The sequence below is a fragment of the Jatropha curcas genome, chromosome 4, assembly GCF_041381405.1.
Source record: "Jatropha curcas cultivar XTBG-Jc1 chromosome 4, XTBG_Jcur_1.0, whole genome shotgun sequence".
NCBI classification, from domain to species: Eukaryota; Viridiplantae; Streptophyta; class Magnoliopsida; order Malpighiales; family Euphorbiaceae; genus Jatropha; species Jatropha curcas.
The window spans coordinates 22,117,238-22,189,326 of record NC_143154.1 but is presented as its reverse complement, the minus strand read 5'-3'; the positions used below and the strand labels follow the sequence as shown (position 1 = coordinate 22,189,326).

At 33.2% G+C, this 72,089-nt stretch overlaps 4 protein-coding genes, 1 long non-coding RNA gene and 1 other non-coding gene across 9 annotated transcripts; 2 read left to right on the top strand and 4 right to left on the bottom strand.

Moving 5' to 3' along the window:
- Positions 1–1,121: 1,121 nt before the first annotated feature.
- LOC110009299 (uncharacterized) lies at positions 1,122–5,991 on the top strand. The gene is made up of 2 exons (XR_002284193.3): positions 1,122–1,260; positions 3,365–5,991. It is a non-coding gene; the product is annotated as an uncharacterized LOC110009299 (long non-coding RNA).
- Positions 1,255–3,021, top strand: LOC105632419 (transcription termination factor MTERF4, chloroplastic). The gene has a single exon (XR_016320493.1). It is a non-coding gene; the product is annotated as a transcription termination factor MTERF4, chloroplastic (transcript).
- A 2,394-nt stretch (positions 5,992–8,385) lies between the features above and the next one.
- On the bottom strand, positions 8,386–11,086 carry LOC105632420 (G-type lectin S-receptor-like serine/threonine-protein kinase SD2-5). Its single transcript, XM_089720360.1, has 2 exons — positions 10,913–11,086; positions 8,386–10,759 (listed from the first exon to the last, which is right to left on the bottom strand). Exons 1-2 carry the CDS (start codon positions 11,084–11,086, stop codon positions 8,567–8,569), a joined length of 2,367 nt encoding a protein of 788 aa, XP_089576486.1. The 3' UTR covers positions 8,386–8,566.
- A 10,336-nt stretch (positions 11,087–21,422) lies between these two features.
- On the bottom strand, positions 21,423–24,029 carry LOC105632421 (G-type lectin S-receptor-like serine/threonine-protein kinase SD2-5). The gene has a single exon (XM_089720053.1). The coding sequence runs from the start codon at positions 24,027–24,029 to the stop codon at positions 21,507–21,509; it is 2,523 nt and encodes an 840-aa protein (XP_089576179.1). The 3' UTR covers positions 21,423–21,506.
- Positions 24,030–48,356: 24,327 nt separating this feature from the next.
- LOC105632433 (epidermis-specific secreted glycoprotein EP1) lies at positions 48,357–49,838 on the bottom strand. The gene has a single exon (XM_012214815.4). The coding sequence runs from the start codon at positions 49,836–49,838 to the stop codon at positions 48,480–48,482; it is 1,359 nt and encodes a 452-aa protein (XP_012070205.1). The 3' UTR covers positions 48,357–48,479.
- A 1,674-nt stretch (positions 49,839–51,512) lies between these two features.
- LOC105632423 (Nucleotide/sugar transporter family protein) lies at positions 51,513–69,267 on the bottom strand. 4 transcript variants are annotated; one of them, XM_012214803.2, is made up of 13 exons: positions 69,110–69,266; positions 68,035–68,879; positions 67,772–67,941; positions 63,728–63,813; positions 63,569–63,618; positions 62,026–62,093; positions 56,441–56,541; positions 56,240–56,252; positions 55,586–55,770; positions 54,218–54,304; positions 53,644–53,738; positions 52,505–52,643; positions 51,513–51,954 (listed from the first exon to the last, which is right to left on the bottom strand). In XM_012214803.2, exons 2-12 carry the CDS (start codon positions 68,628–68,630, stop codon positions 52,505–52,507), a joined length of 1,590 nt encoding a protein of 529 aa, XP_012070193.1. In that variant the 5' UTR covers positions 68,631–68,879; positions 69,110–69,266; the 3' UTR covers positions 51,513–51,954. The 4 variants fall into 4 exon arrangements, with proteins under 4 accessions (XP_012070193.1, XP_020534312.1, XP_020534311.1 ...); XM_020678653.2 differs by having other exon boundaries at positions 51,513–51,939; XM_020678652.2 differs by lacking the exon at positions 69,110–69,266 and having other exon boundaries at positions 68,035–68,900.
- Positions 69,268–72,089: the final 2,822 nt, after the last annotated feature.

Genomic DNA, 72,089 nt, shown 5'->3' with positions numbered 1-72,089 from the left:
CATGTTTTTGTCTTTTGTCTTTTCTGTATTGGAAATATTTACAACTAGAAAAATATTCTATATTATTTTTGCTTTGCAGTTGCTATACTTAACACCAAACGACTTTGAAGTTAATAAGTACACATTTTATTATAGAAATTATATTACATTCAAATCATCTGCAAATTGGATGTGCCCACTTGAGTCACTAACATTCAACAATTAACCCACCACATTAACACATCCCACTACAAAAACTACAAAAACTAACCAAACTACCCTAAATACAAAAAAAAAAAAAAAAAAAAAAATCACAATCCTTAGTTACCCTTGTAGAGCAAAATTACAAGTAAGGTGAAAAGCATCATGATAGCCATCAAGCATATGAAAATCAACTTCTTCAAGCTGCCAATCTCCAACTCCAAGCACTTCCTTTTTCCTCCAATCGTCATAATCTCATTGTACATTTTCATCATCTCCCTCTTCAGATACAACATCTCTTCCTTCAATTCAAACAAGTCAATAGCTACACTTCTTTGCCTCATTTCCAAATCGCTTCCTTGAGATCGATCTGATGAATCTATAGCTTTACACCATCCAAGGAAAGACTCGCATGCATTTTCAATACAGTAATAATACATTCGATTTTTGTTTTTTTGTGTCTCTGAGATCCTAATGCCTGCTTTTTTCCCACACTTGCAATACATATTCACATACCTTCCTTCCCATGCTCCATCGGCTGCGCTTGAAGAAGACATGTAGGCTATCTTTCTCTAGTTACCTGCAAATCCTATTTTGGGTTTGGGTGTTTTCCCCTCTCTGTTCCCCTCTCTACATTTTGGAAGAATAAAATATGGTCAAATCTCCTTTATTTTCATGCACAGTTCAATAAGGGCATAATGTGTCCTTATAAAATGTCTCTCTTTGTTTTTAACTGATTTTAACGGTAAAACACCAAGTTTTTTTACGGAAGGACCTTTTAATTAGACGGAGTAAAATGTCAGAGATTAATTATATATTATATTAAACGTCGGGGATTATTTAGATAATTATGTAAAACCCGAGGAACTAAATAATAATTTCCCTTGTTTTATTTACCTTTTTTTTTTTTTTTTGAATTTTAGTTTGTGTTTGTCGTTTTTAATAGTCTGACATAGTTTAGGTTTTCATGAAATTCCAGACAAATACTTAACGATTAGATAGGGAGATTAATTTTAAAGGTTCCGGTTTTTGTTAGGGATTTGCTGTCCGTTGGCGACTTCAAGAGTTCTACAGAATGCGGTTAGTCCTCCCTCCTCCTTTTTTATTTGCATACAAGAAAGTCTACAAAAAGAATGAACACAACTAGATTCTTGCTCGTATTAACTTCAATTCAGTTTTCTTTTCTGTGCACCACTTTAGCCATCTTTCATTTTTGATTCGATTTTAGATAACATGGGTTTATCTTTGCATAGAAGAAGAAATTTATTAACTTTATTAATCAATCCCGTTGCTCCACAACTTTCCACAAAATCCGCTTCATTATCGTCTTTAATCAAAAACCCCGAAAACCCATGTCCCAGAAACCTTCAATTAGAAAATCCTTTTAGGGTTTTGAAAATCGGTGCTTCATTTTCAACACAGACTTCAAAGTTCCCTGAATATGAGATGCCTTCGGTCACTTGGGGTGTGGTCCAAGGCAAAAGGGAAAAGCTTGTTAATCGTGTTATTATATGTGATTACCTTAAGTCTTTGGGGATAATTCCTGATGAATTAGAAAGCTTAGAGCTTCCATCTACTGTGGAGGTGATGAAGGGGCGTGTTGAGTTCTTGCAGAAGTTAGGATTAACCATTGATGATATTAATGAGTACCCTTTGATGTTAGGATGTAGTGTGAGGAAAAATATGATACCTGTGTTAGGTTATCTGGAAAAGATTGGCGTTAGTAGGTCAAAACTTGGGGAGTTCATTAAGCATTATCCACAAGTGTTGCACGCTAGTGTTGTTGTTGAGCTTATGCCAGTTGTTAAGTTTCTTCGTGGGCTAGATGTGGAGAAACAGGATATTGGGTTTGTTTTGCAAAAGTATCCCGAGCTTCTCGGATTCAAGCTTGAAGGGACTATGAGTACTTCTGTGGCTTATCTTGTAAGCATTGGTGTTAATCCTAGAGATATTGGCCCAATGGTGACACAATATCCTTACTTTTTAGGGATGAGAGTAGGGACTATGATTAAGCCACTTGTTGATTATTTGGTGTCTTTGGGTTTGCCAAAGAAAATAGTGGCAAGGATGATGGAGAAGAGGGCTTATTTACTTGGATATGATCTTGAAGAGATTGTTAAGCCGAATGTGGACTGTTTAATTAGTTTTGGAATCAGTAAGGAATCACTTCCTTCAGTTATAGCACAATATCCACAAATTCTTGGATTGCCTTTGAAAGCTAAGTTATCTTCACAGCAGTACTTCTTCAGCTTGAAGCTCAAGATCAATCCTGAAGGGTTTTCACAAGTGATAGAGAAAATGCCGCAGATTGTTAGTCTTAATCAAAATGTGATCATAAAACCTGTTGAATTCCTTTTGGGCCGAGGAATCCCATTCGAGGATGTAGCAAAAATGATAGTAAAATGTCCACAGTTAGTTGCATTGAGAGTTCCACTTATGAAGAATAGCTATTACTTTTACAAGAGTGAAATGGGGAGGCCATTGAAAGAGCTCGTGGATTTCCCTGAATATTTTACCTATAGTCTAGAATCCAGAATAAAGCCAAGGTACCAGAGGCTGCAAAACAAGGGGATCAGATGCTCATTGAATTGGTTCCTCAATTGTAGTGACCAGAGATTTGAGGAAAGATTGCAAGGTGATTATATTGAAACAGAGAGTCTCGGTCCATCTTTCGCTATGGGTGGGAAGTTAGATTTACCAGGGTATGAGGTTGTATCAGATGAGGAAGAGGAAAGTGATGATGAAGTAGTTTACAGGCGAACTGTTTCTCTAAAATAATTTGTGAGTTAGATCAAAGAAACGTATTGATATTTATATTAAATCACTAATTTTGGCATCAAATATTGGGCTATCATTCTTTCTTCCTGTTATTTTTCAATTTTTTTGACAGATCATTTTTTTTTATTTGTTAATTATAACTGCTATACATCTCACAAAGATTGCCTCAATATTGTTGGTCAAGCCATGCTACAATTTTTCTCTTACAGTTTATGTGAATATTAATATCTATTAGAAATCTCACCAAACCAAAAAGAAAAAAAAAAAATCATATGAATGTAGAAAGGCTTGTTTATTTGAATTTTAATGAGATTTCTGGACAAAATTAATTTTCTTGGCTAAATGTATGCTTTGGAGCTCAAAGTCTTTTCAATCTCAAAATTCTGTTTTATTTTTGAAACCCAAGATCTGTTGGTGCAAATTTGAACTGTTAAAGACAATGGTGTACGGTTGGGATATGAGAGAACATTTCAAAAGGGATTATAGTTCTGTTTGAACTGTTTTTGCTCTTTCTTGATTGAAAGCGTCAATGGGTTGGACTTTAAGCTTCTGGATTTTTCTTTTTCTGAATCTGCAAGTTCTGTTGGTTATCCAATGATTGTTTTTGTGCACAATGTTATACTACATTTTCTGTAATTGGAATTTTGTTGTCTTTTCTTTCCTTTTCCTTTTTCTTATAATAAATCGGAATTACAGGCTTATAGTTCTTGCATTCTCGTTTATGAGGATATGATCAATATGAACCCCAAAGGAAAAGAACTTTGGTGGAGGAATGCATGTTTATTTCCTTTTGATTGATTCAGTTCCATTCTTGTTTATTTGCTTCATAGATTTTGAATCGAGGATCATATATTATCTTCTTAATATTTGATTTTTCCATTCCTTATGGAAAAAGAAAACTCTATTTTTTCATTTGAAAATGAAAAATTTTTTTCCTTGGGGTTTTTAGCCAATATTTCAAAACATTGTTATTTATATTTAATTTGTTTTAGAAAATTTCCAAAATTGAGTGGAGATTCTTGCCTTGTGCCAACATCATGCTACTCTATTACTCAAAAACTCAAACACAGTCAGTGAGATCCCACTCAGCACTGCATCCGGTCTACTAAATATTTGGAATTGAACTCACGGATGAAAACGACTGTCGTTTTTATTTTTGAAAATTTTGATTTCTGTCAAAGAGTCGCCACCTTAATTATTACGTGAAAGAAAAGTTAACAAGAACCCTAAAAATGATTCCAAAAGATACTTGTCGATGGAAAATGCACTAATAACTTGAATCAAAGTGGATTTGGAGAATAGATTTTCAGTTTCAAGTAAAAAGAGAGTTTGGCTTAGGTGTAAAATATAACTTACGAAAATAAATTTTATGAATCATAATATAAGATCCATTAGAATACTTTAATTAATAATCAAAATATAAATAAATTATAAACAAATAAAATAAAAGCGAATAAAGAAAATTTATTTTACATAAAAATCCCAAAATAATAGAGAGAGAGTAATTTTGAGTCAAATTCAAAGATACCTGAATGTGCTTTTGAATGGAAATCAGAACCATCCATTGTGACATGGAGGGTTGATTTTAATCATGTTTTGGATTTCTGTTTATCTAGTGGTTCAAAAGAGAAGAAGAGAATGCAATTTAGAGTTACTTTACCTTTGCCTTCTTCTTGATGAAGGTTTTTTAGCTAGATGAACTTGATGATGGTTCTTTGCTTTAATGAATTTGATAATGGCGCTTTGCTATGCCTTCTTTGATCTTGAAGGAGAAAGAGCTTGGCTAGATCTTAGTTCCATCTTGGATGCTTTGAGAAGTGGACTGTTGGGTCAAATCAAACCGAATTTAAAGAGAAAAAAAAGACTAGTAACAACTCAACTTACCTCTAGATAAAAGGAGAAAAGTTTAAGTAGTTTAGCCGAATTGCAAAAGATCTAGACTCAGGTAGAAAGAAATCAATAAGATTTCAAAAGAGGGAGGAAAAAAAAAAAAAAAAGAAAACTCTAATGATAACTCAACCTAAGTTTTCTTAGTGTGTTTTGAGATGAAGTTAGGCTTTCCTTTGTATAAGAGAAGGTTGGAAGGTGAAATTCATGGATTTACAATTTGGGATAAATGAAAAACTCGGACTTGGACTGTCATTTTTTATATAGCTCAATTTTAGAGTTTATCTCGCACAATTTTTGTTTGTTCTTTCTTGTTTTAAGTTTGATTTCTATATCTCGTTAGACAGCTTCGATGTTTAGCTTCGAATCCAACTCGAGTTGCTGAAAAATTCCATCTATAACCAAACTAATGGAGAGGTTATCTGTGAGTTCTTTGACTCTTAATGGTTTTATGTCTAGTTCGTATCCAATTTGAACGCTCTTGGACCGATTGATTTTTCATGACTTATACATATATCATAAGGGCGTAAAAATTACGTGTTCACAGTGTCTCCATTGCGATTGTCAAAAATAATTTAACAGGAGCGACAGCAGTGAACTATATACATATACATATACATATATATATATATATATATATATTTATTTATGATTTGTCTTAGCTTCTGTTTTCAGTTTTGAGTCTGTTTCTAAAATATAGGTCAATCCTACAGATTTTGGTCAATTTCTAAAAGTATCATTTTTTTACCTGATTCTGCCTGAACACCTTGGACTTGAGTGTCCTTTGGAGCTATTTTTGATTGACTTCTCGTCCTATTTGGTTTGACTCTTTATCTTTGCTTTGTTTGATTAGTAGCTTTTTTCTCTACCTGTATACTTGTAGTTTCTTTGCCCGTTGTGGATTGCTTGTGATTTGGGCTCAATATGAGATTTTTGGGCTCTCTATGGAGGCAATTTGAGTTTGAGTTTCTTTGACTCTCTTTGGAGGCCATTCTGATTTTCGTGCTCACTTTGTCCTAGTGTTACTTTTGGAGAGGATCGTACTATATACACTTTTATGCTTGTGGATAATTTAAAACTAAGGCTATAGAACATAAGTTGTACACGATATAATCTTCAATGCTGAATTGCTTGACTTTCATAGAAGATTCTAGATTTGGCTTGATGAGAATTCTGAGCCACTTGGCAAGTGTTGATCTTATTACCTGCATTGCTAGCTTTGGGGTAAAGTATGATGTCATGTATGCATGCACTATGTATGGCTCATAAATTTGAATGCAAATGCACTTTCCTTTTTTTATCATTGGATGCTGTGAGAACCTCTATATGTGTTTGTGGATAGAAGTCTTGAGATAATCGAGAGAATGAACTTTGAATAATATGGTATTTCCCCGTTCTGACTCTTATGTGAGTAAAAATTGATCGAGATTTCCTAAGATTTTGTCTGGGATTCAGGCTTTATGATTTTCAAGTTTTGCTTAAGGTTTGCCCCACATATTCGGGTTTCGGGCTAGCATGGAGGATATGTACGTTACACTTGAAAAGTATAGTGCCATTTTTAGGTAGCTTGGTTGAGGTATATGAATTCAGGTTTGGCCGCTTGATGCAAATAAGACTAGAAATATAGTAGCCAAGGATCAGGTTGCTTTGACTGTATTCATAGAGGAGGAGGTATATGATCCAAAAAGGGTTTTCAAAAGATTTAGGTTGTTTATCCGTAGGCTATTTGTTTATTGAGTCTACTGAGTGGAATGATGCTAGGTTTGTTGAGATGGTCTTCCAGTCGTAGGAAATCTCATAGCACTACGAAATTAATTTTTTTAGATCTTAATATGTTTTCCTTATTGTACCCATGCACGTTTAATCTAATACATATTATTGGGTTTTTTTTAAGCCATTTTTGTCGTTCAGTCTTGAATCACTTGCACTTATTAGGACCAATCTTCTATCAATATTTTAAATCAGTCATTATATCCTTAGACCGATGATAAATCATTGGCATGTATTGGTCGAACTTCCAGATATTCTAATCTGGAGGTCTCCCATGATATCGCCCCTAAATACATTTTAAGATCGGTGGCTTGTTATACCAAATTATTTTGTTAATACTTCGGCTGCATATTTAAAATGCTTTCTTTGGGATAAGCAAGAACTGTCCACAAGGTTGACTATCGTCAAGGTCCAAGTCCCACAAACCTTAGGTTCTGACCGTTATATTTTCAAGTAGTCGGTTCTATCTGGTGGTTCGTTTCTTAGTCTTAGATTGACCATGCCCCCAAGTGTAGACCAGATCCTCAGATCGATCGCTTGCAAAATGATCAGGGTAGTGATTTCTAGGTTAATATTGACCAAGTTGTCACAGTACGTCCATTATGCTATGACAGTCCCTAAGTGGCTGATACTGTCATATAGGTTTATCATAACATCTTGGATATATGCGCAAACAGCACTTGTTTCTTCCACAAATGGCCGAAAGGCTTAATCCCCATTTTTCAGTCTACTGACAGTGACTAATCGCCAATTGGCAACTCAACTTTCATTTTCATGTCATCAAAAAATTCAGTTTGGCGCAACACCTCCCATCCTATTTGTTTTTTCGGTTTAACATATAGGATGAAGACACTTGATTGAAAATATTTTTGAAATTTAAACACTTGATTGCAAATGTTTTCGGTTGAGACACCACAATAGAAAAAATTAGATAGTTACGACACTAAATTTATAATTAAGCCTATTTAATTAACTTGTCAAGCTAAGCTAAACCAAACACCACTTTGGTCATGAAAAACTTATGAACCTAAATAAGTCAACGGAGTTAAAAAGTTTTCTTCTTAAAATTAAATTATAAATATAAGCATTTAGCCATTTAAAACTTAAATATTTGAATTGAAAATTTCTGAAATAATCAACAATATGTTTTAATAATTTCTATGCTAGGAGGCATGAATTTTCTATATATATATATATATATAACATTTAACTAAACTTTCATAGTTTTGTATGATTTTATCCAATTTTTTGACTGAACACTTGCACAATGTTTGGATAAATAAACATGTAATTCATTTTATTTGCAAAATAATACAAAACAGATGAAAAATACCAATACTTTTCTTTATTTTTTCTTTTTTAATGAATTAAGAAATTTAATTTTATTGGTAACTGAATTTCATATTTGGATTAATAATAGAATTTCTATTAGATATATAATTCTACTAGCTTATATTTAAAATTGATTAGCTTATATTAATTCATAGCTTGTGCTCTTTTTAAGTTTTAATGGATTTGCAAATTCTATAAATTTTGATAAAATGTAGAATTCTAAATGAATTTCCATTTATATGATACAAAAAAATGGATCTGTAAATAGATTTTATAAAATTTTATTGAATTCATTTAAACCAAATTAACTACCTTAATGTACAAGGATGATAAAAGCAAGATATAAAACACGTGTACCACATAATATGAAATTGAATACCTCTATAAAACAGAAACAAAGAAACACAGAAATAATATGAAAAAACGACATTTAAAATATAATGCACATGAAAAATGATATTTTATATTGGAAAAACAATGCGGGAAACGTTTTCGGACTATAGAGGTTTTCATACATCATATGTCCACAGTAAACATAGCAGGAAATTGAAATTAAAAATTCGATTGAAATTGAACTATGAAATACATCTCTTTACAAAAAAAAGGCAGCAAATAGTAGTCATCTTGGTCCAGATAGAATAGAGGGCAACACTAGAGTAGCTTCTTTTGATACCATTGTCAATGGTGGTTGGGATAAATTATTATAGTCTAGATTATTTTCAACTTCTGCAACTCCTTCCAAGACTTTAACCACCATTGACATAGAAGGCCTCATTGTATAATCCTTTTGCAAACACCAAGCAGCAATTTTCATCATCTTCAATATTTCTGCTTTATGTAATTGCAAATCTTTAATACAATTATCAACCAGATCTAAAAGCTTATCCTCTGTTGCTTTCTTCTCAAAAAGCCCTAATAAATGCATTTCTTCTTCTGTTTGAGAATGATCAACATTTCTTCTTCCACATAATATTTCCAAAACAACAACTCCAAAGCTATATATATCAACTTTTTCTGTTATTACTGAACTCAACCATTCTGGAGCCAGATACCCAGGAGTGCCTCTCATGGTGGTTACTACTTTACTTTGGTCTCTATCGATCAGTTTAGATAATCCAAAATCGGATATTTTCGCATTAATCTTATCGTCTAATAGAATGTTTTGGGGTTTAATGTCTAAATGGATTATTTTTTGTGCACAATGATCGTGCAGATAGGTAAGTCCCTTAGCAATATCGAGAATAATCTTTTTTCTCTGCTTCCAATCAAGAAAAAGATCATGGGTTTTATGGAAAATCCATTTATCTAAAGACCCATTAGATATAAATTCATAAACAAGAAGCCTATGAGATTTATCAGCACAAAAGCCAAGCAGTCTTACCAAATTCACATGATGGATGCTTCCAATTGACTCAATCTCGGCCAAGAATGACTTCTTGATTTGGCCTAAATCATGAAGAGATTTCACTGCAATTTTCGTGCCATCAGTTAGAGTACCTTCAAAAACTGAGCCAAATCCTCCCTCGCCGAGCAGCTTGGAGAAGTTTTTTGTTATGGCCTTTAAATCATCGTAGGAAAATCGCGTAGGCATTCCTGGTACTTGATCCAAAAAATCCTCCTCATCTTCATCAGCATGTCTTTTCCTCCACATTAAAAACACTACAACTCCAATAGTTAGTAACAAACCAAAAAAAGCTCCAAGACTGGACCATAATATAGTTGCTACCCGGCTTTTCTTTTGTTGATGAGGAGCTATAGTTTCTGCAGTTGGGGGGTTTTGCGCTTTCAGAGGAAGGTTTTGCACTTTTAAGTATACAATAGAGTTATAATGGGTTTTTTCAATATCATTATTTATCAATGTAAATATCTGATTTGGCAAGTAACAATCTCCAATAGAAGAATTTAAAGAAACTTGAAAAATAGCAGCTTTGCAGGAGCAATTTTTTGAACAAGCCATCTTGCAACTCTCTGAATCAACATTTTTAAAGTCTATCCGAAAGCTAGAATAGGTTGTATCTTTAAGCTCTAAGAAACTTTGATTCTGAGAAGCTTCACAAGTCAAAGGAGTTATTGTAGAACAACCAAGATTAGGTTGTCTATTATTTATTTGCTGGAAATAGGTAGTTGAAGGACAACTGCATTGCCCATTCGAGCAAATGCCATAGTTCCCGCAAACTGTAGGGTAAAAGCATTCATAACCTGGAGCTGAAAGCAAGTCTGCAACTTCCTTCCAGCCATTTGTTCCCCATTCATATAGTCTGAAATGCCCATCAGGACAAAACCTCACATACTGAGCTGATGATGCCTCAGGAATTGGAATAAAGATGTCTGGTTCACTTGGCTCTGAAGAATTGGCAAACAAAGCAAAGCTTCCATTTCGGAGAGTGACATAAGTTGGTTCTTTATTCGTCTTGTTGCCATAAACCCTAGACTCTTCATAGACCTGAGGCGGATTGGACTCAACTGCAGCCAAAAATCCTTCATCAGTGACAGACAGTGAAAGCAAATTTAGTTGAGTCCAATTTGTTGTAGAAACGCTAGGAATAAGTTTCTGTCCTGAAACCAATTTTTGGCCTGGAACCAAACAATCAGTTGGGTGACCAAAAGATTGCCAAACTATTGCCTTATTATTATCAAAAAGCACAAGATTGCCTGTATCAGTTAAGTTTAAGCCTGCAACAGACTTGCCACGAGTATTCGTGGACCAAGCAATAGTTCCATCAACATCTTTTAAGACCAAATCTCCATCAGACGTGAGTTGTAGCGTCGAATTGATGCTAACAGGATTGTTTCTGTTGGCAGACCAAACTACCTGAGGAAAACCAATGGCAGGAGAAGTTATATATGAAACACTATTGGTTTGAACAATAAAAATGGCAAAGAGGTAAGAGTTGCAAGATCCATTGCAAAAGAAACCGCAAGCGAACTTTGGACCAAATGTTCCTCTAAGAAGGATGGATCTCACCATTGATCCATCGGTGAAGTTTACTGAATGGGGAAGAGAGTGGCTATTTGTCCATGTAGTAGATAAGTTTGCTGTTGGGTAATCAAAAGATTCAGCTTTTGATATGTAAAGAAGATCAAGAGAAACAATAGCTAAGCAATAAAGAAATAAAGAATTAGTGCAGAAAATGCTCATCGCATAAAAATTCAAGTGCTTCAGAAGAAAGGAGGAGACAATGTCAAAAAGATGCAAATAAACACTCATAATGTAGGTGGTTGAGTGAGAACCAATAAGATTCAAGTCAGCGATGGCTATTGCCCAACGAATAAATAAAGTGGCAATTGCCCAACTAAAACAAATAAATAAATTGGCAATTGCCCAACTAATTCAAAATTTGCGATGGCTATTGCTTAAAAGATGAAAATTTTATATGCAGCAATTGTTGACTGGTTGACTGGCTCGGGTTTATCACATGCCCCCAAACTAAATCCGCAAGCATGATTTAGTTCTAATAGAGATACTTGTAGTGTAATATTTTGAATTAATAGATGAGAATATATGGGTTGTTTTATGCAAAAAAAAAACTAAGGCTTGGTTTATTTTAATTTTTCAAATCAGTTTTCTCTTATTAGACTCATTTTAATGTCTTCGGAAAGATAACCTTATTTTTTAAAAAAAGTTTTTCTAAAAATGGTTCTTACTTTGGTAAGAACTTTATTTTTTGGAGTTGCCATTCTTTTTAAGAAAACATTCACAAACTAGTCATTTATTTGGAAATGACTAATTCAGTTTTAACCAGAGACCAGGTAAGAGTTATGTACGGTCACAGGAAAGTGTTAGGTACCCGGACCGCTCGGTTAGAAACCGGTCTCTTTCATTGTCCATTCATTCATAATCTCAATAATATGATTAACCTTAATTAAGATGTAAAATAGTTTTTATGCATTTTTTGAAATCATGACAAACAAGCATATTAATATCCAAACATAACATGCTAGGGAGGAAAAGAGTACAAACTAATGACCTAATTTACATTCTACCCTTAATCCCATATAATTTTCTAAACCCATTAATATTACAAATAAGCAATTAATCAAGTAAAGAAAAGGAGGGAGGAAAAGAGTACAAACCAATGACCTAATTTACATTCTACCCTTATCCCCATATAATTTTCCAAACCCATTAATATTACAAATAAGCAATTAATAGGATCAAATTTTCTAAAGTTTTAAATTAAATAATATATCCAAAAATTAAAATTATATATTTATTAATTAGTTCCTCAGTTCGGTTTCAGTTCGGTTCGAGTTCGATAAGATTCCAGTTTAGTTTCGGTTAGGTTCTTAGTAAGAACCAGAATCAAAACCGAGACATAAATTTTTTTTATCTCGATTCCGATTTTGATTCTTAAAAATGGTTTTTTTTTATTCCCATTTGAATCGGATTGGTTCTACAGTTCGGTTTGGACCCAGGAACTATGCACAACCCTAAAAAAATCTACTTAAAATAAATTATAAATCATAAGTAAGACAATCCTTATTTTTTATTTTCTATTTATTTTAAAGCTACCCTTTGATCAAGTAAAAAAGCCGCTGTCATTGTTTAGCAAGAGAAAATTACATGCATCTCTCTTGTCTTTAGCATCGTTTTTATAATTGTAAATGGGATGACAATTTTACCGGATCCGATGTATGTTGGATTTGTTTTTGAAGGGTTTAAAAAGTAAATAAATGAATTTGGGATCAATTTAGGTAGTATTACTATTCGTGTCGGGATCAGGTTTAAGGTTTTGGATATCTACTGCCCGTTATCCGTTTAATTAATATTCTAAAAATATGAAAAAATAATTTTTTTTTCTCAAGATAAAGTTATATATGCACTTTTTAAATTATAATTATTGCTATAATTATATTTAATATTTATATTATATTTTTGTTAAGTCAAAATGACAATTTTATAATTTTTACTTACTTTTGATTTTTGAAAAAAAAATATGTATTTTTAATTTCAAACGTGTTCGGATATTTAAACGGGTAATTATAATTTGATTCGGGACAAATTCATATACAGAAAGTAAATTTCTAAACGGATTTGTAACGGATTCGGATACCTAATTTATAATCGGATTCAAGTTCAAATAATACATTTTAAGCGGGTACTCGACCCGTTGTCATCCCTTGTCGTAAATGTTAGACCTTTTAATTTTTCTTTTTCTAAACTTTGTTATTATCTGTCTTTGTATTGTTTAGGGTTATGGTTTTATTATTTTTTGTTTGAAATTCACTTATGGCGAAAAAAAAAATCTCTCTATCTCTTTTTCTTTTTTTTTTTTCTACTTTATTCAAGTTTTTACTATTGTAATTTTTTCAGTAAAAAAAGTTTGAAGGTTAGAATTTATGAGAACCATCCTAAACAATTGTTTTTCCCCCAATTTATATGGTATTCGAGCAAATAAATAAAGCTGGTTGATACATGATAGGCTATAAATTTCAATTGTCCTTTCAAAAAAATCAGACCTAATTTTAGCTATTTGATTTTATATCTTGCTAAACAATATATTTTCTTTTCTCTTTCTTTCACCTGATGTTTAGTTATATCGTCTCACAACAATATAAAAACTCGATAGGCAATTTTATATATATAGAGATTGTAATAAGGTAGCCATTGTTTACCCTAAAAGAAAAAAAAAAAAAGTAGCTATTGCTAGCTAAAGAGGCTCTTTCTATACCAACAAAGTGTTGGTTGAAGTGGTAAGCGACCTCAATCCCTGTAAGAGTGAGAACACAAATTCGATATCCGAAGAGCTCAAAACCTTTACGTTCTACAGTCCGAGAGGGATTACACCTTCCGGTTATAAAAAAGAAAAAAAAAAAAAAAAGGCTCTTTCTATTAATATTGAAGAGCTCATATTTGTATAGAGCTCATTTCCTTATTTTTATGAAATCAATCATTTTGTTTAAAAAGAAAAAACCAATAAGTGCACGGGATTTTTTATATTAGTTTTTTCATTAACTTAATATTAATTATGTAATATTCTATTATTTTATTATTCTCTTATTCTCTTATCGCATTTTTTAATTAAATTTCATTTGTTTTTGATTACTTTCTATATGTATAAAATAACCCAATTTTAGTTTTTTAAAATGTTTGAAATTTAATTTTAAATAGGAAAATTTATAGAATAACAGAGGCCAAATCGGCCATTACATAAGGCAGAATACTATGAGGAACCTCCTTAATCCAAACTTGTGCTTGATGATCTAAATCAAAAGCAAGACTAGCTAAATGATGAGCAACCTGATTACCTTCTCTAAGAGTATGGACAATAGAAAAATTTTGGAACAAGACAGTACGGCCTTGTAAATTAAGTAATCTACTACCCCATTCATTAGCAGGAATTGAGTGCTTTAACAAATTGTCCACTACTAGTTTGTTGTCCAATTCTAACAGTACGTGTGTTAAACCCGAGTCCACCGCCAAACGAAGCCCAAAAATGGATGCTGCATTTTCCGCTTCTTCAGGTGACAAAGCTTGAGCCAGAAAACAAGAACCAAAAGCCAACACTTCTCCACGATCGTTGCGAGCCACCATTCCCAGACCACACCCATGCTCAACCCCTCCTGATCTTAATGAAGCATCAACATTCATTTTAATCAACCCAGGCTCGGGAACTTTCCAACGCACCTCTTCCTGTTGGTTGGCCTTGTCACAGGAGGCTGAGATACTTGGGCATTCTGGTATTCCGACTGTTGGTTTAGAAGCATAGAGAATTAAGAAAGAGAAGGAAACTTCGGCAGAGAATTATGTAAGTATAGAGAGAAAAGATCTAATCTCCATTGTAGCATAATGAAACTATTTATACAAGAGTTATTCTAAAGTTTGTTGACCAAACCTCCATAAATCAAAGAAGTTTGTCTTCTAAACTAAAGCTTAAACCAAGGTACATCACAGATTTTTCAACTGCTGCTACTCGACTTCAACTAATACAAGAGATGAAGATTACAAGATAACAAAGTACAACAAATCTAAATGACTTCAGCAAAATAATCTCCAATCAGCTACACTATCTTTATCAGCAAAATACATCCAAAATCTATCAACAATACTTGCATCAATTTTACTTCAATGGAGCTATAGCTATAACCTTTAACACTCCTCCTTGATGCAAGAGTTGAGACAAACACCAAATCTATTCCTAAAAAACTCAAATCTTAGCTTTTGCAATGCCTTGGTGAAAATATCTGCTGTTTGGTCTTCATAACAACAATGAATAATCTAAATTTCATTTTCCTTTTCAGCTTCACGAATTGCACGATACTTGATTTTTATATGCTTGGTTTTTCCATGGAAGATTGGATTCCTAACTATAGCAACAGCTGATTTGTTGTCACAAAGTATTTTAGTTGGATTTTCTTGATGAAAATTCAGATCAGCTAACACCTTTCTCAACCAAATTGCTTGGTTTACGGCAGCAGATGCTGCAACATACTCTGCCTTCTTTAGTTGATTGAGCAACTGAAGCTTGCTTTCTTGTTTCCCAGCAAATGACAGCAGAACTAAGTGAAAAACAAAAACCAGTAGTGCTCTTCATATCGTCCAATGAACCAGCCCAATCACTGTTTGAGAACTCCAACAACTTCACACTATTTAATTTTCTATAAAACAAACCAAATCCAGTAGTCCCTTGCACATATCTCAGAACCTGTTTGGATGCTGTAAGATGGTTTTCAATTGGTGAATTCATGAATCTCGACAGCAAATTTGTTGCAAACATGATATCTAGTCTTGTTATAGATAAATAAAGCAAAGAACCAACCATGCTCTTATAAATTGAAGCATCTGTAGAGTGAGAACCATCATCCTTTTCTTGGCTAACTGAGATTTCTGGACAAAATTAATTTTCTTGGCTAAATGTATGCTTTGGAGCTCAAATTCTTTTCAATCTCAAAATTCTGTTTTATTTTTGAAACCCAAGATGGTGCAAATTTGAACCGTTAAAGATGATGTACGGTTGGGATATGGGAAAACATTTCGAAAGGGATTATATTTCTGTTTGAACTGTTTTTGCTCTTTCTTGATTGAAAACGTCAATGGGTTGGACTTTAAGCTTCTGGATTTTTTTTTTCTGAATCTGCAAGTTCTATCGGTTATCCAATGATTTGTTTTGTGCACAATGTTATACTACATTTTCTGTAATTGGAATTTTGTTGTCTTTTCTTTCCTTTTCCTTTTTCTTATAATAAATCGGAATTACAGGCTTATAGTTCTTGCATTCTTGTTTATGAGGATATGATCAATATGAACCCAAAGGAAAAGAACTTTGGTGGAGGAATGCTTGTTTATTTCCTTTTGATTGATTCAGTTCCATTCTTGTTTATTTGCTTCATAGATTTTGAATCGAGGATCATATATTGTCTTCTTAATATTTGATTTTTCCATTCCTTATGGAAAAAGAAAAATCTATTTTTTCATTTAAAAATGAAAAAGTTTTTTCTTGGGGTTTTTAGCTAATATTTCAAAACATTGTTATTTATATTTAATTTGTTTTAGAAAATTTCCAAATTTGAGTGGAGATTCTTGCCTTGTGCCAACATCATGCTACTCTATTACTCAAAAACTCAAACACGGTCAGTGAGATTCCACTCAGCACTGCATCTGGTCTACTAAATATTTGGACTTGAACTCACGGATGAAAACGACTGTCGTTTTTATTTGTGAAAATTTTTATTTCTGTTAAAGAGTCGCCGCCTTAATTATTACGTGGAAAGAAAAGTTAACAAGAACCCTAAAAATGATTCCAAAAAGATACTTGTCGATTGAAAATGCACTAATAACTTGAATCAAAGTGGATTTGGAGAACAGATTTTCAGTTTCAACTAAAAAGAGAGTTTGGCTTAGGTGTAAAGTATAACTTACGAAAATAAATTTTATGAATCATAATATAAGATCCATTAGAATACTTTAATTAATGATCAAAATATAAATAAATTATAAACAAATAAAATAAAAGCGAATAAAGAAAATTTATTTTACATAAAAATCCCAAAATAATAGAGAGATAGTAATTTTGAGTCAAGTCCAAAGATACCTGCATGTGCTTTTGAATGGAAATCAGAACCATCCACTGTGACATGGAGGGTTGATTTTAATCATGTTTTGGATTTCTGTTTATCTAGTGGTTCAAAAGAGAAGAAAAGAATGCAATTTAGAGTTATTTTACCTTTGCCTTTTTCTTGATGAAGGTTTTTTAGCTAGATGAACTTGATGATTGTTCTTTGCTTTAATGAATTTGATAATGGCGCTTTGCCTATGCCTTCTTTGATCTTGAAGGAGAAAGAGCTTGGCTAGATCTTAGTTCCATCTTGGATGCTTTGAGAAGTGGACTATTGGGTCAAATCAAACCAAATTTAAAGAGAAAAAAAAGACTAGTAACAACTCAACTTACCTCTAGATAAAAGGAGAAAAGTTTAAGTAGTTTAGCCGAATTGCAAAAGATCTAGACTCAGGCAGAAAGAAATCAATAAGATTTCAAAAGAGGGAGGGAAAAAAAAAAAAAAAAAAAAAAAAAAAAACTCTAATGATAACTCAACCTAAGTTTTCTTAGTGTGTTTTGAGATGAAGTTAGGCTTTCCTTTTGTATAAGAGAAGGTTGGAAGGTGAAATTCATGGATTTACAATTTGGGATAAATGAAAAACTCAGACTTGGACTGTCATTTTTTATATAGCTCAATTTTAGAGTTTATCTCGCACAATTTTTGTTTGTTCTTTCTTGTTTTTTAAGTTTGATTTCTATATATCGTTAGACAGCTTTGATGTTTAGCTTCCAATCCAACTCGAATTGCTGAAAAATTCCATCTATAATCAAAATAATGGAGAGAGGTTATCTTTGAGTTCTTTGACTCTTAATGGTTTTATGTCTAGTTCGTATCCAATTTGAATGCTCTTGGCCTGATTGATTTTTCATGACTTATACATGTATTATAAGAAGGGTGTAAAAATACGTGTTCACAGTGTCTCCATTGCGACTGTCAAAAATAATTTAACAGGAGCGACAGCAGTGAACTATACATATATATATACATATATATATATATATATATATATATATATATATATATTTATATTTATGATTTGTCTTAGCTTCTGTTTTTGAGTTTTGAGTCTGTTTCTAAAATATAGGTCAATCCTCCTGAATTAGGTCAATTTCTAAAAGTATCATTTTTTTTTTCGATTTTGCCTGAACACCTTTGACTTGAGTGTCCTTTGGAGCTATTTTTGATTGACATCTCGTCCTATTTGGTTTGACTCTTCATCTTTGCTTTGTTTGATTATTAGCTTTTTTCTCTACCTGTATGCTTGTAGTTTCTTTGCCCAATGTGGATTGCTTGTAATTTGGGCTCAATGTGAGATTTTTGGGCTCTCTATGGAGGCAATTTGAGTTTGAGTTTCTTTGACTCTCTTTGGAGGCCATTCTGATTTTCGTGCTCACTTTGTCCTAGTGTTACTTTTGGAGAGGATCCTACTATATACACTTTTATGCTTGTGGATTATTTAAAACTGAGGCTATAGAACATAAGTTGTACATGATATAATCTTCAATGCTGATTTGCTTGACTTTCATAGAAGATTCTAGACTTGGCTTGATGAGAATTCTGAGCCACTTGGCAAGTGTTGATCGTATTACCTGCATTGCTAGCTCTGAGACAAAGTATGATGTCATGTATTCATGCACTATCTATAGCTCATAAATTTGAATGCAAATGCACTTTCCTTTTTTATCATTGGATGCTGTGAGAACCTCTATATGTGTTTGTGGATAGAAGCCTTGAGATAATCGAGAGAATGAACTGTGAATAATATGGCATTTCCCCGTTCTGACTCTTATGTGAGTAAAAATTGATCGAGATTTCCTGAGATTTTGTCTAGGATTCAGGCTTTATGATTTTCAAGTTTTGCTTAAGGTTTGCCCCACATATGATCCAAAAAGGGTTTTCAAAAGATTTAGGTTGTTTAACCGTTTGCATCTAGACATAGAATATATTTACCATGATATTAATCTCGTCTAGATGAATTGTAGTCATTATTCGGCCGCATGGCCATTGATTTTTTTTTTTTTTTTTTTTTTAAAAGCCATTTTGATTGCTTAAGGGACCATCTGTTTTAATTTTGGTCGATCCATTACAATGCTTTCTTTGGGATAAGCAAGAACTGTCCACAAGGTTGACTATCGTCAAGGTCCAAGTCCCATAAACCTTAGGTTCTGACCGTTATATTTTCAACTAGTCGGTTCTATCTGGCGGTTCGTTTCCTAGTCTTGAGATTGACCATGCCTCCAAGTGTAGACCAGATCCTCAGATCGATAGCTTGCAAAATGATCAGGGTAGTGATTTCTAGGTTAATATTGACCAAGTTGTCACAGTACGTCCATTATGCTATGACAGTCCCTAAGTGGTTGATATTATCATATAGGGACTGTCATAGCATAATGGACTGTCATAGCACTTGTTTCTTCCACAATTGGCCGAAAGGCTCTCCCGAATATCTCAGTACAAATTGTCTAGTAGGCCGATTTCTTTGTTTTAAAGGTTAAGCATTCGGTCGAGCTCTCGGAATTGTCTGAACCTATAAATATCTTAACAAAACCTTAGGGGTTTTATCGAGCTTGCTAGAAAGGCTTTTTGGTCTAAAATTATTATGGATCCGTTGGGACTGTGTCTATCAAGAGTTCCTAGAGATAAGTTGGATAAACAAACTGGGCTTATTTAGTCCAAAAAGAAAGGAATAAGAACAAAAAAAGTTTGAGGGGAAAAAATAAGGATGAGAGGGACACGAAAGAAATATAAGAAATTAGCATGTTGGAAAAGAAAGAGAGAGTTAAAAGTGATTTGAATGGGGTTAAATAACTCAGATTGTTTGCATAAACCTGCTTCTCAATTAGAACATTTGTTTCTCATATTTACTGGATCCTAAAAGGACCCTCGAAGTAAGATGTACTTTTTAGAAAATATATATAAAAATTAAAAAATGTCCTAAATTCACGCTGATATTTACAATTTATGGGTTTTTAGGCCCAAATGATCTTTTGGCACTTTTTGACTTTTTACATCTTTGGCCAATTCAAACCTCTAATTTAGACCTATTTTTTAGACCGACTCAACAATAATAAAGCAAAACATTTTGATTATAAAAGGTGAAGGACTTAAAAGAGGGAGAAGAAGGAGATAAAAAAGAAAGTGGAAGGATATATTTTAGCAGACTAGACTTGGCCCCAATCCAGAACCCTAAATTTTCCATCGTTGAACAAAGATTAGAACACTTTTAATTGCAAGGTTAGTACAGTAATCTCCATTTTTCAGTCTACTGAGAGTGATTAATCACCAATTGGCAACTCAACTTTCATTTTCATGTCATCAAAAAATTCAGTTTGGCGCAACACCTCTCCTTCTATTTGTTTTTTCAGTTTGCCATGTAGGATGAAGACACTTGATTGAAAATATTTTTGGAGTTTAAACACTTGATTGTAAATGTTTTCGGTTGAGACACTACAATAGAAAAAATTAGATAGTTAGGATACTAAATTTATAATTAAGCCTATTTAATTAACTTGTCAAGCTAAGCTAAACCAAACACCACTTTGGTCATGAAAAACTTATGAACCTAAATAAGTCAATGGAGTTTAAAACTTTTCTTCTTAAAATTAAATTATAAATATAAGCATTTAGCCATTTAAAACTTAAATATTTTAATTGAAAATTTCTGAAATAATCAACAATATGTTTTAATAATTTCTATGCTAGGAGGCATGAATTTTCTATATATATATATATATATATATATATATATATATATATATATATATATATATATAGTTTTGTATGATTTTATCCAATTTTTTGACTGAACACTTACACAATGTTTGGATAAATAAACATGTAATTCATTTCATTTGCAAAACAACACAAAATGGATGAAAATACCGGTCCTTTTCTTTATTTTTTCTTTTTTAGTGAATTAAGAAATTTAATTTTATTGGTAACTGAATTTCATATTTTGATTAATAATAGAATTTCTATTAGATATATAATTCTACTAGCTTATATTTAAAATTGATTAGCTTATATTAATTCATAGCTTGTGCTCTTATTAAGTCTTAATGGATTTGCAAATTCTATAAATTTTGATACAATGTAGAATTCTAAATGAATTTTCATTTATGTGATACAAAAATATGGATCTGTAAATAGATTTTATAAAATTTTATTGAATTCATTTAAACCAAATTAACTACCTTAATGTACAAGGATGATAAAAGCAAGATATAAAATACTTGTACCACATAATATGGAACTGCATGAAAATGGAAACAAAGAAACGCAGAAATAATATGGAAAAACCACATTTAAAACATAATGTACATGGAAAAATGATATTTTATATTGGAAAAACGATGCGGAAATGTTTTCGAAAAGTGGAGATGTCCGTGGCTAGAAGTTTTCATACATCATAGGTCCACAGTAAATATAGCAGGAAATTGAAATTAAATATTCTCTTAAAAATTCCATTGAAATTGAACTACGAAATACATCTCTTTACAAAAAAAGGCAGCAAATAGTAGTCATCTTGGTCCAGATAGAATAGAGGGCAACACTAGAGTAGCTTCTTTTGATACCATTGTCAATGGTGGTTGGGATAAATTATTATAGTCTAGATTATTTTCAACTTCTGCAACTCCTTCCAAGACTTTAACCACCATTGACATAGAAGGCCTCATTGTATAATCCTTTTGCAAACACCAAGCAGCAATTTTCATCATCTTCAATATTTCTGCTTTGTGTAATTGCAAATCTTTAATGCAACTATCAACCAGATCTAAAAGCTTATCGTCTTTTGCTTTCTTCTCAAAAAGCCCTAATAAATGCATTTCTTCTTCTGTTTGAGAACGATCAACATTTCTTCTTCCACATAATATTTCCAAAACAACAACTCCAAAACTATATATATCAACTTTTTCTGTTATTACTGAACTCAACCATTCTGGAGCCAGATACCCAGGAGTGCCTCTCATGGTAGTTACTACTTTACTTTGGTCTCTATCGACCAGTTTAGATAATCCAAAATCGGATATTTTCGCATTAATCTTATCGTCTAATAGAATGTTTTGGGGTTTAATGTCTAAATGGATTATTTTTTGTGCACAATGATCGTGAAGATAGGTAAGTCCCTTAGCAATATCGAGAATAATCTTTTTTCTCTGCTTCCAATCAAGAAAAAGATCATGGGTTTTATGTAAAATCCATTTATCTAAAGACCCATTAGATATAAATTCATAAACAAGAAGCCTATGAGATTTATCAGCACAAAAGCCAAGCAGTCTTACCAAATTCACATGATGGATGCTTCCAATTGACTCAATCTCGGCCAAGAATGACTTCTTGATTTGGCCTAAATCATGAAGAGATTTCACTGCAATTTTCGTGCCATCAGTTAGAGTACCTTCAAAAACTGAGCCAAATCCTCCCTCGCCAAGCAGCTTGGAGAAGTTTTTTGTTATTGCTTTTAAATCTTCGTAGGAAAATCGCGTAGGCATTCCTGGTACTTGATCCAAAAATTCTTCCTCATCTTCATCAGCATGTCTTTTCCTCCACATTAAAAACACTACAATTCCAATAGTTAGTAACAAAACAAAAAAAGCTCCAAGACTGGACCATAATATAGTTGCTACCCGGCTTTTCTTTTGTTGATGAGGAGCTATAGTTTCTGCAGTTGGGGGGTTTTGCGCTTTCAGAGGAAGGTTTTGCACTTTTAAGTATACAATAGAGTTATAATGGGTTTTTTCAATTTCATTATTTATCAATGTAAATATCTGATTTGGCAAGTAACAATCTCCAATAAAAGAATTTAAAGAAACTCGAAAAATAGCAGCTTTGCAGGAGCAATTTTTTGAACAAGCCATCTTGCAACTCTCTGAATCAACATTTTTAAGGTCTTTCCGAAATGCAGAATAGGTTGTATCTTTAAGCTCTAAGAAACTTTGATTCTGAGAAGCTTCACAAGTCAAAGGAGTTATTATAGAACAACCAAGATTAGGCTGTCTATTATTTATTTGCTTGAAATAGGTAGTTGAAGGACAGCTGCATTGCCCATTCGAGCAAATGCCATAGTTCCCGCAAAATGTAGGGTAAAAGCATTCATAACCTGGAGCTGAAAGCAAGTCTGCAACTTCGGTCCACCCATTTGTTCTCCATTCATATAGTCTCAAATGCCCATCAGGACAAAACCTCACATACTGAGCTGATGATGCCTCAGGAATTGGAATAAAGAAGTCTGATTCACTTGGCTCTGAAGAATTGGCAAACAAAGCAAAGCTTCCATTTCGGAGAGTGACATAAGTTGGTTCTTTATTCGTCTTGTTGCCATAAACTGTAAAATCTTCATAGACCAGAGGCGGATTGGACTCAACTGCAGCCAAAAATCCTTCATCAGTGACGGACAGTGAAAGCAAATTTAGTTGAGTCCAATTAGTTGTAGAAACACTAGGAATAAGTTTCTGTCCTGAAACCAATTTTTGGCTTGGAACCAAACAATCAGTTGGGTGATCAAAAGATTGCCAAACTATTGCCTTATTATTATCAAAAAGCACAAGATTGCCTGTATGAGTTAAGTTTAAGCCTGCAACAGACTTGCCACGAGTATTCGTGGACCAAGCAATAGTTCCATCAACATCTTTTAAGACCAAATCTCCATCAGACGTGAGTTGTAGCGTCGAATTGATACTAACAGGATTGTTTCTGTTGGCAGACCAAACTCCTTGAGGAAAATCGATGGCAGGAGAAGTTATATATGAAGCACTATCGGTTTGAACAATAAAAATGGCAAAGAGGTAAGAGTTGCAAGTTCCACTGCAAAAGAAACCGCAAGCGAACTTTGGACCAAATGTTCCTCTAAGAAGGATGGATCTCACCATTGATCCATCGGTGAAGTTTACTGAATGAAGAAGAGAATGGCTATTTGTCCATGTAGTAGATAAGTTTGCTGTTGGGTAATCAAAAGATTCAGCATTTGATATGCAAAGAAAATCAAGAGAAACAATAGCAACAAAGCAATAAAGAAATAAAGAATTAGTACAGAAAATGCTCATCGCATAAAACTTCAAGTGCTGCAGAAGAAAGGAGGAGACTATGTAAAAAAGATGGAAAAAAAACACTCATAACGTTGGTGGTTGAGTGAGAACCAATAAGATTCAAGTCAGCGGTCAACTGAAACAAATAAATAAATTGGCAATTGACCAACTAATTCAAAATTTGCGATGGGTATTGCGCAAAAGATAAAAATTTTATATGCAGCAATTGTTGACTGGTTCGGGATTTTTCACATGCCCCAAATTAAATCCGCGAACATGATTTAGTTCTAGTCCAATGTGTTAGAGATAATTATGGTGTAATATTTTGAATTAATAGATGAGAATATATGGGTTTTTTATGACTAAAAAAAAATTAAAGTGGGGCTTGGTTTATTTTAATTTTTCAAATCGGTTTTTTTTTTAGACGCATTTTAATGTTCTCAGATAGACGACCTTATTTTTTAAAAGAGATTTTTCTAAAACTAGTTCTTATTTTGGTAAGAACTTTATTTTTCAGAGTTTTCACTCTTTAGGAAAAAATTTACGAACTAGCCATTTCTTTGGAAATGACTAATTCGGTATAACCAGAGAACATGTAAGAATTAGGTAGGGTCACAAGAAAGTGTTAGGCACCCGCGCTCGGTTAGAAACCAGCCTCTTTTATTGTCCATTCATTCATAATCTCAATAATATGATTAACCTTAATTGAGATGTAAAATATTTTTTATGCATTTTTTGAAATCATGACGAACAAGCATATCAATATCGGAACATAACATGCTAATCAAGTAAAGAAAGGAAGGGAGGAAAAGAGTACAAACCAATGACATAATTTACATTCTACCCTTAATCCCCATATAATTTTTCAAACCCATTAATATTACAAATAAGCAATTAATCAAGTAAAGAAAGGGAGGGAGGAAAAGAGTATAAACCAATGACCTACTACCCTTAATCTCCATATAATTTTCCAAACCCATTAATATTATAAATAAGCAATTAATAGGATCAAATTTTCTTAAGTTTTAAATTAAATAATATATCCAAAAATTAAAATTATATATTTATTAATTGATTCCTCAGTTCGGTTTCAATTCGGTTTGAGTCCAATGCGATTCTAGTTCGGTTCTAGTTAGGTTCTTAGTAAGAACCAAATCCAAAACCGAGACATAAATTTTTTTGATTTCGATTCTTAAAAATTGTTCTTTTTTTATTCCAATTTGGATCGAATCGGTTCTACAGTTCGGTTTCGATCCCAGGAACCATGCACAACCCTAAAAAAATATACTTAATATAAATTATAAATCATAAGTAAGACAATCCTTATTTTTTATTTTCTATTTATTTTAAAGCTACCCTTTGATCAAGTAAAAAGCTGCTGTCTTTGTTTAGCAAGAGAAAATTACATGCCCCTCTCTTTTCTTTAGCATCGTTTTTACAATTGTATAACGGAGATGACAATTTTACAGGACCGATGGATGTTGGATTTATTTTTGAAGGGTTTAAAAAGTAAATAAGTGAATTTGGAATCAATTTAGATAGTATTACTATCCGTGTCGGGATCAGGTTTAAGGATTCGGATACTTACTGCCCGTTATCCGTTTAATTAATATTCTAAAAATATGAAAACTAATTTTTTTTCTCAAAATTAAGTTATATGTGCACTTTTTTTAAATTATAATTAATGCTATAATTATATTTAACATTTATATTATATTTTTGTTAAGTCAAAATGACAATTTTATAATTTTTACTTACTTTTGATTTTTGAAAAATAAAAAAATATATTTTTAATTTCAAACGAGTTCGGATATTTAAATGGGTAATTATAATTTGATTCGGGACAGATTGAGATACAGAAAGTAAATTTTTAAACGGATTTGGAATGGATTCGGATACCTAATTTATAATCGGATTCAAGTTCAAATAACACATTTTTAAGCAGGTACTCGACCCTTTGTCATCCCTAATTGTAAATGTTAGACCTTTTAATTTTTTTTTTCTAAACTATGTTATTATCTGTCTTTGTATTGTTTAGGTTTTTGGTTTTATTGTTTTTCGTTTGAAATTCACTTATGGCGAAAGAAAAATCTCTCTATCTCTTTTATTTTATTTTATTTTATTTTATACTTTATTCAAGTTTTTACTATTTTTTCAGTAAAAAAAGTTTGAAGGTTAGAATTTCTGAGAACCATCCTAAACAATTGTTTTTCCCCCAATTTATATGGTATTCGAGCAAATAAATAAAGCTGGTTGATACATGATGGGCTATAAATTTCAATTGTCCTTTTAAAAAAAATCAGACCTAATTGTAGTTATTTGATTTTATATCTTGCTAAACAATATATTTCTTTTCTTTTTCTTTCACCTGATGTTTAGTTATATCGTCTCACAACAATATAAAAACTCGATAAGTAATTGCATATATAAAGAGTTGTCATAAGGTAGCTATTGTTTACCCTTAAAAAAAAAAGTAGCTATTGCTAGCTCAAGATGCTCTTTTTATATCAACAAAGTGTTGGTTGAGGTGGTAAACGATCTTAATCATTGTCAGAGTGAGAACATAAATTCGATATCCGAAAAGCGCACTTTGCTGGAGGGTTTAAAACCTTTACGCTCTTCTGTCCGAGAGGAATTATACCTCCCGGTTATAAAAAAAAAGGGCTCTTTCAATTAATATTGAAGAGCTCATATTTGTATAGAGCTCAGTTCCTTATTTCTATGAAATGATTCATTTTGTTTAAAAATAAAAAACTAATAAGTGCGCGGGATTTTTTATATTAGTTTTTTTCATTAACTTAGTAAAGCAATATTAATTATGTAATATTCTATTATTTTACTATTCTCTTATTCTCTTATCGCATTTTTTATTAAATTTCATTTGCTTTTGATTACTTTCTATATGACTATAAAATAACCTAATTTTTATTTTTAAAAATGTTTGAAACTTAATTTTGAATAGGAAAATTATAGAATAACAGAGGCCAAATCGGCCATTACATAAGGCAGAATACTATGAGGAACCTCCTCAATCCAAACTTGGGCTTGATGATCTACGTCAAAAGCAAGACCTCCCCAATCCAAACTTGTGCTTGATGATCTAAATCAAAAGGAAGACTAGCCAAATGAAGAGCAACCTGATTACCTTCTCTAAGAGTATGGACAATAGAAAAATAAATTTTTGGAACAAGACAGTATGGCCTTGTAATTAAGAAATCTACTACCCCATTCATTAGCAGGAATACAGTGCTTTAACAAACTGTCCGCTACTAGTTTGTTCTCCAATTCTAACAGTACTCGAGTTAAACCCAAGTCCACCACCAAATGAAGCCCAAAAATGGATGCTGCAGTTTCTGCTTCTTCAGGTGACAAAGCTTGAGCCAGAAAACAAGAACCAAAAGCCAACACTTCTCCACAATCGTTGCGAGCCACCATTCCCAGACCACACCCATGCTCAACCCTTCCTGATCTTAACGAAGCATCAACATTCAGTTCAATCAACCCAGGCTCAGGAACTTTCCAATGCACCTCTTCCTATCAGTTGGCCTCGTTACAGGAGGCTGAGATACTTGGGCATTCTGGTATTCCGATTGTTGGTTTAGAATAATAGAGAATTAAGAAAGAGAAGGAAAATTCTGCAGAGAATTATGTAAGTACGGAGAGAAAAGATCTAATCTCCATTATAGCATAGTGAAAATATTTATACAAGAGCTATTTTAAAGTTTGTTCACCAAACCTCCATAAATCAAGGAAGTTTGTCTTCCATACCAAAGCTTAAAGCAAGGTACATCACTGATTTTTCAACTATTGCTACTTGACTTCAACTAATACAAGAGATGGAGATTACAAGATAACAAAGTACAAGAAATCTAAATGACTTCAGCAAAATAATCTCCAATCAGCTACACTATCTTCATGAGCAATATACATCCAAAATCTGTCAACAACACTTGCATCAATTTTACTTCAATGGAGACAAACAGCAAGTCTATTCTTGAGAAACTCAAATCTTAGCTTTTGCAATGCCTTGGTGAAAATATCTGCTGTTTGGTCTTCAGAATAACAATGAATATTCTAAATTTCATTTTCCTTTGCAGCTTCATTAATTGCATGATACTTGATTTTTATATGCTTGGTTTTTCCATAGAAGATTGCATTCTTAACCATAGCAACAGCTGATTTGTTGTCGCAAAGTATTTTAGTTGGATTCTCTTGATGAAAATTCAGATAAGCTAACACCTTTCTCAACCAAATTGCTTGGTTTACAGCAGTAGATGCTGCAACATACTCAGCCTCTGCAGTTAATTGAGCAACTGAAGCTTGCTTTCTTATTCCCTAGCAAATGACAGTAGAACTAAGTGAAAAATAAAAACCAATAGTGCTCTTCATATCGTCCAATGAACTAGCCCAGTCACTGTCTGAGAACCCCAACAACTTCACACCATTTAATCTTCTATAAAACAAACCAAATCCAGTAGTCCCTTGCACATATCTCAGAACCTATTTGGTTGCTGTAAGATGGTTTGCAGTTGGTGAATTCATGAATCTCGATAGTAAATTTGTTGCAAATATGATATCTGGTCTTGTTACAGATAAATAAAGCAAAGAACCAACCATGCTCCTATAAATTGAAGCATATATAGAGTGAGAACCATCATCCTTTTGCAATTTTATTCTATGGGCTGTAGGTGTACTCATTGGTTTGCATTTGCTAAGTTCAAATTTTTTAAGCAACTCCTAAGCAAATTTCATTTTTTGAAATAAAAATCCCTTGCTCATCTTGAACAATTTCAATCCCAAGAAAATAACACATTAAGCCAAGATCTTTCATCTCAAAAACCAGCTGCATCTTCAATCTTAATTCTTGAATTGATTGTAAATTGTTGCCTATGACAATTAGATTGTCAACATACACAGAAACGACAAGCACATCATTTCCTTGTTCAGTTACATAAAGTGTTACCACATTCAACCTGTGTTTAAAACCCAAATTCAACAAGTGATGATCAATCTTGGCATAACAGGCCCTTGGGGCCTGTTTTAAACCATAGAGTGTTTTCTTCAATAAACACACTATATTGCTTTCATCATTAAAACCTTCAGGCTGTTCAATACACACTTCTTCCTTTAAAGAACCATTTAAGAAAGCTAATTTCACATCCAATTGAAAGACATGCCGGCTTTCACTTGTTGCTAGTGCCAAAATTAATGTGATAGTGTCAAATCTTGCAAGTGGTACAAAGGTTTTTGAAAAATCAACCCCTTGTTGTTGAGCGTAGCCTTTAATAACATATCTTGTTTTGTGCTTATTGACGGAGCCATCAGAATTTAATTTTAATTTGAATACCCATTTAGTTCCAATAATATTCAATTGTCTAGGAACTAAAATCCATGTTTCATTCTTTATAATCATCTTCAACTCCTCCTCCATGGCAGCTCTCCACTCAGGCAATTTTAAGGCTTCATCCACCTGAGTTGGTTCAAGTGAGACAATATTACATCTGTTGTAAATTTCCTCTAGGGATTTGGTTCCTCTAATTGCATAATCATCTTCATCTAATTCATCTTCATTGTCAACTAGAAGTTCATGCTCTTGCTGAAAATGATCTTGTTCAAGAACTGATTTAGAATTTCCTGGCTCCATTTTACTCCAATCCCATTCACCTTTCTCATCGAATTTGACACTCCTACTGACATACACCTGTTTAGTAATAGGATTCAAAATTCTGTAGGCTTTGGATTCACTATTATAGCCTACTAAAATTCCTTTTTTCAGCTCGTTGATCCAATTTCCCTCCTTTTGCATCTGGAATAAATGAATAACATATGCTTCCAAAGATTTTGAGATCACCTACTGATGGTTTAACTCCAAACCAGCTTTCCAAAGGAGTTTTTCCATCAATAGCTTTGGTTAGAAGCCGATTTTGAAGATATACAGCAGTGTTTCCGCTTCAACCCAAAGAACTTTAGGTAAATTTTTCTCAAACAAGAGACATCTCGCGATATTCATCATAGATCGATTCTTTCTTTCACTTACACAATTTTGATGAGGTGTGTAAGCTACTGTTAATTGATGATGAATGGCCACTTCTTGGAAATATTGCTTGAATTCATTGAATGTACATTCAGTCCTATTATCAGACCTTAAAATCTTGATTAAGGAGCCAACTTGATTCTCTACCATTGATTTAAACTTCAAGAACATTTTGAAAGCTTCAAATTTAAATTGGAGGAAATATACCTAGCAAAATCTAGTGTAGTCATTAATAAACAATAAAAACACTTGCTGTCATTATAAGATGAGACACTCATAGGGTTACAGACATCAGTGTGTATTAATTCAAGTTTCATAGAAGCTCTCCATGCTTGATCAGTTGGGAATGGTGTTTGGCTGAGTTTGCCTAACTGACAGATTTCATATATAGTGGTATTTTCAACTACAGATGGCAAATCAGTAACTTCTTAGATTGTAGCAATTTTAATGAATTGAAATTGGTGTGACCAAGTCTCTTATGCCACAAATCAGATTCTTCTTTATGACTCAGGTAAGATTCTTCTTCAAAGTTTCTTAAATTTAAAGGAAAGCTTCTACATTTCATTTTGACAGCAAATAACTTTGTGCCAGAAGGATCACTAATTTCACAAGTTTTATCTTTAAATAGCAAACTATAATTCTTATTCAGCAATTAACCAACAGAAAATAAGCTTTGATTTAGTTCAGGTACATAAAGAACATCGGAAACAAGCTTTGTACCTGAAGGAGTTTGTACAATCACAGCTCCTTTGCCTTTGACATCAACAAGCCTACCATCTCCAAGTCTGACTTTTAAAGAATAGTTTGTATCCAAGCTATCGAAATTTACCAAGTTTGGTGTCATGTGGTTAGTGCAGCCACTATCAACAAGCCATGCTTCTTTAGCTTTAATTAAGCCACCACATTATTCCATTTCAGTAGCAGCAAATAGTTGTTCTTCATGCTTTTCGGAATTTTTGGTGACTTGTGCAGGATGTGTTTGTGTTTGTTGATTCTGATTTGTAGAACAAACTTTCTCAATGTGACCAAATTGCTTACAAACCTTATATTGAGCTCCAGGTCTAAAGCAGTAGTAGTTCTCGGAATGGTTTGTTTTTTTGCAATGTGGACAAGGTGAAATCTATCCTTCCTCCATTTTGTTTTGAAATTCTTCTTAAGTTTTGGTTTTCTGTCAATTTGCTGGCCTCTTGAACCTCCGTCTGGCATTTTTGTTTTATGAGTTGTTACAAAAGCCTTCTCTCCAATGGTTTCTTCTTCTCTATAAGATTTTCTTTGTTCTACAGCTTATAGAGCATTTGAAAGCTCAGTCAATGATATCTATGACATGTCCCAAGTATTCTTCAAAATCTTAGCTTCAAATTTTTCAGGGAGAGTTACCATAACTTTCTCCACAATTCTCTTCTCTTCTAACTCTTCTCCCAATAATCAAATTTGGTTTACAAATTTCATAACTCTACCAACATAATCTTTCACCTTTTCATTGTCCTTCATCTTCAACATTTCAAATTCTTTTCTTAAATTAGCTACCTGCATCTATCTAGTTTTATCAGATCCATGATACTCAATTTTTAACTTCTCTTAAGCTTCATGTGCTATCTCACTTGCCATAATCTTGGTGAAGACAGGATCTTCAACAGCTGCATGGATATAGGACAGGGCTTTTGGAGCTTTAGCAATCTCTTCTTCGTGTTGTCTAATCTGCTGAAGGTTTTGATTTTGTCTAAGAGGCGGAGGTACTCAGTTTTCCTCCATATACTGCCATAATCCAAGCCCTTTGAAATAAGCTCTCATCTTCACAGCCCAAACATGGTAGTTTTCCCCGTTAAAATGAGGTGATGAAAGAGACATGCTGCTGGAAGCCATTTGAGGGAAAGCAAATAAACAAAAAACTTCACAAGCTCTGGTCTATTTGGTGGCTTTCTCTGTAATTTTCACTCAAATACAAACACAAACCCTTGAGAACAAGGATCCTCTGATACCATTTGTTGTTTAAAAGAATAGAGAATTAAGAAAGAGAAGGAAAATTCTGCAGAGAATTATGTAAGTGTGGAGAGAAAAGATTTAATCTCCATTATAGCATAGTGAAATATTTATGCAAGAGCTATTCTAAAGTTTGTTCACCAAACCTCCATAAATCAAGGAAGTTTGTCTTCCAAATTAAAGCTTAAAACAAGGTACATTACAGATTTTTCAACTACTGTTACTTGACTTCAACTAATACAAGAGATGGAGATTACAAGATAATAAAGCACAACAAATTTAAATGACTTCAGCAAAATAATCTCCAATCAGCTACACTATCTTCATGAGCAAAATACATCCAAAATCTATCAGCAACAATTGCATCAATTTTACTTCAATGGAGCTGTAGCTGTAACCTTTAATGCCGATAACATGTTGACAGCCACCTTAATTATCGTTGCAACCGATACCTTGGAGTGCTGGAAAATCCAAAGATTTCTAGCACGCTATACCGACCAAAGCAGCAAAAAGATCAATCATAGCTAGTTTCCATATTATCTCTCAAGAGCTGAGATAACCAGTCATGAACACTACAAACTGACTGCTGAATCGTCAGTCTTAGGGGAGAGAATTTCAGGACATCAACTGCAGTTCGACAAAAAAATCAATGCATGGGCTGTGTCCTCCTCACTTACAACATATACAACACAAATAGGATCACAGGCCATACCCCTCCTATTCAAAGAAATCCTGGATGGCAATAAATTTTTCTCAGCTCGATAGATAAAATGGTGTACCTTAGGTGGAACCCGAGAGCTCCATATGCGCTTCAAAAGAATCGTATCTAGAGATGTGGATGACGTTCCGATATCAGAACCGTGAGTGCTATTGAGAGCAAAATGGTAACCTGTTTTGCCACTGTACACGCCATTTTTGAAATAATGCCATATTAGTCGATCTGAACCCCTTTGTGAAGACAAAGGAAGCCTTAAAATGGTAGTCAATTCAAAAGGTTAGAAGATAGAGTTACTAGCTCATTATTCCAGGTCAATATGTGAGGATTAAGAAGGCTATTCACTGTCGCACCTACTTCTAGAACCTGTGGAGGTGAAAGCACCTTGAAACCGTTCAGGTCCTGGATCCAGTTGTCGCCCCATATTCTTGTTGTAGCACCGTCTCCAATTAGCCAGCCAGTACCTTTCTCAATAATCCAACGAGCTTGCAGAAGACTACTTCATGCGAAACTAGGTCGGAATCCCTTCTTAGCATTCATAGAAGATGATCTTGGATAGTACTTAGCCTGAAAAAATCTGGAAAATAGAGACCATTCGTTGACACATAGCCGCAAACACTATTTTGCCAGAAAAGCCAAATTATGAGTGTGAAGATATTGAAAACCCAAACCATTGGCTATTTTTAATTTTGAGAGAGAATGCCAAGAAGCCCAATGAATATGCCTTTCATCCTGTTTTTGGCCCCACCAAAACCTCGCCATCATTGCCTTCGATATTTTTCCCTAAAAAAAATTTTACATAGGAAAATTAAAATAAATGCTTTGTATTTATTATTTAGTGTAGATTGAGCTCACATCCGAACAACATCTTGTTGGACAGGCCAATATGGGAATTGATTTAGATTAAGAGAAGGATTGAAAATCTTTTAAACTTGATTTAAACTTTTGAATAGGAAAAGGAACCATTTTAGCTTTTCAATTTGAACCAAGCTACAATGATTGGAACCAAATCAAGATAAAATGCAATTAGATGAAGAGAGAGAAATCTAAAGAGAGATGATTTTCTCTCTCTTTATTGTTGTTTCAACGATATGGCCTTGTCTCTTTTTTCGATTGGAGTTTGGTCATTCCACTGTCTGCAATCATTTGTGGCCGGCTTCCTGGTCGATGTTGAGCAAATTCCAGCTATTATGTCATCGATCAAGGTATGTCTCCCTCGGAACAGTTCCCTATTCACGTTGTCTGTTCGGTTATTTTTTTTTACTATATTGATTTGTGTTTCTGCGGTTACTTGATAGCGCAAGTAGGTACCATTTCTCTTATCTTCATCTTTCGTTAACAAATTTTCCTTTTTTCTACCAGAAAAGAAAATCTTCAGTATAATTTATTGTCAATTGTAATTATAACTAATCAAATGCAAAAGATCTACATGATATGCATGTATAAAAATCTTAAAACTCAATTGGCTTCTTAAAGTGCAAGTATTTCATGGTTCACCTTTAGTTGTTTCTTATACAATTCATAACAAAACTAACTTCAACACTTTGGTTGTCTCAAAGACACTAAGTAAGAGTTTAGAAGTCCTATGACTTGATTATATTGTTTTTTATTCATTTGCCTATTTTGATGTGTTATTTAAAAAACTGGCAAAATGTTTTTACTGTTACATTACATATGTTGTCTTATGGTGAGAAACCAAATTAGCCATGAAACACAATGCTACTCAAATTAGTTGGCTTGTCAGTTTCAAGCTCTTCTCTTTTCTTTTTCATATTTTTTTAATTATTTACCATTTATGAAGGTAGATTCTTGGGCTGACGAGAAATCCCATGTTACCAAACCCAAATTCTAAGCTACCGTGTCTGTTTGGAGTAGAAAATCGTACACAGACAATCATTTCTACTTTGAGTTTTGCATATTTTTACTGTCTAATTAATTTGGAAATATTTTTTATGGTTGTCTGATATTTAATTTCTGTTTTTTGGTTTTTGATTTATATTTTTCTGTATGAAAAAGTTGTATATTCTTTTTTTTTCTGATTTATGTTTTTTTATAGTAAAAAGTTATATGTTAAAAAAAAGGTTGAAAAACAAATAAAAATAAGTTTTTATCAATACTACTAATTAATTATATTGAGAGTATATGTACATCAAACCGATAAAAAATAATATGTATAAGGATTAGTTAAAATGAATTCATTTCAATTTATTTTAAATCAAATTTGAGAACATGAAACTCCAAATAAATTTTGTTCAATTATATAAAAAAGGCTAACTTATTAATGAGAAAGATGCAAGAAATTGAAAAAGTCCTTTACAACTACAATAATTAAAATTACTGTGCTAAATTTGTACTTTTTACTTGTCTAAGTTATTACTTTTATCTATTACATCAGCTAATTGAATTTTCCGATCCATCCCTGCAGAAAAGTGCACCATACGAGCACATATATAATTAAAATCATATATATATATATATATATATATATATATACAGTTCCAAATTTGAGGGGATGCATTTTTCAATGATTCATTATATAAGCTAAAATATATTCTGTTAAAAGGGTTGCAATTGATTGGCGTGTGGTGGGGGCCTTCAATATGGACATGTGATTGTGACAAGAAGATGTTAGGTTAGACGTATTGGGTTCAACACTCGCTGCATCTATAGCTTATTAATTCTATTTCACTTTATCAAAAGCGAAGTCATCTCTTTCACTATCAATATCATCTCAAAGTTAATGTTTTCTGAATGGAGAATTTTTTTTTATTATTATTTTTTTATGGAAGGCTAACCGAAACCTATGTGGGAACTTCACCTCAAATGTGTTGAAGCATAGAAAGGGTAGAGCATGACACTTATAGATAACTATAAGTCTTACATATATTAATAACTGCAAAACACGTAACAACATAAGACTAGGTCTAATCCTGAGTATTTACTATCCTTCCTACATTATTAGAAGTATGGAAAACATGAAAGTAAAACCATTATATTCCTAACACTGCAATGCAAAAATCTGCGTCTACCTGATGAATTCCTAATTCTACATGGTTCGGTGAGGAAAATTTTTCAGCATAAGATGTAACACCATAATTTGCATTATCTCAACAGCTTCCATAAAACAAAACTGATTTTGCTAATGCTTCATATGAGCTATGATGGCATGACAGTAATCATCTCCATTTAGATAACTAATTCTTTAATATCCAACCTAAGATATTGGTACTATTGACAGTAATCATCCTATTTTGAAAGTTTTTCTAAGGTTTGATGCAGAACTCTATGTAGTTATGCATAGCTGTCATAATTTTCTAATATAATAAATCAATTATGAATAACTTCAGCTTGAAAGACAAATTTAAAGGGGCAAAAAATTACCCGATTTCCGTCGCTTTGCATCCAACACAGCTTTTTCGATGTATTCTTACTTGTTTATAATACATGATTCTTCGCATACTTCCCAATAAGTTCCATCTAATCACCTTCTAAAGTGATTACGACCAATTCAGTAGGAAACAAATGGTAGTGGAAAATAGCAGGAGGAAAAGCATAATTATAATTAACAAATTAGGGATAATTTTGAGCTTCAAAATGAACTTGCCATATGGTAAAACAAATAAACAATTGCAATGTGAGATAAAGAGGAAAGAAAATTAAAGGGAAAATAATTCTTGAGATTGGATAAAACACAAAGCTCATATTCGATAAATTTTGAAGAAAATCAAATCTTTATATTCAAATTGAAGAATTTTCTGATTGCTGGAACTGCAATCTATCATCATCAATTTCTAGACCGTTCAAATCCAAAACTGCTCATGATTTATCTTAGTTATGGATTGTAAAATTGAAAGGTTGCTGAAGAGCTATTTCCTTGGCACAAATGAATATTTTCATGGACGTTGACACTATGAAGAGAACGACATGATCTAAGCCAATTCTCTTTGCCACATAAGCATTTTAAAATAATAAGAGGATGCAACTCAGATTTTAGGACTCTGTTTTTATATATTTGGGAAAATAATTAATTTGTCCCTGAGATTTGACCAAATTAACTAAATCATCCCTGCAGTTTGACAATATTAATTAGTAGTCCCCAAGGTTTACCTCCGTCAAATCACTTGGTCTTTCCGTCCATTTTCTCAAGATTTTTCTGTTAAAATCTTTAAAAAAGACTAAAATACCCTAACACATACGAATGAAAAATAATTAATTCGTTCCTGAGGTTTAACCAAACTAACTGAGTCATCCTTGCAGTTTAGCAATATTAATTAATGATTCCTGAAGTTTACCTCTATCAAACCATTTGGTTATTCTGTTTATTTTCTCCTGATTTTTCTGTTAAGACCTTAAAAAAAATAGTAAAATATCATTACACTTAGAAGAAAAAAACTAACTAAACTATTCCTATGGTCCTACCTTTATTTCATTAGTTGTAGTTTGTAATGGAATATATAAAATAACTTGTTCTCTTGAATATTGATACCTGAAATTAAATCTCTATTATTTTTATTGAAATTAATCGATGTATATATATATATTTTTTTTATCTTTTTGTTGATAGCTCAAGACAGGAAAGTGACACATTATCTTGATCAATTTTTTTTTTGGGGAATATCAAATAATCAATGCATACCCTGGCTTTTCCTTTTCCCTCCACGACAAATGGAAATTCTAACCTAGGTTAGTTTAGTCTTTTTCTTCTTAAATGTCAGGGAATTTTAGTCTTTTTTTTTAAGGTTTTAATGGAAAAATCTGGAGAAAATGGACGGAATGACCAAATGGTTTGACAGAGGTAAATCTCAGGAATCATTAATTAATGCAGGGATGACTTAGTTAATTTGGTTAAACCTCAAAAACGAATTAATTATTTATCCTTCTTAAGTGTCAAGATATTTTAGTCTTTTTCAAAAGTTTTAACGGAAAAATCTCGAGAAAATGGATGAAAGGACCAAGTGGTTTGCGAAGATAAATCTCGGGGATCATTAATTAATATTGTCAAACTACTGGATGACTTAGTTAGTTTGATCAAACCTCAAGGACGAATTAATTATTTTCCCTTAATATTTTTATAGATAGATTTGGGTTTAGGCAACCCAATAATAAAACCCGACAATGTTAACATTTATTTCCTGAACTCCTAAATTAATTTAAATATTTTACTGAGAATATATTATTAAATAATTTAAACTAATGACTCTTAATAAATTTTTTATTGAGAATAATTATGGCTAAATTAACAGCAAAGTGGGCAATGGATATTGGTATATGCCAGACTAGCATAGAAACTTCTTTTCGCGTTAAAATTTCTGAGTCTTGGTGGAAATTTCCTGTTTGGTTATAAATTTCCTTGACGTTGATGCCTTTAATTATTTCATTGACTCATTGATAGATGAGAGCACAATTGGGCAAATCTCAACTGCATAATCAAACCAATCCACTTCGATTTGGTTGAAGTTGAAAATTTTAATTTCTAGTTTTGATAGAGAAAATTAGAATTTTATCAATTTCGTTTTGTTCTTATTAAATCCAAAAAATATAATGGAGTCCATTAAGAATAGTTTAAACTGAATTGATTTGATTCAGTTTAATTTAGTTTAATATGTTAGGAGTTTTGGTTACATTTGTATCTAAATCATGCTGTGGCTAGTCAATTGGCGCAAGTCGTGATCTAAATTTCAACCATGCATTAATGTGGGGCCTTTCACTCAAAGGATTATGTTTGCATAATATATATATATATATAAAAGCTGAGACAAAGAGAAAATTTAAGACTATTTCTCTGTTCAGTATCTTATTTTTCTTTTTTTTAAGAAATTTTTAATGTTTTTTTTTTAATTTTTCTGTACTTGATTGGCTACAATTATGTAAAACTTTTGATAATGATTAAAATTTTTAAAATTTAAATTTAAATATATTTATCTATATTATTTATTCAGTATTCTAGATAAAGAACACTTTTGATTTAAACATATAACCAAATATTATTTTCTATCCCTCTCTCTTTCTCAAATGCTCAATCTCCTCTGCTGCTTTCGATCATCAGACGTCTTTCTATTGCTGGTAATTTTAACCATTGTGATCTTTCTACCTATTTTCTCACGCATTCTTTTTCTATGTTGGTATTAGTCATCAGTTCACTTAGGGTTAACAATAACTTTATATGCATATATATTATTATTGTTGGCTTGAAACAAAATTTTTTTTTCTGATTATGTTTGATTGGTTTCTAGATGCTGGAATTAAACGCTTCCAGTTGTCGAAATTTGCTTTAGATTCTAAATACTTCTAGACTTGAAAGATGTCCTTGCTTTGTTGAACATGCCGTCACTTAAAATAGATGTGCAGCTAGTTTGATACGAACTAAAACAATACAATCAACATATATTCAAAATTTATGAAGTGAACAATCTTTACAAAATTTGAATATCCAAGAGTCAAAATAAAAAAATAAAGCGAGCTTTACAAAGTCACGATTTACAAATTTATCATCGATCTTTTTGAGTCTTGTCAAGTGATTAGGAAAAAGTATTATTTCTTTTTTTCTGTTGTCCTTGATAAGAAAATTTCTTGATAAGAAAATTTCTTTTTTGATGATCAACTTTGAAAATTTTCTAAAATTTTTTATATGATTGCTCTATTGACCTGTTTTTTGCTTTTAATCTTATTTCTTTTTTTAATTTCTTGTTTTTGAATTTTATCATATATATATCTTCATCGCACTAACTTTTTATTTTAAATATTTGTTATTCCTTTATTACTAATTAAATGTAAAGTTGTCAGGTGATGATATAACCTCATTTCTCATCGATAAGCTTGAATTTATTGTTTTATCGTAATTTAATTGTATTTTTTAATATTTATATCTAATTTAAATAATTATACTGATTATTTTTTGTTAAATTTAAAAATTTATATCTTAAAATATGTCATAATAGATTTGTATTTACAGTTGAGAAATTTGGAATAACTGAATTCCAAACTGAATTTTCACAAAATAGTATGGAATGAAATTTTAAATTCTAAAATATTTCAGAATAGAATTGGAATGAGCTAGGGTTATTATTCCGTTTCATACCATCTAAATTACATCCCTATTGATGATAGATTTTAATTAACTGCTAGATCTTAGATCAAAAGAAAAGCAATGATATATATATATATATATATGACAGTGCTTTTCGCAAGTGTACGAAATCGCTACAAGTAATATATGATGAATAGAATATCATTCCGACGAGGATTGTATACTAAGTACCAAATTATATTAATCTACTATTATTTAAACGGTAATTTAGGAAAATTGTTTTAAGAATTTTAAATTCAACAAATAAAAATAAGAAGAGATCAAGCAAGCAATTTTTTATTAAAAGAAATCAAGGATTAAAGACTACTAGGGATTTTGACTTCACTTAATTCTATCCAATTTATTTTATTAGTTCATTAATCAATTTTAATTTGTTCAAAAAGGGGAAACAACTCTAAAATCACTAACAAGCTCTCCCAATGCATTGTTAGCTATTTTAATCCGGTCTAATTACCTATCTTCTAATAGCGCAATCAAACATGAATTAAATCATTAAGTTTTATAGTTTGTTTATGAATTCATAAACTAAGGTTGTTAATTCATGAAAACCCCCTATGAATCAAACCATATAGATTCCGCAGCAAGTTATTATTCTCATGTAATTTATTAACTTCTTCATATCAAAAACCCTTCTTCCGATAGTTCAATAATAAATTATACTTTGAACAAAGAAAAACAAATCTAATATTATAAATTGGAAAAAAAATTAAGCTACATCAAATCCCTAGTATGAGAGTTTAGTTAGACATATTACTTAAATAAAATTCAATAATACTTGATAAAAATTCCATAATCAATCAGAATAATGAAATAAATAAACAAGATTAAGAGTTTAGAGATAAGAACTAGTCAACAATTAACTCTGAATGGCTTCTTTGAATCTTGGCACAACTCTTGAGCACTTGAAATCTTTAAGAGAGAAAACTAATTAAATATACAAGAATAATAGAATGAGAGGTGATATATGAGATGTCTTATAATGAACCCTTCCTATCTTTATATAGACTTTTTGGGAGAGAAATCCACCTTGTTTAGGGAATAAATCCCACCTTGTTTAGGGAATAAAGTCCACTTTGTTTAGGGAATAAAGTCCACCTTAGGCCTTAAATTTCTCTCAATCATGACTCTTCCATGTGCATAGTTTAGAACTTGATTTACATGTCAAGAAAATATCCAAGGTGAGCTCATGAAAACTGATAGGGATTGGTTGGCGTTTTTGACTCAAAACAGCACTTGGTATTTAGCACGGGCGTGCTGGTAGGCACTATCTGGGCGTGCCAGAACTTGATTCTATGGAGGGTTCAGCACGGGCCGTGCTCAGAGGCACGCTTGGATAAGGACTTGTGGCACGGGCGTGCCAGATAGCACGGCTAGGGCGTGCTAGGCTCTGAGTCTCCAGGATGAAAAGCAGCACGGGCTGTTCTTCAGTAAGCACACCTTTGGGTTAATGTCCTCTTTTGGCACGGGCGTGCCATATAGCACGGCTTGGGCGTGCTAGAGTCTGAGTCTCAACTTGATTTTTCTTGATTCCAGCACGGGCGTGTTGATGTGCACGGACCGGGAGTGCCAGAGCCTGAGTGTTTTACTTTATTTTGCTCTTTTCTATGCCAAAACCCTACAAATTTCCTTAAGACCAAGTGAATTGTGATTCAAGAAAGCTTTTACACGAAAACATAAATAAAACTAAAATAAAGTAATAACAAATACTAAAAATCCTAGTAAAACTATATATAAAAATACATAAAAATAACACTATCAAAATTCCTCAAACTTAAACCATTGCTTGTCCTCAAGCAACAAAACTAAAGAAAAATATCTAAGCTATACAAATTAACAAACTAGCTTAATATGGTAGGGAATAATTATTCATAATTTCAAAAGTATCAATAATCATTAACATGAAAATAAATCAAGTGTTTTCCTATGCTAATTATATTCTAGCAAAAACTCAATTTTCAATAAAACACATTCTTTAACTTAAATATAAGTTAATAAGATTTTCAACACCAATAATTATTCAACTTATGACAACTAGAATATGAATTTTCACAAAATTCATTTAACCTTTAAATAAGATGTTGAAATATAAGTTTAACATTCTCATAGGCAAAATTAGTCATCATTTCTCCACAATTAAAACGCATACAATTTAAAAGATCAAAAGGTCTTTATTTAGGTTGTAATGGGATTTTAGGGATATAATTTTAGACACACAAAGAAAAGGATAACATGGTAGAGAAAAGTACAAAGAATGCTAAATATCAGGATTTTCATTTGTATTTAAAATAAATTTTTATTTGAAAAGGGATATTAACTTAAAGTCCTTTACTAACTCAAATTTAGAGATATTTTTGGCAAGGTCTCTTCATAACATTTTTGATAATTTCTTCCTTGCTAAAGTTCCCCAAACTTGAATTCTTGATTGATTGCTTCTTTTATAGGGTGCTTCTTTTTGAGTTTTTCTGCTTTCTTCACATGCTAGTATTAATGAAATTTTTCTCATTTTGTTGCTATGTTTTAATAAAAATCAAATCCTTCAATTACACATTATTGCACTTAAGGTAGAAAATTAAGTTGGTTTAATGGCTAGGTTTAATAAGGGTGAACAATAAATTTTGGATATAGGCTTCAAATTGGTTGCAAATGTCATATTTTAACTTAGGTGCCCTAGATTAAATATAAAGTTTAACAAGGAATGCCAAAATCATCTCTTTCTAAATGTAAGCATTTACAATTTTTGTCTTGAAGAGAATTCTAATTTGTTCTAAGAATGCCAAGGTTAAATAAATTTTTGATCAAAACACATCTATATATCATAGAGTTCACAAAAATTAGTGTTTATAATCTTAGAAACAAATAGTTAAACCAAAGAATCATGTTAAATCAAAAATTAAAATTTAAGCTGAAAAAATAATTAACTTCGAAGAATAATTAAATTTATTGCAAGTTAATGAATTTTGAAAATTTTTAAATTTGCTCACAATTATTCCAACCTTATTAAACTAATGAAACAAAATAGAATTAAAAAATTTTAACAAAAAATTTCCCTTCCCCCAACTTAATCTAGCACATTGTCCCCAATGAGCAGTAAATCAATTCCCCAAACTTATCATATTATCAATAATGTAACAGAAGAGTAAGAAAGTGTAGTGATCATTACCATCATTGTATTGAAAAATACAATAGAGCAGGGTGTTGGAGTTTATCAAAGCTATAAAATCAAGAAAACACTAAAAACAAGAATATATAATATCCAAAGTACTTGATACTCATAAAAACAGAAATTAAAATAGAAAGCAATCGAAAAGGAATCAAAATTCATCAATATTCAGGTGGTGGAGGCGGATGTGGCTGCAACAGTTGAATCACGGTTTGGAGTTGACTAGCTGTTCCCTTATATTGGCCTTGCATGGTGTCTATACGAGAGTCGAGGCTCTCATGCATAATCTCTATCGACTAGAAACGGTCAACAATCATAGATTCCATTCCATTAAGGCGAGTATCAAACATGTCCATTCAGGACATCATCCATGCAAAAACATCATCGTTGGACAAGTTAGATGCTCCCTAAAAAGAAGGACCAGCTCCAGAAGTACCTGCACCAGAAGAAGTACCAAAAGCAGGGAAAGGAATCGGATTACCCTCCTCCATATTAGTGTCATCGGCATCCTCAGCCTCATCATCATCAGAACTCTCTTCTCGAGTACCCACAATACGGTACAAATCTCCTACTTTTTCCACCAACTTCATATGAATCATAACATCTAAGTCTAGCCTAGTACCCTTTACCCCTCCCACACTATCATATACTGGCCTAGCAGGGTTCCAAACTCTCAAATACGCTGCAATTCGAGTCACAAAACACCCCATCATAATAGCCCCTTTATCTGCCTATGCAACTCTAGCCCATCATAGGCATAGCCAATAGCCAACATTCAAAAAATATCCTGATCGATCGCCCATATAAAATATAATTCATTTCGACTCAACACCCCATCGCTCTTACTTCGCCCCAAAATAGTGTTGGCTAAGAATTTATGAATATACTTTAAGGTTGGGTTTCTCAATTTTGATGTTTTCGAAAACCTAGGATTATAGTTATTTTCTCCGGTTAGATTGGTCCATGTACTACGGTCCATAAAATCCGCAGGTATTTGATTAAGGGCATTTTCAGTGGGGAAACCAAAAATGTGACTAACCTTATTAATTGAGAGTTCAAAATTTCTCCCGAAAAGCCTGAATCTAATTTTGCTAGAGAAATTAACAGGCAACAGGCGAATAATAGAAGAATAGGAACTCAAAAACTCTAGAGTTATAGGTGCATAAGCAAGATCTTTCATACTAATAAATTGTTCCCACCCAATACGCCTAAGGGGTTCTAAAACAACATGCCGAAGCCCTACTTCTGCTAGTGCAGATTCATCAATAAAACAATTTGGCAAAATAGGGCGATGAGAGAGTGTATTGTACCTTTCCTATTATTCCGGTGAGTCAATCTCAAATGGAGGAGGAGCCGGAGCTGTAGGAGGTGGAATGGATGGAGGAAAAGCAGTTGAACGCCGGGCGATTGGCCGATTTCTTGCAGCCACTGAAGAGGCAGGTCTGTTGCGTTTGTATCATGGAGGCATAGTGAAAGAGAAGGAGACAAAAATTATGTTGCTAAACTTTGATTGAGAGAAGAAGAAGAAAGATGGAGAAGAAAGGATAGGCGGCTAGGGTGTGCAATTGAGGAGAAGAGATGAAATGAGGCGTGTTCTTTAAATAGGGTGGACTGCGCGGTAACCGAAAAGGTGCGTTTAATGCAGATCTGAACGTGGCACGGACGTGCTGAATAGCATGGCTGGGGCATGCGAGCCTCTGACCTACAAAAGAAAATTTTGTCTTACCTGGCATAGGCGTACTGAGGAGCACGGCTTGGGCATGCTAGCCTCTGACCTTTAAGCAAAACTCTGCTTTCCTGGTACGAGCATGCTAATTAGCATGGTAAGGGCGTGCTAGACTCTGACTTGCAATAGTGAGCTTAATTAGCTGATTAAATAATTAAGTTAATAATTAAATTAACTTAATAAAATTTAGGTGTCTACAGTTGCATTTATGATAAAAATGGTCACCTAATTTGTAAGGTTATTATAGTTGATAAAAGTATTCCTTTGAGTGGGCAGTCAGTCTATGAAAGTATTAACAATGCTAAAATAGATGATTCAAATCTATGGCATAGAAGATACAAGCATTTTAACATGGGATCTTTGAAGGAAATGCAGTCTAAATGAATGACAAGGGATTACAGGTGGTGTTTGAAAACAAGGCAATCTATGGTACTTGTCAGTTAGGAAAATCTCATAGGCAAACATTTCCAATAAGTTCTTCTTGGAGGGCAAAGCATAAACTGGAGTTAGTACACACTGACATGTGACATCCAATGAGCACTGAATCCTTTGGTAAAAATAGGTATTTTATGCTCTTTATTGATGATTTTATTAGGATGACGTGGGTCTATTTTCTAAAAAGTGAAGGGCAGGTTTTTGAGATGTTCAAAAGGTTCAAGATCATTGCTGAAATGCAAAGTAGGTGCAAGCTGAAAGCTATAAGATCAGACAATGGGAAAGAATATGTTTCCCATGAATTTCAGAAGTTTTGTGCAGATAATGGCATAAATCATCAGTTGATTGTGACTTATTCACCACAACAAAATGGTGTTTTTGAGAGGAAGAACAGATAAGTTGTAGAAATGGGTAGATGCGTGTTAGGCGAAAAGAACATGCCAAAAGAGTTTCTAGGCTGAGGCAGTGTACACGACAGTTTATTTGCTCAACATGTCATCTATAAAAGTAGTGGAGAAGATGACACCTGTGGAAGCTTGATCAAGATTAAAACCAACAGCCAAACACCTCAGGATTTTTGGACCAATTTGTTACATTCATGTTCCAATGGTGAAAAGAACCAAGCTGGAACAAAAGGTTGAAAAAGAAATTTTCTTAGGTTATGCAATTGCTTCTAAAGGTTATACAGTTTATAACCTGAATTCAAATCAAATCCAAGTGAGTAGAGATATTGTAATTGATGAATTTGCTCACTGGAGCTAGGATTTGAAGAAAGTGGAAAAAGATGAGCTTGTATAGGTTCCATAGGATCTAGCGATCATCTTTCTAATTCCTTTAGCAATCAGGGATCTAACTTGGGAGTAAGGCAAAACAGTGGAAATTTTCACACTTCTCCCATTGTTGAGTCAACAATAGACACTGCAATACTGAAAACAAGACCTCTATCAGAAATTTATGAACAGTGTAATCTTGCAATGGTGGAACCTTCAAGCTTTGAAGAAGCGAAAAAGCATAAAGAATGGAGACATGCAATGAAGTAGGAGTTTAAGATGATTTCCAAAAATCAAACTGGAGTTTGGTTGACAAGCTAGATTAAAAGAAAGCTATTAAAGTGAAATGGATTTATAGGCTCAAGCTAAATCCAAATCGATCTATTAACAAGCATAAGGCTAGACTTATTGTGAAGGGCTACTCACAGCAACCAGGTAGTAGAATTTGGTGATACTTTTGCACCTGTTGCAAGACATTAAACAATTAGAATTCTTTGGGCTCTTGTTGCACAAAAATAATGGAAAATTTACCATTTAGATGTTAAATTGGAATTCTTAAATGATGAACTTGATGAGGAGCTATATGTTGAGCACCCTAAGGGTTTCAAGGTTGCTGGTATGGAAGACAAGCTGTACAAGCTTCATATGGCTTTATATGGTCTTAAACAAGTTCCAAGGGCGTGGTATAGCAAGATTGACTGTTACTTAGCACAATGTGGCTTTGTGAAGAGTGAAAATGAGCCAAGCTTGTATGTGAAATCCATTGAGAATGGTGATTTGCTAATTGTTTCTATTTATATGGATGATATATTGGTAACAAGTAGCAGTCCACGTTTAATCTCCAATTTTAAGAAGGAGATGGAGGTGTTTGAAATGTCCAACCTTGGGCTCATGACATAGTTTCTTGGAATGGAAATAAGTCAATCATCAAATGGCATTTTCATTTCCCAAAGAAAATATGCTCATGAGTTATTGAAGAAATTCAAAATGGAAACCAGTAAGCTAGTGAGTACTCCGCTAGTTCAAAACCAGAAATTGTCCAAGTCAGATGGAGGAGAAGAAGCTGATGCTTCCAATTTCAGAAGTCTAGTTGGAAGCCTACTATATCTAATAGCTACCAGGCCTGATTTGCCATTTGCTACTAGTGTTTTATCTCGGTTTATGCAAGCACCAGGGGAAAATCATTTGATAGCAGCCAAAAGAGTGCTTAGGTATGTTAAGGGAAGTTTGGATCACCCAACCCAATTCAAGCTAGTCGAAGATGGGAAGTTAAATGGTTATGTTGATAGTGATTGGGCAGGATGTCCACACGATTTGAAAAGCACAATTGATTACATGTTTTCATTAGGTTATGGAATTTATTCTTGGATATCCAGAAAGCAAGATGTGGTCGCTTAGTCAACAGCAGAAGCAGAGTGTATGAGTGCAGCTGCTGCTGCTAATCAAGCAAGTTGGTTAAGGAAAGTGTTATTAGATTTGCAATAAAGTCAGTCTACTGCAACTATCATCAAGGTAGACAATGAATCAGCTAGTTTAATGGCTAAAAATCCAGTCCAACACGGGCGAACAAAGCATATACAAGTGAAGTATCATGCTATTAGGCAAGAAGAGAAAGAAGGTGAGATATGTCTTATTCAATGCAGTTCAAATGATCAACTGGTTGATATTTTAATAAATCTCTGAGAAAGACTCGTTTTGAAGAATTAAGGGAAAAACTTGGTGTGATAAAGAAAATTCTTAAGGAGTATTAAAGTATTAAGAGTTTCTTGTTGCATTTAGAGCTTAAGTTTTTATATGATTTAAAGCTTAAGTTTCAAAACTAGCATTTAATCTCTTTGTAGTTACAAGTGATAGTTTATCTATAAATAGTTTACTCTATGCTAGTTGTAATCAAGCAAGAAAGAGTTCTAATAAAGAAGTTTTATCCTAAACTTCTTCTCTTTGTCTACTATTCTTGGGTTTTCAATCAATTGTGTTTCTTTCTATTTTTTCTATTGAGTGGTATAAGAGTTTCTAAAGCTAACACACACACACACACACACACACACACACACATATATATATATATATATATATATTAGCTTAGAAGAAAAATATAATATAACTAGAGATTTTAGCCATAAGTTTAAGCAAAAAGTACATATAACCAACTACTACATCACGTGAGTGAAAAACTGATTGATACACATAATTATAGCTTAATTTAAACCAAAAATACCTAAGAAATATATTAAAGTATCATAGAAAAAATTTTTCTCTAACAGTCCAGGAAAATGGCTGTTAATATCAGTAAGTGTTATTCAAATGGAAGAACTACCCTCATGTATGATATATGAGTTGGTTTGGAAGAATTCAATCTGCAAACAACACTTAGAGCAGCAAGAAGAAAAATTTTCTATATTGACAATAACACAAATTTAGGAACACCACGTTTTACATATTAACCAGCATAATAATTGTCATATATTGAACTAAGCAACCATAGAGGTGCATTTTATTACAAAATAAAAATATTAGACCTGTCAAAAGCCTGAAAAATTGCATAAAGATAGCCTTTCTCCCTAATCATTTTGCACCTTTAAGTAAATGGTAGAATTATAATGAGTTTTTTCCTGATCATTGTCGATCAGTGAAAATATTTGATTTGGCAAGTAGCAAAATCCATCAGTAGAATTTGAACCGTATTGAAAAATAGCAGCTTTGCAGGAACAGTTCTTTGAACAAGCGATCTTGCAACTCTCCGAATCAACATTTTCGAGGTCTATGCGAAATGAAGAATATGTTGCATCTTTAAGCTCTAAAAAACTTTGATTCTGAGAAGCTTCACAACACAAAGGAGTAATTGCAGAACAACCAAGATTAGGCTTCCTATCTTTTATTTGCTTAAAGTAGGTTGTTGAAGGACAACTGCATTGCCCGTTCGAGCAAATGCCATAATTCCCACAAACAGTAGGGTAAAAACATTCATAACCTGGAGCTGAAAGCAAGTCTGCAACTTCTTTCCACCCATTTGTTCCCCATTCATATAGTCGCAAATGTCCGTCAGGACAAAACCTCACATACTGAGCTGATGATGCCGCAGGAATTGGAATGAAGATATCCGGTTCACTGGGCTCTGAAGAATTGGCGAACAATGCGAAGCTTCCATTTCGGAGAGTAACATAAGTTAGTTCTTTATTCATCTTGTTGCCATAAACTGTAAACTCTTCATAGACCTGAGGTGGATTGGACTCAACTGCAGCAAAAAATCCTTCATCAGTGGCAGACAGCGATAGCAAATTTAGTTGAGTCCAATTAGTTGTAGAAACACTAGGAATAAGTTTCTGTCCTGAAACCAATTTTTGGCTTGGAACCAAACAATCAGTTGGGTGATCAAAAGATTGCCAAACTATTGCATTTTCATTATCAAACAGCACAAGGTTGCCTGTATCAGTTAAGTTTAAGCCTGCTACAAACTTCCCACGAGTGTTCGTGGACCAAGCAATAGTTCCATCAACATCTTTTAAGACCAAATCTCCATCAGACGTGAGTTCTAGCGTCGAATTGATACTAACAGGATTGTTTCTGTTGGCTGACCAAACTACTTGAGGAAAACCAATGGCAGGAGAAGTTATGTATGAAACACTACTAGTTTGAACTATAAAAATGGCGAAGAGGTAAGAGTTGCAAGTTCCATTGCAAAAGAAACCGCAAGCGAACTTTGGACCCAATGTTCCTCTTAGAAGAATAGCTCTCACTAATGATCCATCAGTGAATTTTACAGAATGGGGAAGAGAGGGGCTATTTATCCACGTAGTAGAGAGGTTTGCATTTGGGTAATCAAAAGATTCAGCATTTGATAAGTAAAGAAAATGAGAAGAAACAAGAACAAGAACAAGAAAGTAATAAAGGAATAAATATTTAGTATAGTAAATACTCATTGTAGAACAAATAAGCAATGTGTTTATGAGGAGGAGATATATAATAAGCTGAAAGATGCAAATAAATTAAACACTGATATCGTACGAGGTGCTTTAAAGCTTACCATATTTGCAATCTGCATTGCAAATATATATATACACTTCAAATCCAAAAGGTGAGGCACCATGGTTTTGAAGGCGAAACCGCAACCCAACACTTCCGGTGGATTATGTATAGCAGGAGATCATCAACTTGGTCAAGTCAACAAATCATACTGCAACTATGCAATCTTTCTTTAATCATTTTTACTAAACAAAAAACTAGAACATAAATAGATAAACAAAAAAGTAAGAACTAACGGTTTGGTCTGTTTATTTTCAAAAACATGTCATAAGATTTTCAAGAAATTAGTGATTGATTTCCACAGACCAAAAAAAAAAAAAAAAAAGAGGTGCAAGCTTAGCATGATAGGTTTGAATAGGTTTGAATCAATGTGCTGGCGTTATACGGTTTTAATACCAAATGGTACGTTGAATGTCATAGTCAAAGTACTCCCTTCATGGTTTAGACTAAAATATTTCATAGCATCGCTGGAGGCTACTCAAGATCGGCAGAATTAGAGCACCCGCGTAGATAATCTAACATTGACAATCTGACACTGAAAATACTTGTTTATTACTATTTTTTTTATTTTTTCACCCCAGTAAAAAAGACATTATGAATAGAAGAGGAACTTGGATTTTTTTTTTTTCTAAAAATATTATTTTCATTTTCACCATTCTCTTATTAGTTCTGACAACTTGGGGGCAACTTTGTTGCTTCGAAATCAATTTTGCAAGTATAAATGCCTGCAAAATGATATCAAAACTATCCTTAATTAGCTGATTGAGTTGTAAGTGATTGCATGGTGATCCTTTCAACATATCCAGCTTGCATGGACTACATGGATTTCCAGTTAGGATATCATTTGTTGATGGAGCTGTATTTATGGATCTCTCTTATTCAGGTTTCGGGGCTACTTTCAAAGACCAGGAGGGCTATTTTATCTGTGCTTTATCAAGTCATTTTAATTCCTATATGGATGCTTCAATAGTCGAAGCATTGGCATTGCAACAGACACTTCAATGGGCAAATATGAACATGCAAGGAGCGGGTGTCATTTTTTTCAGACAGTCGGCATTTGGTTTACTCCCTATATTCTTCTAATAGTGACAGTTCGTAAGGTGGTCTTCTTGTTGAAGACTGTAGATTGTTACTTTGTTATCGTAACCATATTTGTATTCATTAGGTTCGGAGACAAGCCAATGTTGGAGCACATACTCTAGCAAGAGACTCCTACCTTCAGGCTAGTTTCCATGTTTGGAATGTAATTCCATAGTTATTTGTCAAAAATGACAAAGGAAATTATTAGTTTGGATTAGAGTTTTTTTGTCAACCTTATCATGGTGTCTGTCAAGAATGTCGTCTTTCAGATCAGACAACGAACCAGCCTGAGACTACGACATTATAAGAGGATGTGAAAGCGAAAATTGAACTCTGTCTCAGTTAACCCACAAAAATTACTGTCAATATAACAAATATAGCAACTCTCTTTTAAGTCTCGAAACGATTTCGAGTTGTTACCGTAAGGTTAGGCACTTGTTCACTATGGATAACAAATATAGCATGAAGGTAGAGTTTAGAGCAACAACAAATAGAAAAAGAACAGGAAAAATATTCTAGGCTGAATTACACTGATAAGGGAGCATCACATTTTACACTTCAACCAGTATATTAATTGCCAGTATAATGTCGAAATAACAACTAAGAAAGAAATCAAGTGGGGCAAGACCCCACAATTGAATCAGATATTTGACTAAGGATCCATGGAAGTGTAGCTTAATGCAGAACAATAATATCCAACTACCAAAAAAGCTCAAGAAAACTTCGATATAAAATAGGCGCTCGCTAACCATGGCGAGGGAAAAATTCAAAGAATGAATCTCGACTCTTAATAGTGTCTCGGAATTTCTTAGTCAACGGTCATTCTGATACAATTATACAGGTTTGTTGATGACTGAAGAAATCAGCAAATGCCTCGAATATGAGATTAGTAGCCAGCAGCACACTCATCACAAGCTTCTTCAACAAGCAAACCTAAATTTCAGCATTACCTTTTAGGTCTCAAAATTTCAAATTTCAATAGATAAATATAGACTGACGCATCGTTTTAGTGGAATTCATTATAAATCAAATTCTTGTGTTTGGAATGAAAGAAAAAAGAAAAGAAAAGAAAATTTCAATTCTATATTTTTGAACACAACTAAATCAAATTCTACCAAAGAGGGAAGAATTCCCAAATGAATTCCATAATTGAAAAATTCAAAGTTCTATGACAAAACTACGAGTCGTCTTATAAAATTATCATGTCAAGGGTATTTTAGAAAATAAAAGCAAGTGAATTTTAAATTTTGAATTTATTCTAAACGTGAAAAATCCATTGACAAACGAATTCTGCCTAGAATTTATTTATATACTATAAATTCCACATTTAAATTCATTTATACGAAATGGAGCGTAAAGCATATCTAAACCATGAAAACAGCATGAAAGCATTTCAAGTCAAAAGCTGATTTGTAGTAGTAATAAGCAGGAACGCAGAACTGCACAGTGAAAATATTCATTCAATGAACTGTAAGAGGCTTACTCAGGATTTCGAAAGCTCTGAACCAGCTTCATCTTGATCATCCATCTCCTCAAGTATGACATATTTTGCAGCGACATTTGTTGTAGGAGACCCAGCCAAGTGATCTTCACTCATTTGATGTTTTTGTAGTTTTTGATATCTGAATAAGCCCAATGCCGAAAGTGAATATCGCAATAATGGTAATATGGATGACCACAGTATATCAGCAAAATTTAGCCTCTATAACATACCCATGATAACGCTTTATTTTCAGATTTCAGTTACAATTTCATGAGTTATGCTCTTATTTTGAGTTGTGTGATGCAATTCTAACCCTAGAAATGATGATGATTTCTTGTTAGGAGCAAATCATCAATCCTGTTAGCGTGATACTAGCAGTTTATTTTTGTTTACTTGATTTTTTCTTTTATTATTCTAAAGAAAATCAGACTTGCCAGATTAGTTTTGAATCCTAATTCTTGATTTCTACAAACTATATCCAGGAATGCAAAATTCCTTAGCACAAAAGGTTCAGATCCTTCAGACTACTGAAGGCCAAGAAGAGCAGTACAAAAACAAACTTCAGTTATGTGATGCAATTCTAACCCTAGAAATGATGATAATTTCTTGGTAGGAGCAAATCATCAATCCTATTAGCGTGATACTAGCAGTTTATTTTTGTTTAATTGATTTTTTCTTTTATTATTCTAAAGAAACTCAGACTTGCCAGATTAGTTTTGAATCCTAATTCTTGATTTCTACAAACTATATCCAGGAATGCAAAATTCCTTAGCACAAAAGGGTCAGATCCTTCAGACTACTAAAGGCCAAGAAGAGCAATACAAAAACAAACTTCAGTTGTGTGATGCAATTCTAACCCTAGAAATGATGATGAATTTCTTGGTAGGAGCAAATCATCAATCCTATTAGCATGATACTAGCAGTTTATTTTTGTTTAATTGATTTTTTCTTTTATTATTCTAAAGAAAATCAGACTTGCCAGATTAGTTTTGAATCCTAATTCTTGATTTCTACAAACTATATCCAGGAATGCAAAATTCCTTAGCACAAAACAAACTTCAGTTGAACATGGAGAGAAAATGGATCAAGTGTTTGCAAATCACTAAATTGTTTCAAAACTATGCTGACCGACGACTTACTTGTACCAGTTGAATAAACTGACGCCCAGCATAATGATGATAAGGCCAACTCCCTTCAACCATGTGAATTTATCATGGAAGTAAAAAACTGCAACCTGAATATGGATGAATTATTAAACAGAAAAAATTTTAGTGAGTACTACACCTTGGTGGCTCCTGAGGAGCAGTTATCACCAAAACTGAAAATCATTAAGGATTTGCTAAAATAAGAGTACTACAGCAAGGATCATTAAGCTTTTTACGATAACTTAGGTAGAGTAAGAATGCAATTAACATCTTAACCCAAGACTATACTGCAGAATCAAATAACTGAACTAATGGTAAATCAACAAGGAAAAACAAAAAATCATAGAGTAGCACACAAGCCTCTGTTACTAATAAGATGTAATTTGTCTTCACTCTTCAAAGAACAATAACAACGACTTATTCATACATGGATAAAAGATAGTTAAAAGATTTCACCGTTGAAACAGGAGAAAGTCAAGCAAGTGAGAATGGGAAATAAAATTTCAAGTGGACCAATATTTTTTGCATGAAGTTAGAAAGAGAACAATAATATGATAACAGCTCATACCAATATGGTGACGGCCTCCTTAACAACACCAGCTATAGTCACTGTGACAGCACTAGTAACTGAAACAAGAATGTATTCCGTTAAAACCTGCAACATCAAAGAATACGTTTTCACATTGTAGTCTTAAAACAAAAAATGTAACTAGGTCAACTTGAATCAAACTAAATAAAACTCAAACTAGTTAGGGTGAGCTAATATGGGATTTTTACCTTCATTTCACTCACTTTAGGGCAACAAAAAATATATATAAGATAACTAAATATTTTTTCACTAAGTCATCATCTAAAGTCTGGCTCTAGTTTTACTTTCTCCTGAAACTTCAATATTCCAAACTTTTCATACCAGTCCACTGCTAGTCTATGACATATATGTTCAAGTCATCTCAATCTCCTCTCTCTCAGCTATAATGGATGTCACTTCCACCTTTCTAATTAAACACATTCATTTGTTATCTGTTCCATTACATATTTCAGCACATCCATCTTATTTCTGCCACGCTAATCCTGCATTTTGTTTTTTTCCCTTGATCAATACTTGTCATACACCATGCTTGGTCAAATAGCATTCTAACCACACAGAACCCTAAAATGCACCTTGTCTATTTCACCCATCATATCCTACAGCTGACATGCCTCACACCACATTATGCACTTAAGCTCAGACATCTGCAATGTGCACACTGTGAGATAGCGTAGATGTCTCAATAACTATAGGCATTTGTTAATCCAAAAGCCAGATATACAATGCCTGGTGCAATCCAACATGATATCATCCTTGACTATCCAAACACTAATGACAATCCCTTCAATGCCTTTATATATATATATATATATATATATATAAGAGATTCAATTTTCATTCTAGAACTCGTTATAGATTGTCTCTTAAGACTATTTTTGATATGCATATTCTTCAACAAATAAGGATCATATAAAAGTCTCCTCTTTTTCTTTCAATATATATCACCAATCATCTAATGAGAAAACCTGCTTCCATAGTCAATCTTCCGCATCTAACCAAATTGATTTAAGATCTTTTCGTACATCAGAAATTCTTTAAAAGGAGAGGGATTGTCATGGTTTGATCCCCCTGATAGTTTGCACTGAGAGGCAGGCACTTGACTGCTAGCCAAATGGTGTTCTGCTGCCTCTTAATTTGTGTTTGATTTAACAAATATTCATAACGTGACTCATGATTTAACGTGACTCATGATTTTTTGGGAACCTTGGGAGCATTAAAATCATATGAACGAAAATTTGATCCTCATTTTTCAAGTTCTAATTAAAGTTTAAACCAGCAAGTCACGTTCATCCTCAAAAACAAAAATTAAAAGGAAAACATAAAGAGCCAAAAGACAAAGACCCATACCATGAAAAAGGCCAGTGTTCCGCCAAAAAACATCAACAAGCAACTTCGAGCAATGTGCCAAGAACTATCGAAGTAACTACTCGTTTTAAATTCATACCAAGGATCCAACAAAAGAGAAAGAAAAGCAGTTGCTATTGTCATCACAGGAGTCACATAGCTCATCAACATAAGTGGATTTTTCAAACCTGAGAATCAAAACAAAAATAAAAACATTATTATTGCACAAAAGTATAAAACTCAAACAAAAGCAGCAACAAGTAACATGCTAACTTAAAAAAACAGAGAATACAGGTCTGACAGGGTTAGAGGTTAAGAGTAATTGGATTGACAACATGAATCAAATAACTTAAACCAGCCCTATCAAGTATCATACTCATCAACCACAAGAATAACATAGAATCGAGAGGGCAAATCAATTTGCCTTGCTATATTCTCTTGCTCAAAGAACTTTCATTCTCTTGACCAAAGAGGCAGATTTTCTTTATTTTTTGCTTTTCTTGTCAAATAAAGACACATGTACCAATAACCCAAAAGGATCATTCAAATCAGTCCTTGCACACACATTTTGACAAGACAAATAATGTAAATAAATCCAAAGCATTGCAGATTGTTAAAATGATAATGACAGTAGGCTAGGATAAAAAAAGCACCTACCATATTCTTCTTTCTTTATGTCATTTTGGATATCCATGCATCACCAAATTGACAAAACAAGTGCCATGGGGGGGAAAGAAACAAAAACAAAAACAAAACAGAAAATGAGTTAGAGAGAAACCAACTCTATTTGTCAATACCAATTAATGTTACAAATATTTTGGGCACCATAACATTAAATAAACAACAATCAGGTCATACCTGCAGAAGAATTTGAGTCATGGACCAGCGGAACCCAGACATAACAGCAGCAAGCATAACAAGTACAAATCCCCAAAACTCAAATTCTGTCTCCTTTGCCACTGGATAGGAAAAAAATTAAAAGCAAGGATGAAGAGGGAAGAATAAAAGTAATGGAGAAAACAGATATTTGAGATTTGGAACACAAAAAATCTAAAACAAATTGTAGTGGTGACATCTGTTCTCTACTAAAAGATACTCCCTCCTTCCCATAATTTTTATCCCAGTTTGAATTTGCACACAAATTAAGAAAATTTAGTTAATATAGTTAAACTATAGTTTTTATTTTGTTTTTTCCTAATATACCCTTATATTAATATCCATTAAAATTAAATGATTCATATTAAATTGTTCTTGAGATTAATCAAATTATAATTAAACATTTTCTTAAATAGGATTTTCTTTGAAGAGACATGAAAACAATACCTAGCAATCATCATCATATATTTTATATTCACTTAGCATGAGTATTGGACAAAATTGCGCATCCAGTGTGACATCCATCCATTATTTACTAAACAACTTGCTTTGCCAAATGGACATGAATTAAACTGTTAAATATACAAGAACCCTTGTTGTTCCCCTTAAAAGGTTTAGAGTACCATAATACAAGCAATATGAGTACACGACGGGTATGCAAACAAGAAAGTTATTGTGCACAACTAACATGCAAAACCCAATACAAAATGTGCATTGCTTAAACAATAAATAACTCTTATTAACAAATTGGGGAACAGACGTGCCACATGTGATGATATCACATCAACAGTTCTGTGCCCCATTACCATTACCATAAAATAAATAATACAATATTCCTAAACTTAGAGATGGGTTATAGATCTGGTATTTATGAGATAAACATTGATGCAGTAGCAATCATAGTCCTAATTGGATTCCTAGCACAACTAGGATTTTATTTAATTTACTGTTTTATTTCAAATTTACATTAGTTTTCCGTTCCTTATTTGATTAGGATTTACTATTTTATCATTGAATAGGAGTAGAAGAAAGAATTAAGATTCCTAGTCTAGTTAGGATTTATCACTATAAACAGACAGCACTAGTAGTATTGTAAATCATCTTATTTTTCTCATAATTTTAATTCAAAGGTTATAAACCTAATTACTGATTACTGTTCCACTTACGATCAACCCTATTCTAGCTTACTTGTTGAAAATTGACAGCCCTACATCTTTTCCCTGCATCAATTGGTATCATAGCACAAAAACAGATCCTAGGATTCTTTTTCTGTCTGAATTAAACCATGGTTGGAAGACGCAGAGGCAGAGGCAATCAGCCCCAACAAGATGAAATAGCTGAGATACGGCGAATGATTGAGGATTTGACCCAGGCTGTACAAGCCTCGCAGCGTCAGGAACCCATGGAAGCCCGAATGGAGACTCCAGAAGGCAACCACCAAAACCTTGATTTTCAAGAAGCTCTTGAGAGTGAAGAGGAAGTCGAGGACGTAAACCCCTTTCATGAAGCTGGACGTGCAAACCCAGCAGCACGAGGCAGATTGTAAGAGCGTTTACTTCATGCTCTTGATTTAAATAGTGGAGTTAAAATTGAAGTTGTTGATTTTCATGGGAAATCGCATGCCGAAGACTATTTAGACTGGGAAACTAGTTTAGAAAATTATTTTGAATGGAAATAAATGGTTGAAACGCGAAAAGTGCTTTTTGTCAAGCTTAAATTGAAGAGTACTGCACTTCTATGGTGGAAGAGAGTTGAGAAGCAGCGCGCACGACAAGGAAAGCTTAAAATCAGCACGTGGGACCACATCAAAAATAAGCTAAGGAAGCAATTTTTACCCACTGATTACACAATGGAACTATATGAAAGGTTCCACTGCTTGAAACAAAATAGTATGTCTGTTGAAAAGTACACTGCAGAATTTAATAATTTATTCATTCGAGTTGAAATATCTGAAAGTAATGAACAAATTACCTCTCGCTACCTTGTTGGTTTCAATCAGTCCCTTAGAGATGAAATGGGCATAGTCCGATTACACAATCTTGAAGATGCTCGCCAATATGCCTTAGCAGCTGAAAAGCAAGTTTCTCGTTACGGTGCTAGAAGGCCCATAAACAGAACAATTGGCAAAACAATTTCGGAGCTGCAAGAGGGATTCAAACAACTCAACGAAGCAGGAAAGATGCTGCCGCTACTAATAAATACAATGAAGAGACAACCCATGTTGATGGGAACGATAAAGGGAAGGGTATAGTACCTTATGGTGGAAAAAACAATTCTGGTTAGTCTACAAAGAGAGGCAACAATTCTCAAGTTCGTTGTTTTACTTGTGGAGAAAAGGGACAAACTTCATTCATCGGTACACAAAGGAGGGTGAATTTAGCCAAGTATGATGAAGACCAAGGCCCTATCTTTGATGAATATGATGAGGAAGTAGAAGAAATTGATGTTCACCCAGCTCAAGGTGAGTCTTTAGTTGTTCGAACAGTCATGACAGCCATGAACAAAGAAAGAAAAGAAGATTGGAAGAGGCGTAGCATTTTCTGTACACGTGTTATTTGTGAAGGCAAAGTGTGTAATTTAGTCATTGATGGAGGAAGTATGGAAAATATGACATCAAAGGAGGCTTTAGATAAATTAAAGCTTCCTACAACAAAACATCCTCATCCATACAAAGTAGGTTGGTTGAAGAAATGGCACGAGATACCAGTAACATCTCAATGCTTAGTGCAATTCACAATGGGAGATGATTTGGCAGATGAAGCACTATGTGATATAGTACCAATGGATGTTGGGCACATTCTAGTGGGACGACCTTGGTTGTATGATCATGGTATGGACCACAAGACAAGGCCTAATACTTATTCGTTCTACAAGGACAACAAGAAGTATACTTTGCATCCTCTCAAGGAAGAAACAAGGCAAATAGCAAATAAAGGAGCTGCAACTAATAAATTAAATGGGCTTGTAAGTGTTAAAGAATTTGCAGCTGCGCATAGTGAGGTGGGAGTCACGTATGCCTTAGTGAGCAAACTGATAGGAGCTGACCAGGTTGAAAAATCAGTTGAATATTCCTTTGAAATTCAACGATTATTGCAGGAATTCAAGGAGTTGATTAGTGAAGATGTACCGAAAAGCTTGCCATCATTAAGAAGCATCCAACATGCTATTGATTTGGTACCAGGAGCAGCTTTACCAAATCTGTCTGCATACTGAATGCCTCCTTTACAGCGGGCTGAAATAGAAAGACAGGTTAAGGAATTATTAGAAAAAGGTCTGGTGCGTGAAAGTAAAAGTCCATGTGCCTACCCAGCCTTATTAACTCCAAAGAAAGACGGTTCTTGGAGAATGTGTGTGGATTGTCGTGCTATAAATAAGATTACAATCAAATATCACTTTCCAATACCAAGATTGGAGGATATGCTGCATCAACTAGCGGGTTCTAAAGTGTTTTCCAAAATTGACTTGAAAAGTGGATATCACCAAATTAGAATGAGGCATGGTGATGAATGGAAAATAGCTTTTAAGACACCGGATGGGATATTTGAATGGTTAGTAATGTCATTTGGCCTTTCTAATGCACCAAGCACATTCATGAGAGTCATGACAGATGTACTCAAACCTTTCTTGAATTCTTTCGTTGTGGTATATTTCGATGACATTTTGATTTATAGCCGCACCGAGGAAGATCATTTAAAACACTTGCAACAAGTGTTAGAAGTACTTCGTCAAGAGCAGCTGCACATAAACTTGAAAAAATGCAATTTCCTACAACCAAAAGTGGTATTCCTGGGATACATTGTGTCTGCTGAAGGATTAAAACCAGATCCAAAAAAGGTTCGTGCAATTACCGAATGGCCAGCACCACAATCCATCAAAGAAGTTAGAAGCTTTCATGGTTTGGCCTCTTTCTATAGGAGTTATCCAAAATTTCAATTTAATTATGAGTCCTATAATTGAATCTACGAAAGAAGAAAAGTTTGAGTGGACAAATTCTGCACAAAAGGCATTTGAAAGAATCAAGTTTTTGATGACTAGAGCACCTGTTCTTGCACTTCCAAATTTTGAGAAATTATTTATTGTCGAATATGATGCTTCACATGAAGGGATTGGAGCTGTTCTTAGCCAAGAGGGCAGACCTCTTGAGTTTTTTAGTGAGAAGTTGTCTAAAGCCAAGAAACGTTACTCAACTTATGATCTAGAGTTCTATGCCTTGGTACGAGCTGTTCGACATTTGCAGCATTACTTAGCTTATCGTGAGTTAGTGGTTTTTTCTGATCATCAGGCCTTGAGGTATCTAAAATCTCAGAATAAACTCAACAATCGACATGCTAAGTGGAGTTCTTTCCTTGATGAATTTAATTTCTCACTAAAGTATAAATCTGGTCAATCTAATATTGTGGCTGATGCATTGAGCAGAAGATTCATAATTTTGTCAATTTTGAGCACTCAAATTACAGGTTTTGAAGATCTGAAAAATCAGTATGATTCAGATTCATGTTTTAGCAAAATAAAGGCTGATTTGCTGCATTCTTCAGAAGCTGAAAGTCTGCCATACCGATTGCAAGATAGTTATTTATTCAAAGGGAATAAGTTATGCATTCCTGAAGGATCTTTAAGGTTTACTCGTCGGAGCCGAGTCGTTTTCAAACCCCGGGAGAATGATGCAGGAGCAATCCTAGTCCTAATTAGATTCCTACCACAACTAGGATTTTATTTAATTTACTGTTTTATTTCAGATTTGCATTAGTACTATTTTATCATTGAATAGGAGTAGAGTTTTAATTTTTTCTTTAATTAGGATTCCTACTCTAGTTAGGATTTATCACTATAAATAGACGGCACTAGTAGTATTGTAAATCATCTTATTTTTCTCATAATTTTAATTCAAAGGTTATAAACCTAATTACTGTTCCACCTACGATCAACCCTATTCTAGCTTACTTGTTGAAAACTGACAGCCCTACATCTTTCCCCTGCGTCAAACATACAAGTGTTCTGGGAAATTAGCATAATTAGTTAGCAACAAAGGTTTCAGCAAAAGCTAACATACATGTTCATCTGATTAATTTGTCCTATAAATACACAAGCCCTCCTTATAACTAATGAGCCGAGTTTTAAATGCCAACTTATTCTGGGTCCCACCAGGGCAACCATTTCATTTGCAGTGTAAAGTGAAAGATGTATAAGGATTAAGAAAAATGCATTGTTAAACAAGCAAATACAAGAGATTCAAAATGCAGAACAAAGAAGCTATATGAATTAAGATAATCCACCTTATATTTATCCCAACAATTGCTCTGAGCACACAATGGAAAAGTCGCAGCACTATATGAGTATGACTCATGATGAATTATCTCAATCAGTTAAATATACAATTCGCAACACAACTCAACTACATTTTACAGTCTTCTCAACCCCCAACCCAAATATGCACTGGGAGATACGTAGCCTATTTTTAAGACATTCAACCCTGTCATTGTTCTAACCGAGAAGCTGAAAGTAATAAGTGGAAACGCATACTGAAATAAATAATAAAAATTTAAATAAGAAATGATGAAGTTGGTTACCTGTTAATAAAATTCCAACTGAGATTACCACAATTATACCTGAAAGTTTAATGCTTGGAGACTCCAACCTTCCAAAGAACAGCACAAATTAAGGAGCAGAAATATAAAGATTGACTGATAAAAAGATCAAGTCAAATCAAAGAGCATGAGGCAGAATATATAATTAAACAAGAACAAAGTGGCAAATAAAATAACACCACATGGCAACATATGCAAAGTAAAAGAGTTCAAAAAACACTTTTTCTTTTCCCTCAATACCTAATTTTTTCACACTTTTTATGCAAGCTCGCATCCCTTTGGCCACCGAAAAAAAAAATGGATTTTTGCAAATCGTGGTTGGACAAACCATTTTTTTTATTATCATTTTCAGGTTTAGTGATAGTTCTCATTGTTATATTTTGTTTTCTTTTTTTTTTCCAATGGTTTTATTTCATTTTTTTTCCCATATTTTTATTAGTTAAAATATCATTTAAATAATTTTAAAATAATTATTTAATGTAGTGAAATCTTTTTTTTTTTTTGTTGTTGTCTTAATATGTTCATCCTGCCTGAGTTTGCAAATAAATAATTTAAAAAATGACTAATTTAAAACATGGGTGAGAAGCACTGTAGATATAAGAATGGATAAATGGTGTATGATTTGCAGCCAAAGCAATAATTAATTAGGTTCAAAAAAAAAATGATGCATTTTGAAATTTTTTTTTAAATTTACACTTCACTGCTTGTGCCACAGATAATGCTGCCACGTTGCAGGCAGCAGAAAACTTGTCCTCAAAAACAGACCAAGACATGAAAAATAGATGTGTGTATGTGCATTGTCTGCATTAAAGATAAAAATAAGGCATCTATGAAATTATGTTACATGGGCCTCCAGAAATCTCCAATAAGGATGTACTTGGAAAACATACTTCTGGTGCTCCTTCATTAACTTTACTACTAATAAAAATTGTGCCTGCCATCTGATGACCAGTACAACTAATAGCAACAGTGCAGACTAATGGACAAGGAAGTATGTGCTCATGTGGTTCTCTTTTGGTTTCTTTCCCTTTGCATTAAATTTCAGTGAGGACTTCCCAGTAAATAAACATCTTCCTTAAAATTGGTTTAATTTCCATTTCAGATTTTGACTTCTCAAAACATAAAAAACGGAAAAATTAATTCCACAAAACAAATGAAGGAACAGAAAACCTAAAATCTCCATAATCTTAATTTTCTACAAGAACAGGGGTAACGAGACATGCAAGGTTTAATATCCCCAATAAATTTACTATTGCAAGAAAAAAAAATTCTGCCCCTTCAGTTAGAAAGTAGCTATGTCACTACACCACCAGATATTTATCGACCTTGAAATAAAAAACCTTCACAATCATCAAGAATTATGATTATAAAATTAATAGAGCTATTTCAGAACACTGTGACGGCACATTATTCTTTTTGTTATATGAGCTATAATAAAAAGAGAATAAATGCCAGCTAGAATACTTATATGTATATAAATAGCGCAGAAATCATGGGATTGGAAAAGGGTTAGCAAGACAATCACCTGAATGCAAAAGCAAATAGGAGGAGAAATATAGGAGATGCAGATTTACACTGTAGAACAGGGAAAAAATATTAGTATAAGAGAATCTATTTATGAAGAAAGAAAAAAAAAATTCAGATGGTCCATTATATTCAGTGAGGTAAAAAGAGCAGAACCAACCATTGTGGCGAATGTAACTGAGATGAAAACAAGGGATTCATTGCTCAGATTGACATCCAGTGCTGTCCCAAGAGCTGTTGGTACAACTGTGAAAGGGAAATTCCATCTGTAGCATTAGTTGATAGAAAAGTTAATTAAGCAAGTTGTGTATAATTTCACAGCAAAAACAGAAAAGCATGGAAACCATTAGTTAGAAAATTTTAAAATTAATATAAAGTGAGAAGTTATAATTTTTTGAAAGCACAAAAAATTACATATATTAGACCAGAAATAGCAAAAATGAAATATTGTTAGCTAAGATATACTTATAAAGTCGATGATAAAATAGCATTTGTATAGTGTCTCAGAACATTTTTTTTTTTGTCATCCCTTGAGTGTATAAAAGTGGCATAGTCATGTGGGAACTCTCATAAATGAGAGAAAGAAACTATTTATACCCAGTTTTACTGAACTAAATCTTTTTTATGGATAAACCAGTTTTTTATTTGAGAAACTAATATGTGTGTTGAAACGGGTTAAATTGGTTGAAGCAAAACAAAGATTTTGATTAGAAAAAATCCAGAGGGATGGTTGTCTGTTAAGGCCCTTGACCAAATATGGGAGTAAGTATTAGGCAAAAAGGAAAAAAAAATTGTATTTCAAGGTTTAATAAGTACAAATAGTGTTGAATTCAGGAGTTTTAAGAACTATGAATGAAGAAAATATGGCTCGTTCAAGATTTTTGAGATTCTACATTAAACCAAGACTACTTGGAGATTGAAACTTAGGAACAGAGGTTCAAAACAAGCTTGATTAAATTTTCTAACATAAGATTTGGAAGACTTATTATGGCAAGTGAAAAAATAGTAACGAGGACAAAAAAGAACAGAACATCAATGAAGAATAAGAAGAAGGTAATCCTGAACTCCTACTAATGCATTTTGAAGAACCTCACTCAGAACAATGTCGAGTCTACAACTTCTAGATCAAATCTTGTTACAAGAATCTAACTGTTGTACAAGATTAGATTTCTTAAATTTATAAAGGACCACATTTAGCCAAATCCTTTGTTTTGCTTCCAGTCAAACAAGGAAAAGACTTTCCAATGACAAAACACATCCCAAACTGATTCTAACAAGAATATGAATTTCCAGACTCAAAATTACACATATGATAAACATGAAAGCATAAACAAACAACAATAACAATGTAGAATCAAACTCTTAAGAGGAATAATCATATGAAAGATTTAGTCAATCTCATGATGCAAAATGAGTCACATCATCAGATTAGTAAAATCATTTGGATATAGAATTCGCAATTCAACTTAACTAAGCCTCACTCACAAACTAAGTATATCCAACACATGTTGCATTTCCAGTCCAGTACAAGCACAATCATGATGTCCAGCTATAGTACTTTCCTCTACTACCCAAAACATAAAATAAAAGAAAATAATTACTCAACGTTCCCTTTTTCTTTTGAACTATAAAATCCCATGCATGGCTTGTAAATCATAGAATTCGCAAAGAACATAAAGATGATTGGCATTCTTATACACATCCTCTCCAATGTTTACATATAATTCACCTACTGAACAAAACAAGCCCTTTCTTAAACAGAAGGTAGATAATCAAACTAGAATCGAGCAAGGTTCCACTCCCTATCTCTCTCATAAAATTACTATACAAATAAATCACTCTCATTAATTCAATCAAATATTTGTTGTAAGACAACCTAAAAGTTATAATCGTTTCAATCGTTCCTTCTAGTCCACAATTATCCGACCTAATTAGTGAAGTATAAATACAATACAAGGTATTGGACAGGGAACCTTGCAAAACCCAGATATAACCATATGTTTAGACATATTTATATAAAGAAAAAATTTAGCTCGTCTTGAATTCAAATTTCTTCATACTTTCATCAACAAAAAGCATGACCAAACCATTAATAGCTTTCCTTTGAACCTTGAAACCAAATGCAGCATTACATTATCAATTGAGGTGTCTCGTATATGCAAGACAACAAAACTGTACTTACCAAGAAAATGTGAACTATACTAACAAAACAACCAATAGAACACTAAAACTGAATTCATCATACATTGCATGTGAAACAATATGTAGTCACTATTGATTGTTATTGATTGTTGTGCAATGAAAACCAATGTTTTCAAAACCTGCCTTGTTATTCAAAATAGAGGAGAGAATCAAGTTCTAGAAGTTAAACTAGGGACTGAAAAAGAGATGATCTCAAATCAAAACAAATTTAAATGAATCAGTAGAATTTATTAATGTTCAAAAGTAAATTATTACAGTATATACAACCAAGTACCAGTATGATTTAATTTTCGTCCAAAAAATAACTTCATTTTGTTATTAAAAAATATTGAAACAAAATTTTAGAGGATGTGATAACAGATAGGTGAGGTTTTAAAAGAAAATGCAAAGTAAAAAAAAAAAATGCCCTGCAATTCAGCACCTTTCTTCTTTGGCAGCTGCAATTTTTAATCTGTCATCATTTCAGTGTCATTTTAACTAATACTATTAGAATGCGCATGTAGCACTTCGGTGGTGTAAAAAAATTCATTACAAAATATCAAATGTTTCCATAACTATATTTACAGAAACATTTATCACGAAAACAAAGTACTGCCGAAAATCCTTATATGCATCATAAAATTAACTATCAATTTTAGTCATTAGTTTATGTTGCACAAGTGATATAGGAGTGTTATTTAATGATATTAGCCAAAATATAAATACAAGCAATAGCACATGAAAACTACAGGTACTAAATGGCATCCTAAGAAAAAGCAGACCTAGAGTAAAAATTATGCCAAATTGATATACTTGTTTTTGGAATTTCTCATAAACATATTATTTTAGCAAAAGATAAAATTCAATTGGCTATGATAGCCAGTATGCATGATAAATTTGATAAAAGTTCCGCCTTGAAAGAAGAGAAAGAGAACTAAATTCTTCCGGCAAATGGTTAGTTAAATATATAATGAAAATATGTCAAAGCATCAATGGTTTGTTAAATAGAAGGTGGTGTTGCTAATTTGTTTGGGAGTGCAAGTTTGACTCTTATACAAATGGCGATGTAAAATTTTTCAAATAAGGTCAACATGACAAATTGAGAAACTGATATTTTGCCCTTGTTCTGATTGCCCTATCCATTTGAACTGAGAACAGTCAACCGTCTCACCAGTTGCCAGCCAATTCAAGTGAGTCAGAGCAGACTTTTCTCTTTTTCAAAGGGAGTTTGAGTTGCAAACCAAGTTGACCACTTGTGACTAGAAAATTTCCAAATTGGTTATTCAATTTCTTGGCCAATCCCACTGTAACAATACTGATCTCAATTGCTAGCTCTTCTAAGGGTATCATAAAATCAGTTCAAAAATATCTTCACAAAGAAAAAGTACTCATCACCTTCTGTAATATAAATTGCAGATTCCCCCTCCTACAACGAACTAAATGACTCTTGCAAGCACGAGCATCATGGATGACATAGACAAATACTTCAAAAAAATGCATAGAAGCATCGCAAATGATAAGCATATCCATGCAGAGAACCAATCCTCTTACCAATAATCCACAAACAAGGTTCAAAAATAAAATCCTCTAACACAAAAATGAGCCTCGCTTATGTTTCCACCTTGTCTCTAATCATGATCATAATAAAATGGTAAAAAAGAGCTATAATATTCTTTTGCCTCGAACTTTCCCAGAAAAGGCCAATTCTGAGACCAAAATCACCAACCTACAGGTATGGTGCCAACATTGCACCATTTTTTTCTCCCAAACCCACAGGGGAAAGAGATTACAACAGTTCTTATTACTTCAAAAGCCATCCCACCCCTTTTGCTATTTATTTGAGCTAAAATTCATGCCCTTCTTCCCAAATCTTTCACACAAAATAAATAAAGTACAATTGAAAATGCAATTAAGAGAAGGGGGAAAAAAAAAACTCTGGCTTGTTTGGGAATATTGGAAAAACAAAATTCAATTGCTGAGTTAGAACAATAAAGCAAAAGATAACATATATGTACAAACCTACCTCTCATAAAATAATCCCTCCATGTCATAGCAACAGTGAGTTGAAATCTATGAGACCAAAACCACGTGATAAACTTCGACAAAACAGCTTGCATTCCAAAATGGATTGTATTCATCAGTAATGGAGCAGGGAATTTTCCCAAGTCATCTCCTAGAAGAGTTTTATTATACCTACAGAACCAGCACATGCCACAAGGTAAAAAAATAAAAAATAAAAACAATACATATGCATGACACAAAACGTGATGTAAAAGATGAACTTACAAGGTCAAAAATGTGCTGAAAGTGTACCAAACAAGTATGAAAAACAAAGTCTTCAACACATCCGCAGCAGAAACAGGGCTCTTAGACTTCAGCAGCAAGTTTTTATGATTGCCAAAAGAATCAGCAACATCATCACTACTTATTGATGAACGCGTCTCACCAGGAGACCCATTTTCAATATCAAATGGCACCAGATTCTCTTTTTCTTTTCCTCTGTTGTGTATATTCGTTTCATGATCAATGGTGTGTATATTGACTTCACGATCAAGAGCATGTATATTGATTTCATGATCCATGGTACTACTACCATTCAGGTGCACACTTCTACCCTGGAACTTATTTTTATATTGATATTTCTCAGTATCTACAACTCCATTCTCTCTCTTGTCCTGATGAAGCAAAGGCAACTCAAAATCAGAGTCTTCAGCGCTTGCGTCAGAATTTTCTAATTGAGGCTCAAGATGAACTTTACCATCTTCGTCAAACCAGTGAGAGAACGAAGGGTCTCTATGAATAGGTAAACCCTGATTTTCACTAGGATTGTAACTAACTCCTGTGTACTCAGCCTTTTTATTATCAAAACAACTCTCTACCATCTCCCTTTATACACTAACTGAAAGCCATCCACATACTCCAAGTCAAACCAGTGCAATATAACTAGTGGTGAAACCATTGCAATCAAATTTCAATCACTATGGGCATTATTCAAAGCCCATAGATGTGTGCTACATTCAGAACAAAATATTATGAATCCAGATCCCAAAACTGGTACAAGAACTAACCAACTAAGAAAGAATCAACCTAGTACAATAGACTGTACGGCACAGAACAAAACCAAACGCTACCTGTTCCAATGACAAGCAACCAAATCTCTCAGAATTCAAGTTCAACTACAAAGTGAAACAGATTAAATTAATCTAAGAAATTTAGCAACATATGGAACAACTACAACATAATATCCATATATGTTTAGGGTTTTTCTCAGTGACCAAACAGAACCTTCAAATAAGAACAAGAAGAAATACAATAAAAGAAACGGAAGTCAAAATCACATGAAGAGGGAAGAAAGAAAAACCTGAAAATTCAAAGATCCGAGAGCTCTCTCCATTTTTGCTTGAACGTTTTTTAAATTTATATGTTGAAGGAGAGAGAACTGAGATCTAATCTCGAAAGAAGACAAAATAGAAATAAACCAATAAATGGGATTTTTTTTTTTTTTTTTAAAGTTGGTGCGTTTGGTAAGTGAATTTCGGTTAGAGCCTGTTTTTTGAAAACGTCGACTTAAAGAAAGAAAAGATTATATCCGTATTTTGCTCTTTGATTTATTATTACTCCACCGGATTTTTAATATAAAAAATATTAATTTTTTCAATTAATTGCACATTTCTAGTTTTACTTTTCGAAGTTTTGAGCCCATACGGTAACTAGTTGATGGCATACTATTGATGGGCATCAATTTGTAATTCATATTATATTTCGAAAGTATTTATTGATTAGTTAGGTAGATGATGATTGTTTCAAAGTGTTAATGTTTGGAAAAGTCATTAAAGAAATGTAAAAATAAAATTGTAAATTATAAAATTTTAAAATAGAAGAAACAAAGATGTCCATAGTATCATTAATTAGGTAAAAAGATAGAAATCAACTTTAGAAAGCAACAAGTATATCACTCCACGCAATACATCGGTTAATTATCATAAATTGTGTATTGACAAATGTAATTTTAAAGTTGTGTCATGATATAATGAAATATGACATTTTATAATTAAAGTTTATGCATGATTCTTTACATTTATTGACTTTGTATATAATAATTCAATTTGTGGACAGCACTATGAATACTATATTGTCATTATCATGTATACGTAATTATGGAATAAAAGTATGTACAATTTGATAATGTCATCTAGTAGAGTTTCATCAAAATATTTATTTCCATGTAAATACAAATATGCTTTCTCAATCAAATAAGATTGAAAGTCTATATATGTTCGTTGTTCATTTAGTTGGCACAATTTATTTACAAATTTGTTAACAATATAATTTTATTGTCAACCTATAATAATTCTAAAAAAATTTTAAAAATAATGATAGCAATTAATATAATAATTAATGAAATTGATTTTCATCATAAATTATTATTTAAATTGTTCTTTTTTTTACATGTATATATATGCTAAGTGTCATGTACATCCAACTTTATGTAGTAAAGGTGAAAATTAGTATTTATTATCTTTAAGTAATTTGCTCATTATAAATTTACAACTTATTAGTTTGAGTAAAAATTAATATTTTATCCATTTAATATCTCACTTAAAGTTTTTAATTTGAATTTACACAAAAAAAAATTTAATGTGAATCTATTCGATATATAATTTCTCAAATGAAAAAGGGCAATTTATATAAACAAAATAAAAAATATATATATTTTTTCATTTTTTAACTTTGAAATTTTAAACTTTTATAGATATTTTTGTTTTTTTAGAAATAAAATAGATTTCATTAAATAATTGAAGAAATGTCATCAGCTACAAACTGAAAAACATGAGGTGGAACCTCCTAAACCCAAATAGACTCCTCTAGATTAAGAGAAAAGGAAAGCATAGCAAGCTCATGAGCAACTTTATTCTTCTCCCTCCTCGCATGGACACACTGAAAAGCAACAAAGCTTTTAGCTAGAGCCAACATATCCAAGAGGACTGTGCCATACTTTATATCAGGAATCGACTAAGTAGAAATTTGCTGTTGCAAAACTAAGGAGTCAGTCTCAAGAATAACCCATGCAAAGCTCTGCTCTTTAGCCTTCGGACAACCCAAAAAGTGCAGTAGCTAGCTCAACATTATCAAATGGTAGAAAAAGTGGTTTGGAACCTTAGTCCATGTTGCCATGACCATGCCTGCTGCATTTCTAACGATAAACCCCAACCCACACCCTTTCTCCTCATGCAACGCAGTATCAACATTAACTTTTTAAAAACCAGTGCTAGGCAGAACCCACGACCCATGAAGAACTTGAGACTAAGGGCCATCCAACTTGTTATTAGCCATCTGAAAATCATGTAAACAGGTCAAAGTCATACCTAAAATTTAAATCTCAAACAGAACGCGTGACTGGAATTCTCTCAGATTTCTTGATCGCCAAATAACCCAAGCTAGTGTAGAGAATAATTCAAGTTGTTCCTGAGCATAATGAGAGCATAGAAATTCAAACCAACCCACAAATGACTCCACTCTGATAATATATGTGTCCAAATGAAAGGGGTTGTACAACCACAATCGCATAGCCAACGAACAAGCCTTTAAAATATGGATGATAGACTCCATACCATTACCACTAGCAAGAGAAATGGGATCAACGTTAAGCCCTTTCCTTGCAAGAGCATCCAACGCAGGAAGTTGATTTGAGCAAGCTCTAAAAATCATATGCTTGACTTTAGGAGGAATATTCAGCCTCCAAAGGGCTTTCCAAAAGGCGAGCTATTATGATTCAAGGAGGAAGCTTGTGTCCATGAGAAATAGCGACCAAGAATGAGATGATATCCAGATTTAACAGAATAATGCCCATCCTAAGAGAAATTCTAGATCAAATTATCGTGCACTCTCCATGGACTCAGTGGAATAAACAAGATAGCGCAAGCTTCATAAGGAGAGAACTCAGAGTATATAAGCGTTTCATCCCATCTCAGTGGATCGGAAAGAATAAGTGCATTGACCTTTGAGTTTTTGTCAATGGCCACTGTCGATGATAATATCATCTGATTCTCACTATCTAGAATCCATTTCGTTCCCCATATATTCACAACTTCACCATTACCAATTCTTCACCTACATCCCAGCTCAACCACCCACAAGCCTCCATTAAGCTACGCCAGACATAGCTAGGTCGGAACCCCTTTCTAGCTGTAAGAAAAGAACACCGAGGGAAATATTTTGCTTTCAGGCACTTCGCAAGAACTGAATCATGCTCCTCCATAATAGCCAATATTGTTTGGCTAGGAAGGCTAAATTAAAATTAGCAATATCTCGAAAACCAGCCCCCATGCATTTTGGATACA

What these genes read in the sequence shown, in the direction of transcription:
- LOC105632420 (XM_089720360.1), bottom strand. Translation starts at nt 11,086, where the DNA reads ATGAGCATTTTCTGCACTAATTCTTTATTTCTTTATTGCTTAGCTATT. An exon ending in ACTTCACCGATGGATCAATG is followed by an intron (nt 10,760 to 10,912) that starts GTGAGATCCATC and finishes GGTTTTCCTCAG; the next exon opens with GTAGTTTGGTCTGCCAACAG.
- LOC105632421 (XM_089720053.1), bottom strand. Translation starts at nt 24,029, where the DNA reads ATGAGCATTTTCTGTACTAATTCTTTATTTCTTTATTGCTTTGTTGCT.
- LOC105632433 (XM_012214815.4), bottom strand. Translation starts at nt 49,838, where the DNA reads ATGAGTATTTACTATACTAAATATTTATTCCTTTATTACTTTCTTGTT.
- LOC105632423 (XM_012214803.2), bottom strand. Translation starts at nt 68,630, where the DNA reads ATGGTAGAGAGTTGTTTTGATAATAAAAAGGCTGAGTACACAGGAGTT. An exon ending in TTCAGCACATTTTTGACCTT is followed by an intron (nt 67,942 to 68,034) that starts GTAAGTTCATCT and finishes CTGGTTCTGTAG; the next exon opens with GTATAATAAAACTCTTCTAG. An exon ending in AGTTGGAATTTTATTAACAG is followed by an intron (nt 56,542 to 62,025) that starts GTAACCAACTTC and finishes TTTCCTATCCAG; the next exon opens with TGGCAAAGGAGACAGAATTT.